This window comes from Pyxicephalus adspersus, chromosome Z (genome assembly GCF_032062135.1).
Source record: "Pyxicephalus adspersus chromosome Z, UCB_Pads_2.0, whole genome shotgun sequence".
NCBI classification, from domain to species: Eukaryota; Metazoa; Chordata; class Amphibia; order Anura; family Pyxicephalidae; genus Pyxicephalus; species Pyxicephalus adspersus.
In genome coordinates, this window is record NC_092871.1 from 21,332,317 (window position 1) to 21,404,405 (window position 72,089).

Below are 72,089 nucleotides of genomic sequence, written 5' to 3' on the forward strand. Positions count from 1 at the left end.
TTCTGTTTCTATTGCAGCAAATTTTACACTAGTCAGGAATACGGTCACTTGGGTCTAGAGAAGAGACAAGTGCCAATTGCACAATCAGGAATTCCTTACCAATATGGTCATTGGTTGCTTTGATCCTTAATGAACTGCACAGACCATGAAGTTTATGGAAGCACAAATGCAAAAATAAATAAAAGGTTACTGCTGGCCAGGTGAAGCAGGTAAATATAAAGTCTTGAGGTGTTGATGGAAGTATTGTGTGTTTTTGTTACCTTACAGCCATTCGAGATTACTACAGTGTATTAATGCCTTGAGTCATCACCCTGATCCCTTAGTCTACATAAATATAGATGGTCTATGGTTGCCAATATATTCACAATATAGCTCAGAAGCATTGTGTATGCATAGGACTGTTGTATGTGGCCATAAGCATGAAAGTGTGTGTATGCGCGCGCTCTACCGTCCCACTTTTATGTATCTATAGTGCTCTTAGGCATTGTTCTCTCTCCCTCTTCTACATCTCCTCTGTCTTTTAATAATTACATCTATTGTGGATGGACAATGTAAACTGAAATCAAGAAGAAAACCTTGGCTTATAAATAAGCATTGTGCAACTAAAACTTGCCAAGGCATTCTTTCTGGATATCTGCATTGTGCTTGCAATTTACGCACCTATAGTTTAGCAGAGAGCGGTGTGCAACCAATTTTTAGAATGTAAGATTGGTTTCCTTGCAGCAGCAGGGATTTTTTGGTATGTACATGCTAAACATATTGGGCCTGATTTATTGAAGCTCTCCAAAGCTGGAGAGGATACACTTTCATCTGTAAAGCTGGGTGATCCAGCAAACCTGTAATAGATCTGGTCCAGGATTCAAAACATTTGCTAGCAAATGACTTTGAAGCAATCACCCAGCTTCACTTATGAAAGGGTGTCTTCCCCAATCTTGGAAAGCTTTAATAAATCAGGCCCATTAATAAATCAGGCCCATTGCAATAATATACGTCAACAATACCAGGTACTGTTTGAAAGAACAAGTAAACTTGTGACTGTATGTTTTACCTTGCCTACAGGGTGCATCTAACTGCTCCAGGTTTCCCAACAAACCTATTAAACTAGCCAGTGACTGGCAAAGATAAAGGCTTGACTACTAAAATTGTGTTTTTAAATTGTGTTTAATAAACTACAGCAGGTAAGATTCAACTGACCCAATCCTGTTCAACTTGACTTCCCTCCCCTTAGTTGTTGGATCTATTTTATTTACTTCCTTTCATGTATTTACTTCCTTTACTAGTTTGGCCTGCCTTCTCCAGTCCACTTCACGCATTAAAAAATTATGATTTTTGCCTAAGTCCACCAAGAGCCAGCCCAGGGCTGGGGCACCTTGTTGGCACCTTCCACCAGCAATTAACTGCCTGCATTGTCTGGGTAAACATAAAGACCCAAAAACTGGTTTATTTGTGGCTCACAAAGATTACACTTGCTTCAGTTCTATTTTTTTTTTTTCTTTTTTTTTTTTGAGACCCTTCTGTGAGAAATGTGTGGGCTGTCATTTCTAGGATCTCCCTCTGTTATTTCCCTTGACTTTGTGGTTTAGGTGCAGGACAAACAGATTCACTTTAATCTAGACTTCTATAGGTGCATTCTTAAATGAAATCATAGCTTACACAGGTCTATGGACACCTCTTTGAAAGTGCTGACTGAGGCAGTGGTGTCACATATCTGAAAGCACTGAGAATTTCCAAGCAATGGATCAGTAGAAGTGCAAAGGTAAGTGATAGCTGAGAAAGGGTTTTTAGCTAACCTGTTACTTTGTTCTGATTGGGCAAAGCATAGGTTTGTTTTAAGACCCCTAACAGACATTTGATCAACATTGATTTTGCTGCTAAAGGCCCATACCTCTGGGGAATTGCTTGGAATTCAATCTGTACGATGCTAGCCATAAATTATTGCAAACAGTTTGTGTTACCTTTTATTGGCTGGAATATAGAGTCAAAAGGTCCTGCAAGTTTATATCTCTAATAAGTAAAATATATCTATACCTAAAAAAGTACTATTGCAATATGTACATATCGGTAATATGTTGCAGCTGACTGATCCTTGATTGTAGTGGCTTCATTAGTTTCTTCAGGCAAATAATATTTTTAGCAAGTACATAAAAATATTTGTTGATCTTGCCAGAAATGCAGCATACTTGTCACTTGAAAAAAATGCCATCACTAAATCAAAAAAATTATAATGCAGATAACAAAGGCAGCAACTCTTTATTGCAAAAAGGGTAAGGCAGTGTCTTTTCTGCAATCAGAATTCATTGCTTCCTCCTACTATCAAAATCCTTGAGCTGTGCACAGGTTCGTAGCCTAGTTGGATTCTTGCACTGTTGGGATGATGCTAAGGTCTGCTCACAAACATTAAGAAAATGGTAAATTTTATTGCTACATCAGCCTCTCCACATTAAATAACTATTGCACTGCAAGGGTACAAAATACTTTTGTCTGCAGTTAAAGCCAAATGTACAAAAAAAACCCACAGCAATTAAAGACTATGTAAAAAGAATATTATGATGTACAGGTATGTCTTAATTTTAAGCAAAACTTAAAATTTTAACCAACTTCTTTGTCTATGGCAATGTCTTGGAAGTGGATTGCGTTCACAATCTGGGCTACATCCTATTTTCCAGATGTTGCAGAAAAGTTGTCCGCCTGGAGGGGTAGGATAAAGGTTCACTTAGGAAATCGGCCACTGGGGTAGGATATGTGGGATTTAACCAGCTCAGTCACATGCCTGTCATACAGGTACATCCTTTAACAAGATCAAACAGATATTGTGCATACCATATGCTACTCAGCAAATGAGCTTGTAATCTGTTGGACAGTGGCCAGGATGACAGGGGGCCATGGTGGTGTCCCTTACCTGTTGTATTGAACAGTATAGTTAGGATTTCTTTATAAAAACCTAAATTAAAATGATGGGCATAAATCTGAGTATTGTAAATTACAACTCTGCAGGATTTTTCATATGAGGAATAAGAAATCTGGAACCAGAGATTTCTCATCCTGTCCTCATTTACAACATCAGAAAGTAAAGGAAAATCTCCCCACTTCTCTATTTGACAGATCGTAAAACACAAAGTGAGTGAAATCTCATAATGAATCGATAAATGTGTCTGATTTGTTCCATAAGGTTGATGTGATTTCATCATAATGCAACAAAAGTGGGCTTTCTGTGTGAAGTTGTGCTGATTACATATTTTCCTTCTGACTCTGCAGGGGGGGGGGGCGCACCGGCAAGAGCTGCAGACCACCGGTTGGCACCCTCTGCTTTAATGAATAAACCGTGTGGGTCAGGAAGTGATTTCAGTAAACAACAACCAGGAAGCAGCTTGTATCCGTATATTTCTTAAAATGATGGCAACGTGATTTTGGGAATATGTAGAGTTAAGAAAGTTGCAACTTTCATAAATTTTCTAGTAAAAGTTTATAATAACATCCATACATAAAGCCAACTACTGGACCTTCTGTCTCCAACATTTTAGATTTGAACTGCAAAGACTCCTTGTAGTCTCACCAGCAAATACAGAGCTGCCTCTCTCCTATCTAAAAATATCTGGGATCCATCTTCACAACTTTTTGTTATCTGTTTTATCTTTTTGACTATTTGAGTACAAACATAAAACAATGTAAATTTAAAATGTACGCATAGCAAACATAATGGAGAATGTATCAAAAGCCATAAACTTTATACTTGGGGTGTTATTTTTCTTAAACTTTTATCCTGGAAATCAAACGGGAAATAAGTTGAAAAATTTTTATGTTTTTTTTCTGTTTTTGCTTTAAAGAAATTCTCAGAGGTTTGCTGTTTGTGAAGAAGTTCAAAAATTTTTTATGGCACTCCCAAACTTCCTTGGGAATGCTATAAACCTCTCCGGATGGCATCTTTGTACGGTCCTCCTCTTTCCCCCCACACTAAGCCAGAATAGACCCTTTGCATAATGAATCTGTGGGTTTGAGATGAATTAGGGCAGAATGGGGTTCTAGGAAATGTAGGAGTGTCTTTTGAAGTGACAGGATAGTACACGGCTCTCAACATTTGTTTTAGATTTAATGTAGTAGTGTAGGGGGTTGTAGGTGGCCTCTGTGGGCATGCCCTAGGACCCTGTCTTTGTTTGTCTTGGACAATATGGCAGCAGACACAGCCTCAGACACCAGGGTTCTCCTGTATACATGTAGTTGCAGCACACAAAATATATACCTTTGCAGCTAATAATAATAGCTGTTCATGACTTGTTAGGGTTTCCCTATAAATAGTCTAGAAAAGCACAGCTTTTTTTTTTTTGTCTTTTGATGTGTAGGGCACATAGAAGTTGACCCGTGCCTATTTAGATATTCATGACATGCTTAGTTCAAATTGCCTGGGTTTGTGACCAGTTCACTTTAACCAGGAATAATTTATCGTTTCATCATTCGTTAGGTGTTATGTTTATGCAGGATGTTAGAGATTCTCTCCAGGTGGGGGCTGAGTGGCTGGCTCAGCATAAACCTCCATCAGCCCCCATCTCCCAGAGGTATTTATAATCTCCCAGATTATCCCTTACTGAATTAACATCTCATCCCACTGACCTGATCAAAAATAGAAGCTTGCCAACTTTCACTCACATACCTACTGGGTAAAGATATGTCTTCACCACACATGAACACATGTAACGCAGACTCTCAGCCATTAATGATGGACCCTGCTTGGAGATCTGCTCAGGTCTGCTGCTCCAACTTGGTAGCTTCATTTTCTTTATGGTTTGGCTGGCCTTTTACTCAGTTAACCAACAGGATGGCACCAATTTCAGATCTGTTCATTGATCTGTGATGGACATAAAAATTGTGGACTGACTGGGATCTCACAATTTGGCCTCTTTCAGGAAGCATAACATACCAGCTTTACCTCCATTCCTACTGCAACTGCAATCATTGGATCTGCACACTACCAGATTCCAACGTTATCCAGCAGAATCCAGACTGAACATGTAAGTCCACAATATTGTAAGCAATTTGTTAATTTCTGATCTCTGACACAAACTTGACTACATATAAACCCACCTCTTTAAACTTTATCCATCATGCTCTTCTTTTTTTTTTTTTTTTTTTTACAAATTTGCTTTACCGTCCATTCCCCTACCTATTGTATGCTATCCACCACCGCCTTTAAACTTTAATTTCCATTGGATAGGATCTTCTCCTGGTCATTGTTTGTACTTGTTATGTATGCAGGTTTACGTATTACGATTTACCTTTCATTTCTTTTTCATTTAAGGTGTATAGGAGAGGTTTAGAATAATGACACTACTGAGTTTAACAAGTTATTTCTTTTATTCTAAGGTTGTTTAATATTTAGAGTTTTGTAAAGTTGTGGCAAATGGGGGGTCCCATGCCTAAATGTTTCTCGCTAAAAGATGTCCCAATATAAATCTCAGAAACATATATCAAATAACTCCATTGTTATCCAATGTCTATGGACAAACTAATCCACTGTTGGACATTGAACATTATGGCAAATTACATAGTAGGTCAGGTTGACAAAAGACATAGGTCCATCAAGTTCAACCACTAGGTTGACTTGTCTGTTTATAATATTAATATTCTTATTTTAATATTAATATTCTCTAAATAGAACCTGATGATGTGATATCATGCAATCCATTCACGTACACTATTCAATCTGCTTTTTGATACACATATAACATTCATTTTTTGAGATTTTATACACATTACAACTTATGACATTTCTGTAGGTTTGAAACCTGTCTTTGTTTAAAAATTTAAAGCCACAATTTCTGTTTAAGTAACTTTTTAAAATGGAACAGATCTTTCCTTGCTCTTCGAGTCAAGTTGAAGTTATGTTCCTATATTTATTACCTTACCTGTGTGTGTGTGTGTGTGTGTGTATGTATATATATATATATATATATATATATATATAATCAGTGTTAGAATTCCAGTTACATTCAAGCTATCCTTTACCAAAATCCACATTCTTTACCTGTAATAACAGCCTTTAGCCACCAGATGGAACCATTGGGTTGCATGTAGCAATAGCTATATAGTATATATATATATATATATATATATATATATATATATATATATATATATATATATATATATATATATATATATATATATAGTATGCTTTCTTTTTGAGATTTTCCACAGATTTACATGAACAGTTAAATGTATAGTTTCGAATTTACAAATTACTTTTTGCATGTGGTATGCTGTGTCACATTATGACATGATTTTTATTTCCCTGTAGAACCTTGTTAAACCAAGGGCTAGATCTTCATTTTTGGATTTTACTACTGCCTAAAAATTCATTTATAGATTCGCTTTTACTATCTGTAGTGCTTTTCAATCAGGTCTGAAGATCACAAAGTAAAAGCAAGATCCAGGACACAATGTTCTTTGGGGAATCTTTTATAGTAAAGGGACACCAAACCATAACATATCACTTTTTCAGGGTGATAGATGGGGCTATTTCTTCAGCTTTCCTCCATGAGCTTCTATTACATGCCCTCTTGTTATGGTACCAATACTCAGTACAATACAAATTGTCACAATCTTTTATGTCAAGTCAGAAGCAGTAAAGAAAGTACATCTACTATGTTAAAAAAAGGTGATTGTAGCAAACAAGTGTTGGTCTTATAATAATATTTTTGTGACCATAGGCTCCAATGGTGTAAAAAAGATTTCCTATGTATATTGGTTTCTAATCAATTGTACCTAAAAAAGATACTTCTGAAGGATGCAGAGGTTACATGAGCTTCCTATAGTAATTGACAACAGTTTAGACAGAGAGAGCAAATGGGTAACCAAAATGAGATAAAAAGATCAAACAATTGGAATGCTAGCTGCAAAAAAATTCCCATGGTATTGTGCATGTTAAATGGTTATTTTGTAATACTCAATATTGAAAATTTACTCACAGGAGAAGACCAAACAATTGGCAGCCACAGGCAGGGATACAAATACTATATAACCAAATTTTTAATTTAAAAGCTTAAAGTACACCTTCCTTCCTCCACCCTTATAAATAAATGGATACCCAGGTAAGCAAGTTCTGTAAGTGCCCTGGCTAAAATATACTCGGATCTTATAGGTGGGTCAGGAGGTAAATATTTATATCATAATCAGCATAGCATAACTAGAATCATAATGTTCTGATAGGATGAGTAAACCAACATCTGAGCATAATTATATCTCTATGTGAAATATAATAGGCAACTGGGAACAAGGCCACAATGAATCAATAGTAGGCAGCATAGGAAGTCAGTCAGCTGAACTCCATTACAAGGTGGAAGTGTCAACCATGTGAAGGTAGAGAGGTGCTATGAAAAACTATATAAATAAAAAAAAAAAAAAGGAAAAAAGTTTCATTTGAATTTCGGCAAAAAAAACTCATTTTGCCCATTTAACTGATTTAAACTTCAAACAATCTGATTCAAGTAATTTATTTAACCAATAGTGTTAAAACTTTACTGTCTCAGCCTTTGTTTTACATGGGGGAACCCTTGAAATAACTTTCAGGTCTTTGGGAACCCTTCCTATGATTTTTAAAACCACAGCTCACAGTACATGTAGTATGAAGTATGTAACTTATCAATTAAACTGACCTGGGAGGTCCAAATTGCTCATTGCTCGAGCAACCCCCAGCAACCTCTGGAGGAACCCTAGTTGGGAAACACTGCTCTGTATCATCCATGGTCCTGAGGTCCTTACACAATTATTTATTTTTATTATGAGAGTAGATTACTTATCATTTGCAGTCCAAATAAATTACAGGGAGATATTCATTAAATGGTATGTAAATTAGATTACACAGGGTCAAACAGTAGTGATTGTTTTTTTCTTTTTGTTTTATACAGTTGTCTAAAGGAGATTAGATGTTTTGGGCAATTTTATTTTTATTTCTTTAAAAAATATATTTATATTTTGTTTTTGGATAATCATTTTTTATGATCCTAACTTCCTAATTCAAAAGAAACTATTCTACTGATTGTGCAAAGCAGTAGCTTTTTTTCCCCCATTCGGGCTATGTCTATGGACTCTATTTATAAACTATTCACTTTTCAATTTGCTTACAAAATTAATTTCTTTCCTATTGTGTTCGCTTTTGACGATTGGTCACTAGGAGGCAGAACAAGTCATTGTTTTATTAGGGGACCTGTAGAAAGATATGACCATCCAATTCACCACCAGTGAATTTCAGAGGAATTGACTGAGGAATAATTTATAAGCAGAGCCCTTTATATTTAATAATATGGTTCTATACAGAGGAGAAATAATGTCAGCTATCACTCGTTCAGCTGTGTGGAAAATCCTAACTTCAGTTACTGAGCTCTGTAATGAACATCTACTGACTGGTAAAAGTTAATAGCATATACCAGTGTTTCCCAACCTTTCTTAGTCGCGGCACATATTTTACAATTAGAAAAATCCCACGGAACACCACCAAAAAGTCAGACATGTAAATTAGCTACCTGCTGCCATCTAGTGGAAGAGTTTTTTTTGGTTCTGCCTATCACTATACATCGCTGGTATAGACCAGTGTTTCCCAACCTTTCCTAAATCGTGGCATATATTTTACATTAGAAAAATCGCACGGAACCACGGAACACCACTAAACAAAAATGTCACAGATTAATTAGCTACCTGCTGCCATCTAGTGGAAGAGTACTTCTTTGTTCTGCCTATCACTATACATTGCTGGTATAGCCAAATGAGACAAATTATTTGCAGTAAATAAATAATTTTCACACCAATTAACCAACATTGGATAATTTCTTACGGTACACCTGAAGATCGCTCATGGCGATCTTCATGGAGTCTGCTTATAGTTGTGGTGCCGTTTTTCTTCAAAAGAACCTTGTTACTTTCTGGATTGTGCTGTAAGCTGCTGCAGCCCTATGACGCTGTATGCACAAAATGCTTCCCATATTCTTGTATTCTCTTGAATGGGGGTGGTTGTGACTGTGGTTGAACCTGCAGCAGAATGCTGTGGACAACCACAAGTCTGAAATAGACTTCTTGCCTAGTTTCAAATGTTTCTTTTCAACTCTGTTTTGTTTTTCATAGTAAAGTCAGCACATTGCACACATAGAAGAACGATGGTAGAAAAAGAATAAGCGATCTCACGTCTTTTATATTTCTTTTTTTGGGGTTTTCCATCGCCTTGTTTATAGAGTATATACAATTTTTTAACGTATCTGTGAAATTCATTTCATTTTTCCATCCTGACAGTCACCTGGAGAGAAAAGCCGATCATTTGTCACTGACCCTAATCTAACAGATTAAACTATCTGTGGACTGATAAATCCCCAGAGGTCAGGTGTGGGTGAAATAGACCCCAATCCCTCCACTAGTTATTAATCTCACGAATAGGGGGCCAGGTATATGGCATGATGGAGTCACTTTCCCCAAAATAGACACCTCTACATATAGGTGATAATTATTATTATTAGTACGTATTAAACAGGATTTAAATAGCCCCAAAAATATTTTGCAGTGCTGTACATTAAATAGGGTTGCAAATGACAGACCGATACAGACAGTGACACAGGAGGAGGAGAGGACTATGCCCCGAAGTGCTTACAATCTAATCATTTGATGCCCCAACCTGTCCAGGCACATTTATGCCATTGCTGGAATTCTTATGAAAATGCTAGTTACCTGGCTGTCTAAAGTTTATACCAATACATTGATAACTCAGAAAAAGCAGACAACAAATGAAAATCAAGGAATAAAACTTCAGCTATAAACTGGTACTAAGTCAGTAATAATCCAAATGATAGTCAAATATCAATGATCATGATGATTTTCCCAAAGCTGAACTCCAGGCACAGGATTATGTATGTGGTTTGGTGTTCATTACTACATCACTATAAAAATTTAAATGCCGTATTAATAAATTAATTCAGTGATATTTCACTTTATCAGTATCTGAATATGACTTGGCAGGTTGGAGGCAACCTGGGTTCAGGGATTTATTTATTAATTGATTATTATTAGTATGATGCTGGCAATGGACGGCTCTGATAAGTATCTGAAAGTGAGTATTGTAAGTATAGTATGAGCAAAAAGCTGTTTTTTTTTTTTTTTTGGTAATTTTAAAGGACTAATTATTTTAAATGTAAATGGAATTTCCCGAACCTTTTGTATATGAGGTTTCCTAGATTTTACCTCCATGTAAGCCATTACAGTCTCCATGCATGCACCACCCATAGTATATAACAGCAAGGAAAGGGTGATCCCCTTATAATAGTTGCAGCATCAAGGTGAAAAATCTGAGACAAGAAGTTTGTGTGTAAGCCATTCTGTTTTTTCCATCATGGAATAGATTTAACACTTTAGGCCTGTCTTCTGAAAGCTCTCCAAGACAAGAGAAGATAGACTATCATGGGATAACCTGAGTGATCCAGCAAATCTCGAATACATTTCTGTAAATCCTTTGCTATTATTAAGCTAATGATTTCAATTCTGGACCCGATCCATTTCAGGTTTGTTGGATCACCCAGGTTTTGCCATGATAATCTATTTTCTCCAGTCTTGGAGAGTTTTTATAATATAGGCCTTTGTGTTACCAAAATGCAGCAAATGGCTCTTATTGCAGTACAGGCTCTTGCATGGTCTGGTCCTCTCTAAAGCTGCGGATAATGGTGTTGCACTGCAAATTCCATATAATGCTTACAATTTCTTAAAGTGGTATTTTATGAAGCAAATGATGAGGCCAAAGGAAAAAGCTGGCAGTCTTAGGAATCCATTCTCTTTTCTTCATAGATAAGGTAACAAACATGCTGCATCATGTATTTGCCCATTATAGTGCAACTTTTTCAGCACGACTGGGCATTACTTACGCCATTCATCCTTATCTGTGCAAACTGTATCTGTGACAACCAAATATTAAGAAGCGGTTTCGGATCAGTTGCTATAGGTTATGACACTTCTCCAATAACTGTCTGCCGTATTCAATTAGAACCATAGTAAATTGAAAATAAATCTGCTGGAGACTTTCCATGTGTTTTTCTGACTAAGTGCCTTTAAATTATGTAATAAACAATCCATCACAGAGCCCACACATGGGGGATGGATCCGACCTGTTAATTTGCACACTATAATTATGATTACTGTTAAACTGCCTAATATTTCCCTACAGACCAATGTGTGTGCATCTCCAATTATGTGTCCAGTCTCCCCCTTACAGCTGACTCTATGCAAATCCCTGGAAGGAGGGAGGGGGTGAGAGTGGTCCAGCTCTCATCTCACTGTGCAGGAGACTCATCACTGCTTGGGGTCTTGTCTGCCCAGGAAGGATTCCGCATCTCCCCTCCACATGGATTACTTAGAATTAGCTTGGCTCGACATGCCAGTCGCCCAGACAGAGAAGCACCCATCTCCTTCGTAAGTATCTGGGCCCATTGCTATGTCACCTCCTCCACTGGGAGGCTATGCTGGGGATTCACAACTCCTTTTCTCTGTGCAGTTTGATTTTTTGATAATGATGCTTCAAGTTACCTCATCTGAAATAGTTTATTTCTTTGTAATAATTCCTGATTTATAAGACTTTACAGATGGCCAAAAAAAGTGATTAGCAGTTAGATAAAGTGTTTTCCTTTCTCGGCTTTCTGCAAATGAGTTTGACAGAGAAAGTTGGATTCTGGCTGGTTGTTGCACTTTTTACCTTGCTCTTTACTATCGCCAATTCTTGGCACTTGGAATGGGTGACATTTCTGGGGCCAAGAGTCTATTACTGGTGTCTGGATATTACTTAAAGGTATTGCTGTTTTAGGCATGCAGGTCGTCACTTAATGCTTTTTTTGAGTTAGGGGCATTGCTTAATCTTTGGGGCTGGGGACAGGACATTTTTGGGGCTAAAAATCTATTACTGGTGTCTGGATATCGGTTCAAAGCATTGCCGAAATCAGGAATGCATGGCATTGCGGACTGCCTTTCTGTAGACAGGAATGCAGGACATCACTTTGCATTTTCGTGGAGTTAGGAATGCAGGGCATCGCTTAATTTTTGGGGCTGGGGGCATTTTTGTGGCTAAGAGTCTATTACTTATGTCCGGATATCACTATAAGGCATTGCTGAAATCAGGAATGCATGGCATTGTGGACTTTCTGGGGACAGGAACGCAGGACATCGCTCGGTGTATTGCTGGAGTCAGGAATGCAGGCCATCTCATTACATACTCAAATGCAGGGCATCACTCTGTGCATTACTAAAGTTAGGAAATATAAATATGACAAAAATCCATTATAAATATGAGGATTGCTCTGTACATTCATGTAAAATATATCATATTACTTGCAATTATATTTTATAAAAATATATATTCTGATAAAACACATTTAAAACTGGTGCATCAGTAACAAAACATTTACCTAACATTATGCTGCAAGTTGCTGTGACAAATGTATTTCCACGTTCGCTGTACAAGTACAGAAGAGAAATGGCTCTATGTAAATATTAAAAATATTACAAAATCCATACAATAAAAACAAGAGGGGGGTCCTGATTTAGATATTTTGGTATGTAAAGAAGTATAAACATTAAGTTATTTCAAAGCAAATTTGTTAACCTTAATGAAAGCAAAAATGAAAAAGAACAAGTATTTTATTCAAACCTGTTTCTTCCTATGTTGTTTAAAATTCTGACCAGCCAGGAAAATGAAAATTATATGCAGTTACTATTGGTTACATTTGATGACACTACTAGTGACACCATCTGATACAAGGACAAGGTAACAATTGTTAGGATACTAGAAGCCTAGTCTTTAATTTGTATAGAAAAGCAAATAACATCTCTAATGTTCTTCATGTGGTAATTGGCATCTGAATCTGCTTTCAGTACTGTTCTCTGTGTATGGAATTTCTGAGTTTAGTTAACAAATACATAGATATATACTGAGAATATGTGAAGAAGGACTATTTTCTAAATACTCTCCACACAAGGTATGAAGCAGCCAACTTCAGAGTGTAATCCACTCACAAAATTTTGCAAAATAAACTCTAAGCGTTCTAATTGGCTTGATGGTTTTCTGGATTTATGTGACATAGAGATCTTACATACCTATCCTTATATGAGGCCTCATTTATCATTTATTGCAAGGGTAGTGTTCTTCGCAACTGCTGATCTTCTCCGGTGTACTTGAATTTACACTGAATTGTAAATTCCTTTGTATATTTAGTATATGAATCATGACACCTAGTATGCAGTAATGTCATCTCATTTGGTGACTGTTATCACCAAAGTGAATTAAATTCCTGGAAAATAGTTCCAAATACTTTTAAATTTTCATTCTTTTGATTCTATGGGGCTTCTTTTTTATTCTCACATTTGGTCTCTGAATGGTTGTATAAACACAGCACCAGTGGTGGTACATCTGGGGCAAAGACAGCAATAATAAGCCGGCAGGGTTTCTAGCCTTTCCCTTATTGTAGTAGAAAAAAATATATATTTTTTTCATAATTTTAAATTTATCTACTGTCACAGGACAAGAAGTGAGGGGAAATCTTAACGGATCCTTGGATAGCACTAAAAGACGGACACTTAATCCAAAACTAAAATAAAATTTGTAGTTAGACATTAAATGTCAGTGAATTTAAACACCTATATGTAAAAACCACCATACTGAAAACATTGTGTTTTTTTAATGAATGGTTTTTGGAGAAAAAATTCGCCTGAAACAAACTTTCGATTGTTGGCTATGATTTGCCGGTCTACAATTTCTAATAGACCCATTCACAATGTCACCTCGGCATCTCCTTCTGTAACACCATAAAAGATATATAACTGAAGTCATAAGCCTAAATTTTATGATATATAGAATATCGTAAATAAAATATACCAAATATAGGAAAATGATTAACTAATAAAAATTAACAGCACAAAACCTAAAATGACAAAGAGCAGTGGCCCATATATACCAAATTCAGATTACTGAAGCAAGATCTATGAAAGAACAATTCTGGTTGGTGGTTTTGTTTTACTTTGTCTGCCTTGGTCAAATATTTATCTAAAGACTTCATAGTCTACGTATTTGATCAGGTTATTTCTGTGAAATGGTGCATAAGAGTCTAATTTGGGTTATATGACCAAATGTCGATCATCAGTTATATCAGCATATAAATAATCATAAGAGTTCTATCTCCAGAAATGATAGTTTAGCCCTTATCTCACCCTTTTTATTTATCCATCCGAGTATGACTGGTAACCTGTAAGTAGAGGTCTTCTCAGGGTAAAGTGACTGTGACTCTTTAGGAATACCTTGTTCTTTAAACATAGGACTTGGCATTCATATTTGCAGAACACTGCTGTGTACATACAGTATTATCATTATCACAGTCTGTTTTAGAAACTCAGGAACCTTTTTAACAGTTTTGATGTTTATATTTCCATTCTATAAAATATTTTCATAGTCAACTGGTAAAAGTCACCAAAATTATATTAGATTTTGTTTGATAATCAAGAAAAATGTTATCGTATTGCTTGCGTTCCCCTTTTTTCTCCAAGCTTTAGTAAAGATGATAGTTAGAGTCCAAAGAGCTGACAAAGACAACATAAACATCAAATAAACATTCAGTCTATTTGAAGGTGGAATCCGGTAGTTATCAGCTACTACAGTGTGCATCACTTTAATAAATTGACCCATAGGTGTTGGTTGGCACCTAAGAGGTAGATGGAGCAGTTGTAATTAGGATGGGAATAAATAGCATTGAGCTGATGGAAAGTCCCCTCAGATTTCAGTTTTTGGTCTCTAATGGCAAGATTGAGGAGCTGGCTGTTTAGATAAACAAAATGGGGTCTGTGATGTTCTGAGAGATGAGGAGGTTCCTGTCCCTACCTCCCCGATTCTCTAGAGGGTGTCATACAAATGGACAGAATCCATGTTAAGCATCTCTTTCAAAGGCCATCGAGCGGTATTGATCAGGATGTCAAGTAAAGAAGGCAAGAGACAGGTTCTCCTTTCATGTCAGTTCTTATAATAGGCTCTGACTCTTCTGTCCCTCCTATCAGTGTCATCTCTCCCTCCCTTGCCATGCAATGGCTCATCAGGGTGGGCCTGCTAGTCACAAACAATCAGGAGGTGCTGTGAGGTCCCAGGTATTCTTTTTTAGGTTAATTGTATCTTCCTATGGCAGTGTAAAGAGCAGTGGTGATGTATTTTGTGTGTGTTTTATATATTAAATATATATATTATATACACATACATACACACACACTCAGGGCCAGCCTAAAGCATAATAATAAATGTAAAAGATCTCTCATTGGTTAATTTAGAAGAATGTTTCCTCATAAACAATTGGGTCTACTTAAAAAGCAGTGAATCTGACATTCACTTCTCTCTCTGGTGGAGAATCAGTTACTGCCATTAAAACACATGGACCTGCAAGATTCTCCACCAGAGAATGTTTCAGTGAATGCCAGATTTGCTGCTTTTTATAGACTCGCATTGTGTGGCTATACCACTGACAGACTGGGATATTACTAGGTCATTATGACATTGCAGTATATGGTGGGGTTGCATTAAAACAGCCACTCATAAAGTAATATGATTTGGATATGCATTGTAAAAAAATGTTTACTCTGGATGAAATCTTGCCAGTGATGTTTTAAAGAACATAAAGAGTTTATTTTTATGTTTCCTGCTCCCTGTTCTACATTGCTATACGAAAAATATTTTACTTTCCCATGCTTTAGCTATTGGTCCCTGAGCCTACTAAGACTCTGAAAGCAAGAATTGGGCTGAGTGAGAAATAAAGTGAGAGTCCATTCTCTATGGAGCCCCAAATCACACTTATTTGGAACAGACAATATTATGATCCCATTGAAAGTTCTAACCCTTCAAAGTTCAGCATGCTATGACTCCAAAAGTTGCTTGCTTGCCAAATTTTATGTGTATGATTAGATCCCTCATAGTCACTGCAAACTTCATGGTCTGAGCAAAAAGTAGAACCAACCAAATTCAATATTATTGAGTAGTAGAGAAACTGTTTTTTAAATTTTAGACAGGGATTTCTGCATCTCAAACTACATAACTTGGTGGTATAGATCTTTTCTGATAATTTTATTTCATTGTAGTTGTCTTGTTAAAGGGCAATGTGTGACATGTTGGTTTGTGATGGTGTTTCATGACACTCTTCTTCTTTGTTGTCTTCCAGGTTTCTTTGTGGGATATCACACAATCTGAACCTTCAAGTCAAAGCTGAGCCATCCAGCCCAACCCTACAGATGGACACTGGCGGGTACTTTAGCCCGAGTGGAATGTCAGACACCAGCAGCAGCTATGGGCTCTCTGTAGGTGGACAATCTCAGGGTTTGGACTCTCCGACTGCACTGCTTGGATTCCCAGATACCAATGAAAAGCTGTTTGCAGACAGTCCGCCCTCCATTGGGGAGGACTCGGGCATGCAGTGTGTCCTAAGGTCTGTCCCCAAACGACTGTGTTTGGTGTGTGGAGACACAGCATCCGGATATCATTATGGAGTGGCTTCCTGTGAGGCCTGCAAAGCATTCTTCAAACGCACAATACAAGGTAGGAATGCTTGTGCACCTTGCATTTCTGTGATATAACTTTTAAAGGGATTCCTGGCTACATTCATTTTTTTTTTTAATACAGGATTTAGCAACTTTTGTGAAATGGCCATGCTCTGGTGTTCCCTGCACCTTTCTCCTCTGATGTTCCCTTACAAAGAATGGCTGTTGAGTTTACATGAATGTGGTACAACATTAAAGGTAGCAAGAGGGGTTTGGGGTTATTGATGCTTCAACAAGGAGAGGTAGACCTCATAGCAAGGAAGTTTGGGTCAGTAGGTGGGAGGGTGGCAATGATGATAATTTTCCAGCCAGGTCATATGGCCTTATTTCCCAAAGCAATGAGATGCAGATGGTTGGTTTCCTGCCTCGGCATTTATACATTCTGGATATGTTAATAACCTCCATACTCCTGTAATTGAAAGCCTAACTGAATTCCAAATGCATCAAACTATAGGTATACAAAGTCTTACAGCTTGTCTTCCTAAAAATTCAGCCACAGCCACAGTATCCTACCAGCATACAACCGAATGACCCCCTAAGAAAAAGAGACCCGCAGATGTCTAACATACCTCCTGTTGAGTCAGAACCAAAGCTCTACAATCAATGGGAACCATAACCTTGATAAGGTTAAATATGAACAATAGGTCTGACTCATGGTGCCAGATTTATTAAAGCTCTCCAAGGCTGGAGTAGATACTTTCATCAGTGAACCCGGGTGATCCAGAAAACCTGGAATGTATTTGTTAGCATATGTTTTCAATCCTGGACCAGATCCATTCTACGTTTGCTAGATCAACCAGGTTCACTGATGAAAGTGTAAATTCTCCAGCCTTGGAGAGCCTCCCCAACAACAGCAAAGGACAGGCTTTTCTGCTCTGGCTCTGGCTGTTTTAGAAAAAAACAATTGTAAAAGCACCTCTTGTTTTTATGTGCTAGGAATATATTAAACTGTTTTAAGCACGAGGATTATTAGGCCATTTATACCAGGATGTCTTTTTATTTTCTGGGTTAAAAAATAGAAGTTCTTCCCCAAAGTTCAAACCACTATTATTTTGTTATCCCTGACTGTTTTTATCAGCCAAAATAATAATATTAAATTTATTAGGCCCCTTTAAAAGTTGATGCTGCATGATCCTACACTGGGTTACTCAGATGTACCCATTTATATCCAGAGTGTAACAAACATTAAAATTTTTACTGTGTTGTCCTGGATAGGGGGTTGACCAGTTAAACAGAACCTCTTCCTCCATTGCTATGGCTCCCTATGGGGGACAGTCTCAGATTTGAGCTTTCAGAGATTTGTCATGAATATTAATGGTGTATTGAGTAACATGGCAGCCTGTCTATAGCTGTAATTCTAAGTTGATCAGACTGCCATTTTGCCCTCCCTAGGTCCCAAACAGACACAATAATATTTGACAGCTCCCTGATGGACGAGGCCAGAGGTTATAACAACATAATTAAATCTTTATTGATTCATCTTCATAACTAAACAGGTGAAGAGAAATTACCTAATCACAGCAGTCCAAAAATTAACCCTCTGAAGATGTGAATACTTGAGCTATAATATGGGAGATGATTTGGCTATGTGGTTCAGGTATAGATTCCTTGTAGTGACAAATCACAGCATACAATTCAAGCTACCTATAGACCATTGCCAACATGTACATAGAGAGGGCTCAGAATAGAAGTTCCTGGTATAAGTGAATAGTAAGCGTCTTTGAAAATGCAATATCCCACTCTGAGCAATAAACTTTTACAGAAATATCTCCATACTTAAGAGTGTTGTTCCAGCAAGGTAAGATCAGTTCTCATATTCAAAGGAAATTATCCAAAGTGACCAATCAGATTCTAAATGATTGTAGTCTGATGATCTGATCAGGGGAATTCTCATTGATTTATATAGCTTACTACACTTTACCGCTGTTCATTGTTGGCTAGAAAGATTCAAGTGAAGTTGCCTCCTGTGGGTGGCACATACTGGTGGAATTACCTCTTAATTATATGTTCTTCCTGGACAGTGATACTTTCCCACTTTCCTACTTTCTCACTTTTTTTTCCACTCTCAGAAGGTTATGGATCTTTACATTGTGAGTGAGCCGAGGACTTAAATTGGTTGAATAATCTCATTGATCTGCGTGTGAAGGCTCAATATGGCCAGTGAAAGGGAAAAGGCAATAGTGTGTTTCCTGTTGCATCCTGTCCATTAGCCATTAACCCCTTAAATATTGTCTTCTGTTGTTGGTAATGGAATCCTGCTAATAGAGTGGTGATCAAACATTTCACATGAGAGTGATCTTGGGAGCTCAGTCATTCCTAAGGGGACTACAGACAGGATAATTAACCCAAAGACTGCAATCAAATGTGGACCATTTATGGCGTGTCATTTTATGTTGGTTATATATGGAATAAATGTTCTCTTCTTTCTAGGAACAAGATCCTGGGTGCACAGATCTTGTGCAAAACATGTTGCTGGTTTCACTTTTCTGAGCTTAAGACAAATACTAAAGAGCATGTAGCAACCAATCTGATCAATGTTCTAGTGATCTGATCCCAGTAAAGAGATCTGATTGGTCACTATTGGCTCTGTACTTGAGTCTGAGTATTTGCCAGCAGATCATGGGACTTTTGTAAATTCTATGGGAGTCTGAGTCTGTGACCAAAGGAAGCAGCAGCAAGCCTGCTGCTAGCATAATCCCCCGTAGCGGTTTTAGAAGGATGAACTTAATTATAATATACTGTCACTGCATAGCATAGTTTAATATTGGAATACTAGAGCCAAACATATATCCTATTGCAGACACCATACTGAATGATGAAAAGATAATGTGCACTGTCAGGCAACTAACTATATATATTAAAAGATCAGTAATACTAAAACTTATATTTCAGTAATTATGGTCTTTGTAAATATATAATTTCATTCTGGTGCTGATCTCAATGCTTTTTAAGCTGAATCTGCTTGCTATCAGTACAGTTTCCTGGTGCAGAATGCAGAATAAGTTTGTTAGATGTAGGGTTTAGTTTTGGAATTAGGTTATGTTAGTCTGGAGGGGTTAGGTAATTTAGTGATTAAATGATGTGGGGGAGGTAATACTTAAAGCACACCTATCACCAAAATTTTTACATCATATAAAAGGGTGGTTAACCCTTTAAAAAAATGGAAAAAAATGTTTTCAAATTTAAAGGGAGGACCCTTTTTAAAGTGGAAGACACATCACCGGATCTTGCACCTACATGGTGTGGGATTGGGTGATGTCACCAGAAGATGATGGCAGCGCCCAATGTCACTCCGTGCTTAGCAGATTGAAAGCGTGGGACAAATTGGACTAGGATCACAGAGGGATCAACAGCTTTTTAAAGGATAAAGGTTTTAGAACCCTAAAGTAAAATGTTGCCTAATTAAATGACAAACAAATGTAATCTAACCCGTGAACTCTAAATATGAACTGCAAGGCCCAAATGGTGCTCATGATCTACAGGATGTATACTGATACAAAAATAAGTATCTGGCAGATGATTGAACCATTTGTTCTCCATCCAGAACTGTGGTGTTAGTTATGTCTGGTCCGTCCGTTTTTGTTCAAAAATGTAATATCAATGAATATAATAAACAAGAGTCTATATACAAGTCTTATTTGATGTTTTCACTATATATGCAGTGATAAGTCTTGGTCCTGTTCATTCATTCATAACAATTTGTGGGTAACCCCTTCCTGCCATGCTGCAAATGAGGCCACTACCTCTAATTGAAGTATTGATGGTAGGCTGTGCCAAGTTTCCACAGGGCTGGATTCTGTTCCATCCCCACACAGGGACCTGGGGAGGCATCCGTCAGGCAAAAGAGAGCAGTCAATATTCATTAGTGTGTGTGAGATTTGAGTGGCAGTGCGGCCCTTTACATGCTAACACGCAGCCCCCCCAGGGGACATACTGCCGTTATACACCAGGCTCTGCCTCTACTCCACTTTCTCTCTATGTTTATTCTCATTTGTAATTAAATAAGCTGCAAATACCCCAAAGGTATGGGGGGAAGGTCTGAGAGGAAGGAGATGAACCAGAATATCAGGCTTACATCTGCCTGTCACCATTCAAGAGTATACTGAATGGACACATAAGATTTCATATGTATGTGTCAGTGCATAAGCAGACCAAACGCATTGGATGGCAGTTGTATGCATGTGCATTATTCAACTGCCATCAGGATTTTGTCCATTTACATGCATTGTTGGATTGCAATGTCTATAAGACTATTTGGTTATTTTTTTCACATAGGAAAAGTCTTGTACCTAATAATCCATACAAACACTTTAACTTTATTTTAAACCAGTCATTAAAATTTATTTTGATCTCAATTTCAAAAGTAACTTTAAATAAATGTCCTTGTTCACGGACATCTGTTTTTTTGTTGTTGCCGCTGTGTCACATACCCTTGCGAGATTGGAGGCGGACATACTTCTGCCATTTTCATCCTTAGGAAGCTCTCCCCAAGCAATGACATGCAGCAGGTACCACAGTTATGGATGGAGGACCGCTGGTTCAATTATCTGCCAGATAGGACATGACAAGAGGCTGCAGTACTAAGAAGTGACAAAGAAAAAAAAAGTGCAAGCAGTTTGCAAACTTCCCTCTCCTTTTTCTTGCATCTTATTATTTTCTCCTACAGATACCTTTTCAAATTTAGGTTCCATGCACACCTTCCCATCTTTTTGTGTTATATATGTGTTAATGTATACGCCAGTGGTGCCCAACAGGTGGACTGCGATCTACCGGTAGATTGCAAAAGCAACACGAGTAGATCACGGAGCCCTGCCTTTCAAAAGAAACTGTACCGCACAGCAGTTAAGTCCAAGTATTTATTGTTGGTAGATCATTTTTACTTCATTTTAAAAGTAGCTTGCAAGCCAAAAAAGTGTGGGCACCCCAGGTATAGGCCAATAATGCTACAGAACTAACAATAAGATATCAGAAATGCTATTTTTTTCAGAAACGGTGCACCACACCGCACTGTGGGGTGTTATGTTCTGTGCTGTACAGCAATGCACTTGGGGTGTTTAATATGTTGGATGATATTGACAGTAAATGGTACTGCATTGCACTACTGCACTTAAAGTGTGGCAATAAACTGTATAAACTTTGTATATTGAGTTTGATTGGATGCCTCCAAAGTCCTGAAAATATCTGCAGTTTGTATCTACTATATTCAATGTGTGGCAATAAAACATTCATTTTAATGGGTAGGTTCTCACAATGCACAATGTGTTAATGGGCCCCACAGGCTTTCAGATTGCATATGTTGTTTGTGCATATGAAGGTCTTACTTTGAGAACTTAGTACTGTCATGGCTACTGGGTGCTGTGGCATTCCTTATATAAATAATCCAGGAGATTTCAGCCACATTGGGTAAAAGTAATCATGCGTGTGGTCAACAGTAGGACAATATTGAGCTAAAAAAAAAAAATCAGCCAGGCTAATTTTTTACATGCTAACTGGAGTAAAAAGGGGGGAATTTAGAAGTTTATCTCAATAAAGTATTTAAAAAAACATTTTATGTATGTTTCTGCAATACATTTTTAAAAAAGCTGCAAGCATAAAAAATACCAGAAATCTGTTGAACCCCTATCTTCCTCCAATGGTGCCTGTTCTGCACTGAAATCCCAAAAAGTGTTGTCCCAGTCCTGGCTGAGTTTTCTTCTGCCAGACTGCAAAATACCTTACCCTTATGGTAGGGAGATGGGGAAACAAAGAGGTAGTCAAGAAAATTGGACAAGTATGTGAACACTTACAATGGGGACATGGAGATTAGTAAAACCAAACCGAGGTTCTGACTAATTCTCACTCTGTTAAATACTATATAAATCTTTGACTGTACAGGTAGGCCTTGGGTTACATATGGGATAGGGACTGTAGGTTTGTTCTTAAGTTGAATTTGTATGTAAGTCGGAACAGGTACATTATTTAAATAAATGTAATCAGGACAGATGTTTTTATTAACATATTATTAGGTAGCATGGTGTCAGTTACTGTATAAAGTCCTCACTGTAAGCTAATCACAAAGCAAAAAAAAAACTTTAAATATGGAGCCTAGACATTTATTAACTTCTGGAGCAAGCTGTGCTTTGATATGCAAAAAGAAACAACTGCATAGTTTCTCTTAGTCATTAAAGAGTTACAAAATGTTACAGATCATATCAGCTCAGCTCTTAAGATCACCCACAACCTCAGCTGTGTTTAGCAAAAGATTTCTTCTGCAAGTCATGCAAACCGCCCCCTTTAAGCCTCTGTCCTGCACACTAGCAAGCGGAGAATCCCCCGTTCGTATCTAGGAGTCTTCTGTCGGATGTTGGATATCCTTAACTCTGTTAAGACTTCCTGTAGTTCAAATTTAAAAACCTGACAATGGTCCTATTATTTAAAATTTCAATCATAGGCTTGTTGTGGTCACACAAGGCCTCCAGTTCCCTGTAGTATTCTCACAAGATCTACTTAGTATGAACTGGAAGTGATAATTTGGCAGTAATGTACTAAACACTTTCTCATTATAAATGTCCAATATTTCCAGGTTATCATATCATAGTGGATATGACCTTCAGTAATATTAATTTCCTTACTCATGTGATTAAAAAAAAAAACAAAATCTGCACCTTTTTCTTCTTCAGGTAACATAGAATACAGTTGTCCTGTGGTCAATGACTGCGAAATCACCAAGCGGCGGAGGAAGTCTTGTCAAGCCTGTCGCTTCCGCAAGTGCCTGAAAGTTGGGATGATGAAAGAAGGTAAGTGCAATAAAAGCCTTTGGTTCTCCATAAATAACAGATCTCACTTCATTATATATTCAGGCTTGAATTACAAAAATGGTGGCATCTCATTGGTTACTGCTGACAAACACCATTAGGCCCTTTAAATTTGATGCTAGTAACAAAGAATGCGGAAAAGCTTGTTCCTCTTCTCTGAAGGTCTCTAGAGTATTACCTTTGATCAAACACTTTAGAGCTGTATTGACTCTATCGATTACTGTAGTGGCAAAAGCTGATTTTGAGAAGTAGAAGGTTTATCAGTGAAAAGTGTTGGAACACCATTTGTGAAAAATTATACTTACTTTGCAGCCCCAGTGCAAAGATCCATATGCATTGAAGTCTTTCACATCTAATGACTTCAAATATGGAGCTGTACACTATAGAGAGCTATATTTGTATAAAGCTTACATATATATATGATAGTTAAAAATGTACTTAATTTACATAACTCATGGTAATGTCCTTCACAGTACAGGATACTGAACCGCAGGAGTATCCTACTAAGAACTCACAGGAAAAAAACGATTAAGAGCTGTTGGGCCTTCCCCCAACATCAACAATTCCTTATTATCTGAGGCTTGTCTACACTTAATCTACACAGCCTAAACTAGAAGATTACTTGGTTAGGTGTTCTTGTTGCATTTTTAGTTTGTTTTGGGGGAAAGTGCTGTAAGGTGGCAAAAAAACCCAAAAAACATGAAATTGATTTTGCTACAGAATTCATATTAGGAGCTGGTACCACCCATTAGCGTTTGACAAAAACTGAAATATCTGTTTAGAGGTGACCAAATACCATCATACACATAATAAACACCATGTTTATGGCACACTGGGTAAACCATACAACTGCAGATATGATAACCAGTGATAAAGGAATAGTTCAGTGTGGTAAGATCTATTTGAAATTAAAGATATAAAACTTTTGATCCTAGGGGTGAGGCTGGACCGGGTGCGTGGTGGAAGGCAGAAGTATAGACGCCCGGTGGAAGCTGAAGCTCCAGACCCCTGCAGCTTTCTCAACACCCATCATTCCCTATCCGGAAAGAAGAAAAGTAGGTATTAAGGAGCATTCAAGAGTAATAGAATATATGGGTCCATTCCTGGATAAGTGGGATGCTTCCATCTCAAGTGCTGTGGGCCTTTTATGAAGTGACGGGGAAATTGTTACACATTCACTTTCATACTGTTACATCTTTTGGAAAATACTGGGAGCTTTGGGGGTGCACAGTTTGCTTTTGCTCTAGGCCGGGGTCGGCAACCTGCGGCTCGCGAGCCACATGCGGCTCTTTGGATGTGAAGCAGCGGCTCTTTAGTTCAGTCCGTCGGAAGCTATTCTATCTCTCAGCCTGGCTTTTCACTGCACACCTCCCCCGTGACACGGGTCCTCACTGTCTTCAGTCCGTCGGAAGCTCTCGAGCGTCACGGGGGAGGGGTGCAGTGAAAAGCCAGGCTGAGAGATAGAATAGCTTCCGACCGACTGAACTAAAGAGCCGCTGCTTCACAAAAAGCCAGGCTGAGAGATAGATAGTGGCTGAGAGGTAGAATCGGTGCCTAAAGGTATCTATATTTCTGCAATAAGATACAAAAGTGGGCAGTTTAGCAACAATGCATGGAAAATCAAAATGTTTGTACCTGTTTCACCATTACAGAATTCTGAGGAAAATGAAATGTCATCTAATGTTATCCAAACTTTCTAAAACCATGCAAAGCCAACGCTCCCATTGAATTTGTTTGCTCAAATGTATGTTATTTTTTTTTTATTTTAAGTACAAGTTACACTGTTTAGTAAAGTTTAAATTTTCAACTTGAATAACCATGCAAAGCCATCGCTCCCATTGAATTTGTTTGCTCAATTGTTTGTTATTGAAGTACAAGTTAGTGTTGTAAGTAAATGTTTAATTGTTTTAATTTTTTACTTAATTAATAGGTAATTATCTAATAATGCCATATATATTTTCTAATTTGTTGTGAAAAACACTACTTATATATGAATAAATAGATATTTTTTCTTATGAATAAATAGATTAGTTTTTTTTATCAAAAAACTTTATTTATGCGAGTACTACCAGTATTTATTGTTGGCAAGAAAAAATTTTGTGGCTCTTTAAAAACTTTGAAATTTTGTAAATTGTAATTTTTGACTCTTCCGACTCAAAAGGTTGCAGACCCCTGCTCTAGGCTATGTTTTGCAAGTAGACTTATTGAGTATGGAGATTCAGCTCATTCAGAAACAGACTAGCTTTTACCCAGCTTTTACCCATTGGTCTTATCAAGAAGGGGGCTTCTTACATCCTTTTCTGGGAGCCCTCTCTATTTTGACTCCTCACTTTGATAGTCATTCTGTTCTTTCCGTGCAGACAGCTTTGTATTCCTGCTGCACACCTAGCTTGTGGGCCACCTCCTGCCCCTGAATCAGCATTCACTTTACTTTCCACTAACAGCACCATTGGTTATAGGAGACATACACTTTACTCTATGATGACAAACATTTACCAAAACTTTCTCTATGCAGAATACAACTGCAATCCAAAGCTTTGGCAAAAGATCTGTGGATTCCATCACCTTTTTTTTAATTAACAGTCCTTCTCTCTGACCTACAGCAAATAAAGTGGTGTCACATTTGGTTCTGGTTGAACCTGGAGAGATATTTGCCAGCCCTGACCTCAACCTTCCAGGCAGCGACCTGCGTACACTAACCACATTGTGTGAGCTAATCAATCGCGAGCTTCTCATAACCATTGGCTGGGCCAAGCATGTTCCAGGTAAGAGGCTCTAATGACATGGAAGCTTTATAGAATTATTAAATATTAATTCTTTGAATAATATCTTAGAGATGAAATGGAACCTATATTGTTTCTGTTTTTTTATTATTGCAATCAGTTAAATAAAGCAATGTAATCAATGTATAATAATTCATACTTTAATACCTACAGTGTGTAATATATATGTCTAAGCACATGAGAAATTTGATTACAAAAGTCAAATTCTAAATTTTGTATATCAGTCAAACCATTGTCTGATATGGTAAGGACAAGCAAAGGAAAGTATCACAATGACCACTTTATAAATAGATTCTGAAGTTCATTTTATTTCTTTGTTTAAAATTACAATTTAAAAATGTCCAGAGCTTTGTAAAACCTTAAAGGCTGGCTGCTTTGTGTCTTTAGGGTAAATTGAGTTTTGCTCCACTTTACCTTTCCCACATATGTTGGGTTAACAAGACATATTGTGGCGAATGATGGTTTCCCTCTAGGTCGGGTTCTGTGCTATCATCCTGCAGAATCTATTGAGTGCTTCAGAAAAGGACACAGATTATCATCTCCCAGTTAATAGTATTCAGGGTCTCTTCAGCATGTGTGACATGGCAGAGCCCTTTCCTGTGATAGCAATCTCCAATATTTCCCAATTAAACTCAGCACTTGGTTTATAAAGAAACAATTGTATGGCGATGGTTTGAATGAGGCAAGTAATAGAGGTTGACACTACAAAGAGCAATTAATTGAAAAGCAGGGAAGAGTGTGACAGGCCAAGGGAGGTTCAGGCCGATATTCCCAGAACAACCCAACCTCATTGCATTAGAAGTTATTGGGGGAGATGGAATGTGATGCAGAACCCAGATTTCTGCCTTGTTAGGTAATAGGTATATCAAGGGCAGGCCTTTGTAAGCCTGGGTTTAAGGTTAGGGACACTAGTGGTGGCACAACAAACTATTCTTTATATACTGCTGGCTTTTTGCAACTGAACAAAACCTCACATGGTCTTTATCCACTAAACTGTCTATCATTGAGTTCAGTCTCGTGACAAGAATTGTACTCAGTAGTTTCATATCTATGAAGAGAAATCAAACTTAATCTGGATCAGAGAGGGGTGTTGTTATTGGGTTTGGGTATAAGGCAAATCAAAGCCAACAAGAATTTCTGACAAAGTTTTCCACATTAAATTAATAATTAGGTTTCATTCCACTTTAATGTATTTTCCTCTAATTTTCTTTTTTTTTAGGTTTCTCGATCCTTTCCTTGGTGGATCAAATGGCTCTTCTGCAGAGTGCTTGGATGGAAGTCCTGGTCCTGGGCATCGTCTATCGCTCTCTACGGATGGATGATGAGCTGGCAGTTGCAGATAACTTCTTGTTGAGTAGGGAAGAGTGCCGGAGCTCTGGTCTCTTGAACCTCCATTCTGTGCTTCTCCAACTGGTCAGGAAATATCGGAAGACAAAGTTAGACAAAGAAGAATTTGTCACACTGAAAGCCATGGCTCTTGCCAATTCAGGTATTGTAAATTGTTATGTTCTGTGCACTTTTTTTTGCATACTGTCCATCATTGTATAATGAAACTGTGTAAGAAACCCATCTTTTATGGAAATTTGGAGTAGAGATGCTCATTGCAAACCATAACACGCATACATGAGCACATTGTAAAGGTATAATTAATAAAAAAAAATCCCTTTTCTATTTAAAAATGGAAAGATCCCTTCATTCTGAAGTCTAAAAAATGATGGTTTAACCCTCACCTGTTAATGAAAAATCTACTTGTGATCAGTCTTAAGCAATCACAAGTTAACCTTTCACATTCCCTATTTAGGGCAAAATATTAGGTTACCCTGTTACCCACCTGCTCTGTTATATTTGCCATTTCCATGCTCTTCTGCACCCTTTTTGCAAGCCAGAACAGTATTTTCAGAGGTATAGGGTAGCACATCACCTTCTCTTTTTTTCTTCACTCATCATTACGTCAATAGGCCAAAATACTGTGTAATGTACTCCACCATTCCATATCCCCCTAGAATTGTGTGATACCTCCCCCACCTCCTAGATTGTAAGCTCCTTGAGGCAGGGTTCTCTTCTTATATTTCACTGTCTGTATCTTTCTGTCATTTGAAACTCCTATTTAATGTACAGCGTGGCGTTATGTGTTGGCGCTATATAAATCCTGTTTAATATTATTATTAATAATAATAGTAATGTACTCCCCAACGCAGACCAACTTCTAGCTTGCATCAGGCATTCTTCTGGCTGATGGAAAGGTTGGTTGGAAAGTGATGGAAAGATAAATTTCCGTAGCAGATTTAGGTTATCTAACAGAACCATCTACTTTTCCCAGAATAGGCAAAGGAACAGGTTCACTTCAAATTGGAAAAAGACAAAAGCTTTAGATGCACATATGGGATCTGACCACTCACCAATGTATTCTAGTTTTTACCTAGGCATTCATGACTTTGCACTGTACAGATAACCACAGAAGCTCTTATCTTGGTGGAACAATTGTAATCCAACTCATTCTTTCCAAAATCTTTCTATGGACGTCAGTCATTAGGACAGGACTGATCATTGATCATCTGATGGCTAATTATAGCCATCGGTATCACTCTTGACTTTATCTACCACTCTGGTCCTTTCTATATAGTCCTGATCTTGATATAAGATTTCAGCAACAGAATGATTTCACTGACAGCTGTCACTGGCTCCAACAAATAGACAGTTCTGCGTTATTGATGGCTGCCTCTTGGTGTCTGGTATGACCAATCAATAATGTCCTGAGGTGTTGTGTGTGTGTGTGTGTGGGATGGTTTGGAACAAAAGAAGGCGTTGATGGAGGAGTTATTTCCTCACCGAGAAAGCAATGGCTTTGAAGCCTCAAGCAATCCATGAACCAAATGGGTTTTTCTTAATTTAGATATGTGTCAACGCTTTATTTGGCTACCCCTACATTGCAGGGAACCTATTTCTTGTCCATTGACTTACAGAACAAATGTGATATCATGATCTAAAAATGATGGTATCTTTTATGGGAATTTTAAGAAACTACTACATGGCCCTGCTTATTCAGTAAAGATAGGCATGTCTATTTTTTTCCCTTCCCTCATGGCTGGGCTTTGATGGTACATATGACCTCGCACAGCAATCTGTATCATCATGTCACTGGGGCATTGAGAATAATTCATTTGGATGCTGGAGGACCATGGACCTCACACTTATAACACGCCCTTGAAAACTTTTGTCAGCATGTTAATTGCTAGATGCAGAAATGAGAGACGCTTCCCAACTTCAATGATGATGTGCTTTGCATGGCCAGTTTTCCTTAATTAATAAGACATAATTGATGAAATACCCTATACAGCTTGTCTAAATGCAAGATTGGTGGGGTAAAATGGGAAAATCTGGGAGAGATTTGTGGTTATGTTACAATAGACATCTGTGTTTGTCTTCCTGTAGAAGTGATTACGGCTTGTACAGCCACAAGACTGATCATCTCATTATTAAATAATCCATCACTTATATTGATCAGGGAATTTCTAATGGCTTACTCATTAAAGGCACACTCCAATCAAAACTGAAAATGGAAAAAAACAATGCTACACTTCAGACAAACAGCTTAATATATACAGGAGACCTGTTTTAGCTGACAATGGATTTGTATTTTCGGCCATCCAGCTCTGTTCTGTCTGTCATGGCAAGAAACCCTTATTTTTCATTGTTCAGAGCGCATTGGAACCATCAGGAAACTAGAATCGTTAGAAGATGATTTGTAGTGGCAGCCTCCTTACTTTTCAGTGCAGATTTCCCTTACAAAATTATTAGCGTTTCGCTGGGGAATTTGAAATGGAAGCCAGGGTTTTTTTTTTTATCAACCAGTATTTTAAAAATTAATTTATGACCCTTGCACCACCTCTTGTCTGTGAACAAAAAGTAATTTACTATAAATTTCCTATGAAAATAATTTTTATAAAAAAAGCTTTGTTTCGGTCTAAATCATTCTCTTTTTTCCAGAAGCCTTATATTGATTTTGCTTTTGTTGCACAGATTCCAGCAGCATAGAGAATGTGGAGGCTGTTCTGAACCTACAAGATCGTCTTCATGAGGCCCTTCAGGACTACGAAAGGGAGCACCATGCTGAGGACCCACACCGGTCTGGTAAACTTCTTATGACCTTGCCGCTGCTCCGCCAGACGGCAAACGAAGCTGTACGCACCTTCTGCCAGATAAGACTGGAGGGGAGAATTCCAATGCACAAACTTTTCCTGGAAATGTTGGAGGCCAAGATGTGACTCATGGAGTTTTAACTTCCATACAGGAACCACAAACCATAAATATCTGGGTTCTGTATGCACCAAGAATAAAAATGACCAGATGTCTCTCGGCATTCCCTAACTCTAAATAGACTTTCATGGCCACTGTGACTTTGTCTGAAGATGAACATTCAGCCATTGGTCTGAAGCTATCTGTTGGGCTGGTGCTAGAGCTGTGATCAACCATTTTGTATATGTTATGCTGTATGGACAACATAGTATACATACAAAGAAGCACACTGTAGATAAATATTTACTTCCAGGAAGTGAGAAGACTACATGCTCATCCCCCTGTATCCAAATGTAGATTAGTTTACAGATCTTAGTGTTGTGAGTCTTTGTTGAGAGGAAGCTAACCCATTAGGAATGGATTTCAGCTGCTGCCATAAACATGTAATGAAAGTTGTAAAAATGTGTATTGTATTGTGCGATCTCCATTGTGTAAGCAGACAATATTATTGTTTATAATATATATAAATATATAAATAATATATCCCTTGAAAAAAAAAAGCATAATCTCATTGTCACACAAAGACATACAACTCTTTAGGGCAATGCACAAGGCAACTAAAACTGTGGTTATATATAATCTCAGTCCCAGGGCACTGAAGTTTAACCCATCCTGCTTTACTCAAACCAAGATCACTGTTCCTGACTATGCAGCGCAATCTAACTACTATAATATTAGTAGATGGCTGCTTTCATTAAAGATTTCTAATTGGTATTTTGCTTTCTTTCAAATTCTTTTTAAACCTGTAGCCAGACCAGAAACATTCAGGTATTTCCTTCCTCTTAAATAGTAAGTTACCTTTACAGCACTTACCTCAAAAGACCTGGGCACTGTGGAACAACTACTCCTCAAATCTCATAGCAGAGTCACAAAGATCAAGCTTTAACACGATCCTACCCACCACCTGAAACTCCCTAATGGTCATTTAATCTGATGGGCATCCTTAGGGGACAAGAGATGAGGGACTATTGGGAATTTCATTTTAAAGGGGAATGGTACTTAATACCTATTGTACCTTTTTATAGATTTCCCTTTATACTTAACTAAGATCAAACAGCCACCTCCACTGGCTGTGGCCTTACAAAACTGGTGCAAAGAGCATTAATGAGTGGTTTCTCTAATGGGCATTATATATACCCACCAGGGGCGGACAGGTGCAAAGTGCGCTCTAGGGTCCGCCTCAGCCAACAGGGCCCCTGCTAACAGCCCCGTTACTGACATAGGGAGGGGAGTCAGTTCTGCACAAGGGCCCACTGTTGGCTATGTCCACCACTAATAACCATCATATGAAAAACACATATTTACATGCAAATTATAAATACACAACAAATAAATACAATAATAAAATCAATCTACAATCAAGAAAACACCCAAACTCTACATTCTAAATATGAATGAAAATGAGCCAGTTACTCCAAGAGTGGTGTAACAAGTCACTTGGTGTTCTGTGCTACAGGTTACCTAAATCTGAAACATTAAAGGTAAACAGGCTCTTTATTACATCATTTCTGTTTGAAGACAGTTATTTTACCTGTAGGTGTACTTACTTTGTTCATTTTAATAATTTTATCTAGTTAAGCATCTTGATAATTGGTAATGTGAATGCAATAAGGCATAATGGTGATACAGTGACCCATAATCATATACCAGCACAATGTAACAATGGGAGTGGGGGAAAGCAAAGTGTTAAGAATCAGAGTGAAAACTGATAGAAAATCGAAGGCCCCAAATTAAGATGATGTGTTTGTTAATTAGCAGGGATCGTTAGGCTGGGTGCAAATCATTACCAGAGCTGGCAAGCATTGGATACAGTGGTGTGAGTGGATGGGAATATTAACATGACGTTTCCCATTCCTGAGCAGCATGGGGGCCACCTGTTAATGAATAAATCTAAATGCTGATTAGAGGCAGAAGACCCTCAATCTATAAAGAGCTTAAAATTTACATGACTTCACACAATATACCCCTGGAGGACAAGGGACACGACACTGTTCACAGTACACATTTGCATGGTTTCATTCTGTCATAATGAGTAAAAAAAGAAAAAAAAACCCTAGGGGTACAATAAGACTATGGCTGCACTTGGGCTTTTTAAAAATGTATGGATGTTGCTTTTCTTTGATTTTGCAGCCCATTTGTTTGAATGTGCTAGATGGTACATAAATGTAATGCATGCTGCATTCTGAAAAACCGCAATGCACACCAACTCATGGAAGTGCATTGAGCTGCGGTGAACTGGTAGGGTGGGTTTGGGGTGCCATTATAGCAGAACTAAAATTAAAAAATAAAATTAGGTAGGTTCTTTATTGAAGAAGGTACAGGCTTTACACAATTATATAAAAATTGTCTGTTTGCACAGATTAAATTAAACTCACCTTTCCTTGCTTCCGTGCAGACATCTTCACCCCATACTCCTTCAGGATTTTCAAGCACCAGGATAAAATGACAAATTCTGTACATTGCATTCATTCCTGGCAGCCAGATATGCCAGGATTGTACACTCGGCCCTCTTCATACTGTTGCATTGTAACACAAATTGAAATATACATTCACATTACAGTACTGAAACATTGGGGCATTTGCAGTGCCATTCATTGTAAATTGCACCCAATAGGTGTCGTAGCTGGTAGGAAGTAAACTAAAAATACTTTAGTGACAGCTTTAAATCCACTGGGCCAATCTACTACGCTCCATTCAAGATGGCTGCACCAAGCAGAAGTCTCGGAGCCTTTGGATGGCTGCACAAATTGAGGCTGTATATAACAAGCCACAAAAACATAAGGCGTATACATATTGTCGTGGAAAATTGAATTGAATTTGGCGATCGGGTCTCTTGTCTATTTATTATTCACAAGGATACTAGAAAAGGACACCAATATTAAAATGTTTTACAATACATTAAGTCCTCATAACTCCACATAAAATAATATGTAGAATCAATATGTATAAAAGCCCAGAAGTCCCATAAAATCAACTGCTATGAATTTAGTTTTGGGATTTGTTTTCACATTCCAGTTTTGTGTTACATAATATTTATAAAGAGACTATTACCTTCTTGATGTATAATGCCAGATTTATGTATATCATGATTCTATTCCATTTAGTGCAAGGCTTTTTTTTTTTACTTAAAGGTTCCAGACTGCCACCTTGCGTGCCATAGCATAGCCAAACTTAAGTCACGTAATAAATCATTGAGGAGAACTGCTGGTTGGATGAAATACTTCCTTCATATTCACTTCCACTGCTAACTCCTGGATTACACTCCAAACTCTGTATATCCTCCATGTCGGATACAGTAATATAAGGGAGTGTACTGAACACTGGTATAGGAACATCAGCACCATGCGGCACAGGTCGTCTTGCTGATTGCAAATCATTGTACTCCCACTTGTTTTTCTTGTAACGATTGAAACCTTTTACATTCACAGCACAAAAGTAACAATCATTAAGATGATTTTTGGGTTCTTGCCATACCATAGGCACACCAAATTTCAAGTTTTCCATTTTTCCACTGATGTAGACACTACACAAGTTTTGCATACCATATGGGGAGCCCAATACTTATCTTGGTCCCCTAGTTTAATACCAAAATATGCAAGATATGCTTGTTTCGCAAATTCTGTAATGTTTCTTCTCTGTTTTTGCTGGGAATATTCACCACAAATGTAGCAAAATACATTAGGGTCATTTAAATAACTTCTTCTTGAAGAACTCATATTTCTGTAAAAAAGAAAATGTATGAATAAAAAGAAGGTTTGCAATCCCTATTTAATGTACAGCGCTGCGTAATATGTTGGCGCTATATAAATCCTGTTTAATAATAATAATAATAATAATGTGCTGTAGCTGCAGCCTGGCATAGCTGGAGAGAGAAGGAAGCTGTGTATCTGCACACATTTTTACAGACCAGGCATAAACCTAACATGGAATAGTATAGATATTATTGGAGTTTCCAGCAGTTGTTGCATTTTGTGTTGCATTGCATAAACAGAAAAGGGTTTCCAATGCCCGGGCCATTACTATGCATTGGCGGCCCACTAATAATGAATGGGCTGCTTTAACATGTAGCATAACACACTGCAGTAAGAAATATGAAAATGCCTTAAAATAGGCTTTATTGTTATAAATAATTTTTATGGTGATGAAAGAATGAAAAGCAACCTAATCATTCCCTACACCGGTCATATAGTAAGCACTGCCATCATGTGGGTATAATCCTAATTACAAATAGGCAAATGATGCTTCACTAAAGAGAGTGCAAAACATGGAGGGGATGTATACCTAGGCTATAGGGCATTAGTCCATAATGTGAGTCATGATTCTTCTATAGATAGGAGGCAAAAAAATCACTTGCTTCACCCTGTTTATTATTAATAAAAATAAGGGGTAGCATCAGTAGACACAAATGCTTTCTTGTCTCATTGACAATGCAACTAGTATTTGAGTTTATTATTCAGGTTTTGATCTGCACCATCTGTTGTGCTTTTTGTTTCTTTTCATACTTTTGTCATTCATAATTTCATAAATTCTTTTTATAATTTTTGTATCCCCCTTGGAATTGTTCCAAGGTCAGCAAAGATTGGTATTTGCAACAATTGTGGGCCCTCCTTACCCCTGTCCAGTGCATATAGACATATAGTGTTTACTAAAGAAGAAGTAAATAAGATAAAACTGCATTCATTCTAAATGCTAAATCTTGTGCAAGGAAAATTTTAAAAAATCAAAAGAGTAATTTTGCAACAAATGGATCCTGCTAATATCAAATGTTAGATATGTAATTTTAAAAGGGGGCTGCAGGGAGTACAAATGTGAAGGCTATGATTGTAAAAGGGGCTATAATCTCTAGGCGTCTCCTGTAATTTCCCCAAGTCTCTCCATCACCTGTTGCATTTTTTAGCCTTTGGGAGATTTTTGGAGCATTACATTTACTTAATATTGTATGTGGCCCTTCGGTGATGTCAGGGTCACACCTGAGGCTCATTCTATCAAGAAAGTCGATCGATGCTCATTATTTACTCTCCTCAGATTATTTGTAATGAAAACTGGAACAGTTATAATGGGTAGATCATCATTGCTCCTAACCACTCATCTGCAATCTAGTTCTCATAGAAAGTATTGATGCCAGAGACAGCTAAGCAACTGCAATCTCAATGTGCCAAATTCCTGGCATGCATGATACCCCACAGCTATGTCATGAGACAGCCCTGAGCATTCTGTATGTGCAAACTGCACCCGGTCCCTGTGATAGGAGGTCCGTGTGTCCCCCAGGTTGTGCCCTTTCTGCTCTGGACTCCATGCCAAAGCCAGAAATATTCTTTCTAATCCTATTGACAAACCAAATGCAATCAGCTCCTGAACATCTGGAGAGATTTAACAAATTAAAGAGCCTCTTGCTCCCTGCTCATAGAGACAAGATTACATTGCAGCAGGCAGATTCCCTCCAAGTGAGAGCGATATAATGGACACAAATTCACTGACCGTAGATTGGTAAAGTCCTCCATCGCCTGTGCCTGTGATCCCAAGCAGCGGACGCTACAATGGACTTCTCTCTGGTGGATGAGCAGGTACATGGTCACAAAAAATGCAATTTAGTCATATTGTTGTGGGGCTCATTTCAAAAGGCAAAGAGAAATGATACGCCAAGCAAACATTTATAGCAAATTTTCTTATTATAGGAACTTTGAGACAATCCGGCTTTTTGCTTTACCTTTCTTTCCTGGTTTACGCTTCCTTCCATTGTGAACATTATATATATATTTTTTTTAACTGTTCTTACTGTTCTTATAAAATACCTTATATTAGTTCTAGCAATATCATTATTGGGCCCCTATGCTTCAGTATATAATGCAGCCGATTATGGTTTATTGGAAGGGCTGGCTGGGAGCTAAATAGATTTCTGAAATATCACAGCACCCTGCCTTAGTGTTCCTCCCAGGAGTCCTACACCTGACTACAAGCAATAAGTTATGCAAAAACCAAAAGGCTTTAATCAGAGTCAGTCTGAGGAGTATTTCTAGGTAGTCTGTATTTGCATGCAAGCCCAACTCGTGATACTTAGCCTCACTTATAATGCATACAGGAAGAAACTCACAATGTTAGTTTGGGGAAGGAAAGGGAGATGTATGAACCATAAATTGTGTTTCTTCCTCCTCAATGGAGAAAACTTGACTCAAATCTACAGAATGATTGTAGGGTAGATATTCACCATAATTTAAATGTGATTTAATTGGGGCTCCCTTGTGCACTTCTTCTTTTGTGTCCAGCAGTTATCGGCTATGAGTGGGATTTTTTTGTATGCCTCATACAATGAAGACCTGTCTTTCCAAACATCATTATCCACTCTGAGCACTGGACCGGGACAGAGGGCAGACCAGTCGGACAGGGGGCATCTGACCAGCGATACGGTCTGGTTGTGGATTGCTATTTTGGCCACAGTGGGAAACATCATGGTTTTGGGGGTTGTGTGTGCATGCACCTTCTGAAGTAGAGGGCAGCACCCTGGGTGTCAAACCGGATTCACAAATAGTTACCTCTAGATGTTGCTGTTCCCTTTCCACTTGTATGTATGGCATTTTGCGGTGTCTTCACCATCCAAAACTTAATACAAAAGTTGCCTGCAATCAAGAGTTTTCATAAATGATTATTTTATTGGTAATGACATACAAAAAAAGACAGGTTACAGATAATATTATACACACATTACAATTTCTTAATGCACTGTGCTGTTTCACCAGAATAGCAAAAAAAAAAGAAAAAATAAAGCTCTTTTGACTTTCATCAAAAGGACATCACAATAGATTACCTTTTTACTGATATATTGCTTTGAAGAGAATCAGTAGTCTGTTAAACTCCCCTTTTCTTAGCTGTTGTAGTAATACTTGAGTACATATTATACCAGGTAATGTTTTCTCTTGCAGTTTCAGTTTAGTGATTCCCTATAAAGTACACCTACACTAGTTCTATGCGTTTTGTGAACGGTTTTTACATAGTATTTTAGAATGTTTAGAGTTTTTTAAGCAACATTTGATCCTGGTCACTTGTAATTTATATTTGCTGTGTCCAGATCCCTGTGCCTAGGAGGCAAATGTCACATGAATGGTCATTATAATGAGTGCCCGAGCTCAGCTCTATCGATGTATACTCACTACTCTTGTTATTGCAGAACTCCATCAATAATGAAATATTCAACTGAAGGATAATATAATTCTCTACATTACACTTTTCTGTCACTAAATGTCTGATGACCTGCATCATTCACCCTCCTTCTGAGCCCAGCTATACAATAGTACAGAGAGAGGGATGATAATTATATAATACCCATAATCATTTAATCATGGCTAAAGCCAGAGCAGATTGGCAGCTAAACACACATCAGAATGATAAATAGGCAGCAGCAAGGCAGAATCAACTGAGCTTAGATAACAAACATAAATGTACTATGAATAATGTCAAGGTTTGGCCAACATAAAACAGTGATAACATATATAGATATAAGGAAGCATGCTAAAATAGTAAAGACACATTAATAAAAAAGGCATTGATAAAAAGTTATGATCCTACTGAATAGGGTGAAGTTTTTTAAAGACTTCACTCCAGAAAGTCCAAGTATAAAAATGTGTAACAATTTGTAGTTAAGTAAAAAGCATTAGAGAAGACGCTAAGGTAAGCCTGTGTTCCTGTACAGTGTCAAAAAAAATAGGGCTACTGGAACATAGAACATGTCAGAGTGTACATTTACAGTTAGCCTATTCAGAGTTTTACCACAAGCATATACATTGGTTTTCCCCCCATCCTCCCTATTTGTTAAAGCTTTAGCTTGGGGACAAGGTAGCTGGGGGCAAGTACAGCAGCACACTAAGGGCCTCATTTATTAAAGCTCCCCAAGACTAGAGAAAATAGACTATCATGGGAGAATTTATGTGATCCAACAAACCTAGAATAGATCTGGTCCAGGATTTAAAGCGTTTGCTAATATATTAAAAAGTAAGTAATAAATATATAGTAAACTACTTAGGAAATCCTTTTGCAGGTTTGCTCCAGGTCTTTGAGATAAATCAGGCCCTAAGTGTAAGGCTATGTACACAAGTAAAACTTTTGTCATTAGAAAGGATCCTTCACTGTCCTTTCCAATGACAAAAGACTGAAAGATGCATGAACGAGCACTGTATGTACAATGGTGAGAACGAGGGAGCGGCGCCCTGCTGCGCTCTCCCCCCTTCACTTCCAATGCAGTCATTCCTTGCTTGTCATTTATGGATCTGTCAGGACGGATCCATGAACGACATCAGACAGCCGCTGTACACACACATCTGATTCTCGTATGATACTAGCCCTTGAGCGATAATTGGACAAGAAACATTGGACGTACATGTAGCCTTATGGTACATACACAGTTTTACTATTGTTGCGTTAAAACTTCTCTTTAAAAACTCTTAAACTTTTAAAAAAATCTCTTTAAAAAAAAAAAAAAAGTTTGCCGCATCTCTGGCTTTTTGAGCAAGCACTTATTTTATAGGAACAAATGGTATGATATAGAAAATGCATTCAAGGTGCAATCTATTTATAATACATGCTATCCTCCAGCAGACTTACCTTACAGGGCTTTCTATAGCACATGTGCAGGCTTTTAAAGGTTTTTATGCACCATTATCATTTTTTAACTGAACCCTGTTACACGGGACAATTACATGTGCTATTATTGCGAATCACATATAAATATACAAATTGTCTGACTGACATGTTGATCCTTAAGCTACGTACACACATCCAATGGTTTCCACCTGATAATCGGCTCAGGGACGATATCGGACAAGAATCTGGTGTGTGTACAGCGCCCATCAGATCCACGGACGATGAACGATCCTAATGCAAGAAAAGAGGGAGAGCGCGCAGCAGGGTGCCGCTCTGTCGTTCTTCCCCCCCCCCCCTCTCCATAGAGCAGAATGATGCTGTATGTACAGCACTTGTTCATGCATCGTGCAGTGCTTAATCGTTGGAAAAGATCGTGAAAGAGCCTTTCCAACGACTATAAAATTGCACATGTGTACGCAGCTTAAGTCACAACTTTGTGAGTCATTAAGCTACAAAAAAAACATATAGCCGATTACATCACAACTTCCAACTTGCACAAAGCTAAAGGATTGGCATCACAACCAGAAGATTGGCATTTTTAGAGGTTTGTAATGGTAAAAAAAACACTATATTTGCAGAAGATTGTGGAAACCTGACTAACACAACTGACCACTTTTCCAGTTAAGAGTTACAGCATACAAAAACATGTTTGTATGCTACCGATAGATTGGGGGGGCAATTTTTTTTATTCCAGCTCTGTACACCAAGCCAGCTCCATTAACAAAAGTTTGGTGTGGAGGAATGCAAGTGGCCAGTGCAGAGCTTTGACCGCTACCCTTTTGGGCTTCTTTAAGTTGATTTTGAAGGCCAGTTAAAAAAAGGGTAAAAAAAATTAAATAAAAAAAAACACATGAAACCTTTAAAATCTTGTGGATTCCCTGTTAACTTATTATGTTATATTTTTAAAAATTATCTCCTAGACTGTAAGCTCTTCAGGGCACGGTCCTCTCCTCCTCCTGTGTCACTGTCTGTATCTGTCTCCTATTTGCAACCCCTATTTAATCTACAACGCTGTTGGTGCTATATAAATTCTGTTTAATAATAATTCCTCGGTTTTGTGTCAACTTCCATTTATGTTATTTGTAATAATATTTTATCCTCAAAAAATTAAAAAAATAAAATCTTGTGGAAGGCCACGTTGTTGCTAAAAATAAGGAGGAGAACGTCATATTTTGGATTGGGATGTTCATAAGCTAGTGTGATTGTCAGATGTCCAAAAACATTTACTATACAGTGCATTCTTATCATAGGTTCATTTAATACCCATCACATACCAACTCTGCTTCATATATTGTGTAATTCACATTTAGAAAGCCTTATAAGAGTGAACTACAGATAACAAGTAAAAAAAAAAGTTCCATACACCATGTGATGGTATATGGAACAGAATCTACACATCAGCAATAGAAAAGAAATGGTTTCTAATGGATATTCTTCAAAATTTCTCACTGAGTTCTCACTGACAACACTGATACAGTTTGTGCTTTTAGGTATATGTGCTATTCTTCTAACACAGGTTTTGGAAAACAGTGCAGGATTTCAACTGGTACTATATAGAACTTTAGGGTAATCTATAGATAAAATTAATAAAAAAGGTAAAAAGTTTTGAGGTGAAAAAGATTTGGATCCAGGAGTCATTAGAGCAATGATCGATGACAACAAACTAATTTCCATGCAAAAAACTCCACATACCACTGGATATTTTGGATCTAGCCAGTAAAAAAAATATTAATACCCACCTATTATAGTCAATAAGTAAAAATCTGATATATTAAGACACTTGACAGTCTATTTTTAAATATTCCATCAAGTAATAGGAGTTTTAAGATAGTAAGAACTACCAATGGATCATGTTTGGGATCCGGATCCATGTGCCAAGACCATCCAACTCAGATTCAATAAAATTGATTAGCTGGATGCACTTCCCAATAATTAATCCCTCACATCTCCATTAAAAGCCGAGTGGGGGTTTTATCTAAAGAGTTAATCCACTTAACATAACAAACAATGTTTTTAATAGATGCTGAATCGTTGGATGTGGCATGAAAAAGTTAAAAAATGAGATATGTCCTAATCAAGTGAATTACATGGATGGGTCTAACAGAGTAGATGAGATTCTGCACTCATAATTCTGAATACAACATGCACCTGACAACTATTTGTTTTTCTGCCACAGGCTTTTTCAAAGGGGATTTGATTGGAAGGTGATATTCCAAAAGTGGACAATCCCTTTAACACCTGATTAAGTCAACACATGACAAAAGGTAAAATATAAAGTTGGTCACACAAATGAACTTTAAACAACACTTTTAGTCACTCATTTAAATCAGTTATGTGCAAAAAAATAGCTATTGTAAATTCGCCTTTCTGGTGGTCACTCAACATTTGCCCTGCCGCCTCTGACAGGCACATCAGCATTCAACAGTTCAGAAAATGTCAGGTGCCTTTGTTCCTTGCTATATATTTTGGTTCCATCCTCTGAACCCTATCTCACTACAAGTACAGCAGCAAGGCGACATGAGCATCTAAGACCCCTTAAAGGTGTCAAATCCTCATTAGTTTTACAAGGGCCCCAACTTTTGAATTAAATAAAAATAGAGCACACACCTGAAGAGTTAAGAACAATACTTCTGCTGCAGAGAACAGCTTTAAAAATTTGTTTGCTAAAGGAGAGTTTCACTTTAAATGGATCAACAGATTTTTTGGAAGGTTGCTTAACTCACAAAAGGTGCAAAGTAAGGCTTTTGTTATGGAACGCAAGAGAGAAGAAAACAATGTTCATATCCAATTATACCAAGACTAATACACAATGCAACAGTAATAAACATGATGGCAGTCACATTGGCAAAATGCCCAGAACAAAGATGGCACTTGTAAAAGGCACTGTTGGGTATTCCTTTTCAGGTTCATTGCTGTAAAAAGGCACAATAAAACATGGTTTACTCCTGAATCAGTGCTGTAAGGCAAAACTGTCCCTTTTACATCCTATCTGTGAACTATTGAGGCAAAAGTAAATATTTGTTTCATAAAGAAATTAAAAATAAATAGAGGAATGGATAAATATGCAGTGACAACTTCCAACATGGACATGATTTGTTAAAGCCCAACTGCAGCCAAAACGCTTTAGGTTCTTTACAGAGCGGGGAAAGGTTATAATCTCCTTTGGATTTTTAATGTTGACTATGTCCTCAATGGAGAAAAATACCCCAACTTTCTGGCCCAAATTACTAAGGTCAGGAAATATCTTTCATGGCAACAGAGGCAGCAATAACAGCACATTAATTTAGTGGAAAGGAGAGGATTTTAAATGGCTGTCAGGTTATACTGCTTGCAGCATCTTCCTGCCCTGGTAATATCCAGAACTTCTCAAACTTGACAGTAATTCTGACTCATAGCCTCCCTATTGGCAGTTTACAAAAAGAATGTTTAGCTGGAGTTTGGCTTTAACAATCATGCTACTCAGAAATTCTGGGTAGTAATACTATTTGGGCAGCATCTATGCTGACCTTTCTCAAGCCTATCAATCACAGTAATCTTCTACAATACAGTCACTGTCAAAAAGATGTCTCATTTAGCCTGGGCTTCTGTGGAATTTTAGGAGGAGTGGGTGAAGATGAGGAGACATCGGCTGCTGCCGAGGGTAAAGAAGGTGATGATGGTGCTACACAAAGAGCTGGGGGTGGAGGAGGGGCAGGCGAAACCGGTCTTCTAACTGGAGCAGAGGATCGAGGTGATTTCATCCTGGTGGCTGTTACTTCAATGCTGGAGCGCCGTGCATCTAACTGCTGCGATTCTGTATTACGTGCAAGCTCTTGGCAACGCTCCACAAAACTGCCACTGGTGCGGGGAGATGGTGGATCAGAAATTGCAGCAGATGCCTGGGACTCTGCCCTTTGTTGGTTGCTTTGTGTCTTACTGGATCTTGTGCTGGAACGAGGGAGGGAGTCGGATTTGTGCAGAGAACTGAAACTCCCAGATATGTGTGGCTGTAAGCTGCACATGGAGGCCCAACATTCTGTAGGGCGATTGGATGCAAACTGGGAGCGTTGAGAGGAGTTTAACATGTGCCTAGAAAATCGATCACGCATGTTGTCACTTAGCTGAGACTGCAAGCTGAAATACAAAAACAGAGTGGTTACTGCCTGCATTTCTACTTGAAATGGTGGCAAAAACAAGGCAAGTATCCACAGATGAGGTAAACGACATGATGCAATTTGTTTGAGCTAAAAATCAAGTACAGATTATGGAACAAGAACAAAAAATAAATTTGTCACAATTAAAAAAAGGGGAATCTCTGAAAGCCTTTTGCAAAATAAAGATCACTGCCAACTGGTATTCTACTTTCAGCACTCAACTGCTAAAGCAAAACTGTATTCTTTTCACAGTTTTAAAAGTAATGCAGTCATAATAAAGAAAAGGGACAGAATGTCAAAAAATACAGATACTAAAATGTGTGTGTACACACTTGCAGCAACCTTTACTGTTCTAAATAAGCTTATATACGGACTTAATATGAATGGGCAAAGCCTTGAGGTAGTGTCAGAGCTTGCTTGCTCTCTTCTAGGCCCAAAACACTCCTATTGGCTATTGATGTAGCCCAAATAACTACTGAGCTTGTGGGAATGTGTGGTGTGCAGGAGAAAATGGGAAAACTCTGATGTTACTTTAGAAATGTAGGAGATTTGCTTCAATATAATGATCCGACATTCAGCTATAGAGGGGTAATGAAAGTTTCTCTAAATGCATGTGCATGCAAATCTAGGATACTTTCAAGAATCTCTATTTTTGGGGCTATCAATTATAAGGGTTCAGATTATCAATGGGTTGCTCAAAATATCCTGTTTTCACATACATGTTGGCAGCTATCATTTTTAATGTAACCCTTTAACTGCGCTTTACTGATCCTCTTTATCAAATGCACATATATGGGTTAGGCCTCATCTCAACTTAAAACCTTTTTTTTTTGTTTTTTTTGTTTTTTAATAAAAGTAACCTAAGATTTATGCAAAAATGATGATGTCTTGTGGTATACAGCTGACAAATAGAGAAAATGTGGAATGGCAAAAAGGCTGACACTGACATGCCTTTACATTCCACGCCTATACTTCACAAGTAGAAAATGATCCTGTCCTTTGCAATTGGGACCTAAAGACAGGAGAAGGCTTTCTATAGTGCAACGGAGGCAGCTTTTTCTGTAAACTTTTCCCACTGGTAGTGAAAGTACCTGGCTATTGATGCACGAGGGTTGGCACTGTGGCTGAATGATGTTGCAGGGCTCATTTCAGGAGTACGGGTGAGAGCCAAGTCGCATTGCTCCAACTGTTCCAGCAGCTCTTCCTGGGTGAGACCCCCTAGTTCTACTATAAAGTAGATAAACACAGTGGAAAATTATAAATTAGTGGAGACTCCGATGTATTCAGGGGCAGATTAAAAATGTGTTTACACAGTTGAATGATGAATATCAATAAATGAAGCAATTTCTGTTAACACTTTAGATTGCACATAAAAGCACTTGATAGAGCTTCATCAAGGCAAAAAGGTCAAACACTCAAAAATCACTCAACACTTAAAACTCAACAATCATCTTTAGGTACCTACACAAATATAAGGGCAGATGAACCCAAGGAAACATGTTAAAAGTAAGGGAAACTTTTTAAATTTAAAGTAAGGAAAACAAAAGAAAAGGCTCATTTACCTCCTGTCTCCCCTTTGTTTGCTACCTCCATGGCAGTAGTTAGATCCCACATTTGAAGGCAGCCACTGGCATGACCAGTGAACAGATAGCGCCTTGGGCGGGAGCCTATACGGCTGGATCCCTCACACTCATGAACGGTGAAGGAGGTAATAGGTGTTCCGTCCACAGAGCGGACCTCACAGATCCTAAAATAAATACAAAAGGTAGCAGAATATTAAAGATTTTTTGTTAAATAACACTTTGTGTTCTTGGTAATAAAAAACATATCCGCTGGTACATAGAATCACAAAGTATCGCTATGACAAAACCTCTCACCTCTTCCCAGTGGAAGACAAGCGGACATAGACAATGTTAGAATCGGGAACAACTCTCTGAATGAAGACCTGCTGATCATCTCTTTCTCCAAATGGACCTGAAGAGAAAGCAAGGAAGATGAATGTAAGGGACACAAAAATAAAACTGCATGAAAATACACCTAACCTGGCAAAGCTGGGCCATTTAAAGGATCTCTTTATACACTTACCAATATCATTCCCAGCACTGCAGCCAGCATGTCCATCGATATCTTCTAGAGAAAGAATTTTAAAGGATGCTAGAGGAGTAGATCCAGGCTGGGTGGAGATCATACCACGGAAGCGAGTGACAGTCCAGGTGCGCACATGGTTGTTATCAGCACATACTAAATGACAAACAAAAGATAGAACTTAAAGCTGCAGATTTGCTGCTACAAAAGGTAGATGAAAGCAACATAATATCTGTTTAATAATTAAGAAATAATAGATAAGAAAGCCTTACAGGTTTAGGGGAGTAATGTTATTTGACATAATGTAAATGAGGCTTATCCTTATAGCACAGATACAACACAGTTTCCAATTCACAAAAAAAAAAAAAAAAAAAAAAAAAAAAAAACACAAGAAATTTTTTATTTTTAATCAAGGAGATTATAAATTAGTCATATTGCCTAAATAAAAGTTCTTATTCTTGTTAAGGATGTTTCTACTACAAAGCATTATCACTTTTCCAATAAAACCCAATGAGTGGAAACAGGAAAGGCAGTACCAAACTAAAACCCTAAAAATCACATTGCCCTAATGGCAGCCAATGAAGAGAAAAAAATGGCACTCATTACCTGAGATCAGGTGTCTTTCTGACAGCATTATTTTGGTCACAGGACTACGGTGAACAGTGAATGTCTGGAAAAGCTGAGGACCAGAGCCAACAGTCTCTGGGTGCTGAACAATAACTCTTACAATACCAGAACTTGTTCCGTAGGCAATCTCAATCCAGTTACCACTGTCACCTAAAAAAAAAAAAAAAATTAACAAATATGTGGTCTGTAACACACACACACACACACACACACACACACACACACACACACATTTATTTTAAATGTTCACATTTATTTCTTTGTTGATAAAGAGTATGTGTATGCACAGAAGAGACATGTCCCCTGTGCTCAGTAACTGTAAAGCAGAATAATTCCTACTTGTCTTGGGTGTGAGGTAAACACTAAGTGCAGTAATGGCATCTTCAGATGGATCACGGTAAAGCTCTGTAACAAGCAAGTCATTATCCTTCATACGTAGAGGAAATTTCTGAACATCTGACAACAAAATAGAAAAAAGTATTTTAGTAAGAAGAAATATCATACACAGAAATTAATATTAAAAAGAACTAAGCCTGACAAAAAAATATACTGGGCCCAAAGTGTTGTACAAGTTAGAAAATTCAAAGAATATGTTTGAGGGACAATGTGATATTATGAAACTTTATTTTCTGACCCTGCACATACTGTGCATGCAATCCTTCTAATGTTAGTAGTAAGTGCAATTATGTGAAGAGACTCAGCTGTCTGTTACACTTACCTACATAGTAGATGGATCCATTGTTACAACCTAGCAGCAAGAAGGAACCAGCTGTATCATAACTGTTGATTGGCACAACATCTTGGGTCTGTCAGAAGATAGAGTTTGGAGTATCATGGAAGGAAAAGGGTTACATTTTTACCTAGGTTTGAATGACAATGTGTTCAGAAACAAAAGGCCAGCAAAAAAACAAAACAAGCAAGAAAAAGACAAACAGAAAACAGACATCTACAGAAAAAGAAATCACTGACATCTTGTAGATTTAAAAAAATAATAAAATTCAAGTTAATTTTTTTAATGACAGATTTGACAAATATGTCCTCAAAACAGAGTCTACAACTATAAAAAGTATTGTCAAGCCTATGTTGCTTTTCAGGATTTCAGGTACATACACCAACAACCTTTGGAAATATAGCTATACCTAAGTTTTGCAAAACTCGTCACAGTACTTCTTTCCACCCCATTGGGGCTCTACTGTAGATCACCTTCATCCATAAAAAACTTAGAGAGACTTATTATGTAACCAGGACTTTGAAATATTAAAATAAAGAGACAAAACAGAAATAATAAATTAGTCTGTAATCTGCAAACATCTATGTTTATAAAGGAGTTTTTGCAGTGTACCAAACTACCCTGCTTCCTTAAAACCTTTGTCACTGCTGTTCTGAGAACGTTATTCTTTTCTCAGTTTGAAAATTTGGCACTGTGCTTCTCATCCTGCCAACATACTTCTTATCTTTAAGGTAAAGAAGTAACCTCCCTCCACGTACATGCAGGCCCTATTCAGTTCCTTCTGGTAAACCACTCCCTGGCATTAACCTAGCAACAACCCAAAATGGGATATACAAACATACAGATAAAAAGGGGTTATAGCACAAAGAATATTATATATCTTACCTGCCAGTGTTTAGTAACAGCATTCCATACACCAATTTTTCCAGTATGGCTTGTGGCTATTAACTGATTGCCCACAAAAAATAAAGCTTCTGCTGGCACTCCAAGGCTAAAGACCCCTGTAATACAACACAGATAACATGAACAGACAATCCTAAAAAAGTAGCCATTGCTTACTTCAGGCTCCCATTTACCACCTCCATATATTTGCATGCCTCTCCCAGCAACTTCTGTTTACATTTGTGTCCATGATGATCTCACCTATTTCACTTCCAGTTCCATCACCAGAGATGGCCCAAAGAATGATTTCACTGCAGGAAGACACGGCCAGCATCTTATCATGGTCACCCAGTGATCCTCCCACAGTCTTGGCATTAAGAGCCACCCGTTCAATCACCCAGTCAAGACAGGGGCTTGTAAAAATCAGTTGCCAACCGGAGGTCTCCTTCATTCTGTTAAAAAAAGGAAGTACATGATGAATAGGAAAGAACTGTGGGGGAAAAAAGCATGGGTGTTCAGTTACTAAAGTGCAAATCGATTTCAGTCAGCAGCTATGGCTACCATTTAGTTATACATCTGTCAGCATAATACAATCTAAAATATCTTTTGGTAGTATAAGCATTAAACTTTTTACATGAATATATTCCCAAGTCATAGAGGATAATCTACTTAAATAGACTTTTCTATACAAGTGATATACAGCTTAAAAAAAAAAACCTTTTAGGCAGTAGAAACTTGTACACCTGTTGTACTTGCAAGCATTTGCAAAGCTGTAAGTATCATTTTCTACAGTTTGTGTTTAGATGTGTAACTTACAGAGTATAAAATTTATAAATATTGAAGTACTAGTAGCCCACAGATTTACAGTACACAAATGTAACATATTCTAATAGTCTACACATTCTGGAAGGGAATTTGCAACAAAAATTCAAATGTACCATTTATTACAGAAGTTTTTTGTATAACAAGTCAAACCAGACAGAGACCTTCAACGAAATTTCATAGATACCTGTAACAGACTATGAATTGAGCAAAAGCCACTGCAATCCAGTTATGATGCCCGCAAATGATCCTCACCATCCCAGAGTCGCCAGGTGTTCCTAAGAAGAAAGTAGGTAAAAATCATATCTATTTGTAGTAATCTCACATGCCAACATATCAGCACTACAGACTGCTGTCCTACTGTGTGTGTATAATATCAACTCTTGAACCGACAAATGCATATGATGTCACTTTATTCTGCAATACTTTTTTAACTAATGTCATCTCTGACCTTGCTGAGAACAGAGCAGAGCAGAAAAGTATACACCCAGTCTACAAATGGTTTTATGCTACAAAAGTTTTTCAGATCCCTTTACGATACAAGATACATATAGTTTAGATATTTTCAGTGTCCTCCAATAAAGAAAAGGAAAGAATAGCAGCCTAATTTATTTAATGAATATAATCCAAATTGTTACCGCATGAATACTTGCTAGAAGATTGTAAGATTTTTTAGACTAAAATGTTTTTTTTCCCCAAAGCAGAACAAAAGAGAATCCTCCCATTTAGGTGTATTGATACTTTATACTGAAGAATGTAACTGATACAGACCTCCTAAGTTTCCATAACTTCTCTCTTCTAACAAGCGTCCCAGGATACCAGCACCTCCCAAGTTGGGGGGCATTGTGTTACTCCTTCGCACAGGAGCCCGCTCATTTCCTCCACCTCGAGAGCTAACCTGCAGCCCTGAAACACTGTGACGGTTTCTTCTCTTAGCTGGGAACACTAAAAATAAAAAAATACATATTTATATAGTTTGACATTGAAAAATGATCTTTTACATATCCACATCATTTCTGATAAATAGAAAGAATACTTATAATGTACAAAGACAACTGAAAGTTATTGAAATTGATATGATGAGTTGATCACCTGCTTATTTCAATATTTTAATATTTGCCTGCCATATCACCACAGTATTGTAGCAATTCAAAATATGCAGAAAAAAAGGGGACTTAATTGGCACATATAAAAAATCAAATGTATATAGGGCCTCTTGGTTTGCTTTGAGGCCCTGTATACATCTGAATGAAGATGACAAGATACTGTATAAATAAGTATAAGTATATAGTATAAATAATGTATAATATATACTATAAGTAATTGTAAGTATGCTTGTTACTGATTATAAAAACAATACATGCTGTTTTGAAGAACTATAGTTATTGCATATTATATTGTATTTATTCAAGTCTAGACCTCTCAACGTTATTATCCTGATGAAGCGGCATTGACCGTGAGACGTGTTGAGACATCCTCTAATGTTGTGAGATGCTACACTGTTAGCTGTTAAATTATTTGATATACTATGGTCCAATCTATGAGCAATATTGATGTTCAGATAATGCCGTCTTCCATGTTAACACATATGGCATATCCTATTTAATGTACAGCGCTGTGTAATATGTTGGCGCTATATAAATCCTGTTTATTAATAATAATAATAATAATACTAATATTTTCTAAATAAAAAGTTTTTGTTATTTGATTTTATATATGTACCAATTAAGTTGGAACTTTTTTCCTGGATATTTTGAGTTGTTATAATGCAAAAAGACACTTTGTGCCTCCACCACTAACAGGTATACAAAATTGTATAATGATTGGGAAACTTGTCAGGTACCAGCAAACTTTTATAGCAGCAGCTATAAATGGTATTAGGTGTACCATCAGTACAATTAACACATCCTGCAGCTGAAGCAATGTTTTCATCCCTCAGGATAATTTACCTGGGGGTGGGAGGTATCCATTAAACAGCACACTTCCACATGAAGAGCGTTCCAAGTCTTCACATAGCTGTAAGCGTCTCACTGAAAAAAAGGGGTTCACACAGTTAGTTACCAAGTTATGGAACATGAAACAAAACAGAAAGAAGAGTAAAGTTACCTAGTGGAGTAATGCCATAAAACTCAGCCTCATGTAACAGAAGTGAGCTGTTCACACCTCTACAAGACAGTAAAAAACAAACAGGCTGTAGGTAAATGAAAGAATAAAAACAAGTTTATTTGAAAATACAGAACAAAGTGTGCAAAGCGCACACTGGAATATGCATTATTCTGCCCACTCTAGGCTTTGGAATGGCAACACCTTTTCGGCAGCACCTAATTGAATAAAAGCACCCCACTGTATTCAGTAAGGTGCCGCCAGTAGATAACTGTAGTTTTGAACACAGAGCACTATTTGTTCCTGCCCCATCTCTGAAAATTAGTAAATTAAAGGTCAGAATCAGATACAATGTTCTCAGCTGACTGATGCCAGACTTTGTAGCACTTCCCTATCCCAAGACTTGGCATCTCTGCTATACTGTGCTGGGTGTTTTTATAATAATTGGTCTCTCTCCTTTATGATATGACCTAGGCACTTTACACTAGAGCCAGAAATCAGCTTCCTGAACGGTGAATAATAAATCTATGGTTTGAAGTATAGATAATTTTACATTGTGTACAGATGTCAGGAGACATATGGAGCTTTAATCTCAGTAAATAAAATTATTATTTAAAAGTGATTAGAAGTACTACACTGATGACACAAATACATTTGCCACTAGAGGCAAACACACTCACCTTGTATCAAGCTCCTTTGTGCGAAGAAAGTTCAATATTGGAGCAAATACTGTAGGGTCTCTATCAATGAATATCTAAAATAAGAAAAGCAAGGAAAGCGTTCATAGAGAGGACTATAGCGCTGCTGATGAAAGAAGCAAAAAAGAAATCTATTTGCAGGTTTCTATTCATGTATGTTTTTTTTTTTAAACGTAGGAGAGTTCATTCACATATCTCACACATACATCCTAAAATACGTTTTACAAATATATAACAATTTAGTTTTCTAAACTACAACCAAAATAATATTATTAGTAAGGCTAACTTTTTTCCAGTCTGAAAGCACCATTTCTTTGAATCACTGGGCCTTAAGAAAAGTCTGTCTGCCCAACAGTGCCCTTTCCAGCAAAATTAAAGTAATTAGTACCAAGGAAGACTGAGGGACTATTCAAACATTTCCCACAGGAAACACTGAACTCCTCTGAAGACCTTCTTCTTCAAATGGTAGTGGTCTGACAAATACACTAACCCAATGGCTTTAATACTCTCCGTTTAAAGACAAGTATAGAGGTAAGGAAAGTCAAAGTCAAGTCAGAAGTCTTAGAAATTTAATACATGAAAAAGATTTAGGGTAGGTTCAAACCTGCTTCGGAACCGAGTTATCCCATGTGGCTCCCAGTGGTTGGCACCTTGCAGATCAGTCATTCGCATGTCAGTGCTGGTTCCTAAAGAACCAGAGTCTGCACATTTGAAAGCATTACTTTACCAGTCACTGCCACCTGTTAATTCTCTATGGAGCTGATGCTAGAAGAGCTGCATGTAACGTCTTGACAAAGCCATTGGTTCACTGGCATAAGGAGGCGATAAGCGTACTACAACCCCTTGGCCAGTGTGAACATAGCCATAGCCATGAGAGACTCTGCATGATAGCAAGGCAACTGGAATAAGAAGTAGCAACAATTGCCTCTATGTATCCTCTAGGTTTTCTTCAAATCTTGAAATCTGCCAATACTAACACTGTATGTACAGTATGTAGTATAATAATGTACACTACAGTATAAAGTATATTTAAAAGTTTGGAAACTATTATCAATTGAAACACTGATTAGCTACAAACAGAGGTTTATCAGTATTTCTATCATTTAAAAAATAGTATTGGTGTTCTACCCAGCACCTTTTAACTGGACACACCACCTACCCTGCTGTTTTTGTGGTGTATACTGAAGAGTTGGATGACCACCCATCTAAAATTTCTTCCCTTTCAGCTTAAAAAAAATGTCTGACTATAATTGCAATATGCTAAATATTTGCATTTTTAAATTGTTTTGTAGATAGTTTGACCCAACATGAAGAAACTCACTGCTCCGGTTTCATCCTTTAGGGAAGAGATTCGGCCACTCAGCAAACTGAAAAAATATAAAATAAATAGTTCAGGTCTACCGTATATAAAGATTAGTTGATTAGTTTGGTAGAGTATATCCAAAACTAAAACATCCAGCAAGCTGAATCAACATCATCTTCATCGATCTTTAAAGGAACTTTGGAACTTTCTACACTTGAAACCCAAACTTGATCTAATTGCTGCAGACATTACGCTTTTTTTCTGTTTTTAGATTGTCAATTTATTTTACCAAGAATGCAGCAGGAGATAAAGGACTAACTAAGTGTGCAGTTCAGTTGAAGAAATCCTACCTTACCTATGGAACCCCTGAAAGATATAAGGAGCCACTGAATCACAGTACTATAAACCCCTGGCAACAAGACTTGTGTGTGGGTGCAACATGAAAATAAAACATATACATCTAAACATGACCTCAGTCAGTCCTACAAGTAAATAAAGAATACTGACCTGGAAAAGAATGTGTCAGAAGCCCAGGTAAGGGTTTGTCTTGAAGTGCTAAATCTGTGGACGAGTATTACAAGTTGTTAATGTTTATGTTATCAAATATATTCTCTGCATATATTTTAAACATCGAGTAGGTTATGAGATTATTCCTTACTGCCTCCTAATCCAGTCAGATCTATAATGACAGTCATCCTACACTACAACCTGTCATCTGTGCAATACAGGAGAATTGTCAATGATCAGAGCACACCTAGGCTTTCCAAAGCACACCCAGTACGTATTTCACGAAATGACAATGAATGGTCATTATCAGCCCCCACACATGAAAAGTAGACAAGAGCTGAAAGGAAAGCGCCTTCCATGCACATGAGGGCAAGATGGGAAATCTTACAGTCCATTGTGCTTGTTTGGTATGGAAAAAGATCTATCAGAGGACTTGAGAAACTTGGCTATGCATGTACATCTATTGTTCATCCGTCAATGTGTTGTCAGTGACAATCATTTGACAGCAGTTTGAGGCTTAAAGTGGAACTAAAATCCCACTTTGAAAAGGTGTTTATTGCAAAAAGGACAGGCAATGTCCCTTCTGCAAAAGCTTTTCTTACCTGTCTGATTGCCGCCCAGCCAGTAAATTACATGGAGTTGCTCATGTGCAGCTCAGTGTTTGTGGCCATGGATAATCCAATAATTCCAGCTTTCTTGTGCATGCTGGAAATAAATGAACTCCAGCGTGACTGGACATAAATGACATCACCCCGGCCCAGACAGTCAAGATAAGAGAAGAACAGGACACAGAAATAAAGAAGGGACAAGAAGGTGGTACCCATGATGAACAGACACAGGTGAGTATTGACTGGGTTTAGTTATGCTTTATGGAGAGCTTTCTCCTACTGACTCCCATCAAATCGGTTTTGCCCCCCCCCCCCAAGTACTGAGAATTATTTAAAGGATTCCTCAGGGGTAAAAAGGTTCAGAAAGGTAAATTTACAGTTTCTAATGACATGAAAGGTCCTAAGGACAGCCAGAAACACATGAAATTAAAAGAAAACACATCAAATATCATCATCAACAAATGTGTTGTAAAAAATTTAATTTAATTTTTAAATTTTTTTTCTTTTTTTTGAAGGGTAAACCCTTTCCTGTCTTTGGAAAACCCCGCAGCCTCCTGAGTTACATACTTCCCGGGAATGCGCAAGAGTGCATTTCCTCTACTGTAAAAAATTGTTGAACTCAGTTTTTTTTTTCTTTTAATATTTTAACCCAATCTCATGCTGCGAGATCAGGTGTAGAAAAAAGCTTTTCACCTAAAATGGTCAATTCCATATGTTTTCTACTTACTGCCACATCTTTAATTCAACCAAAGCAAAGGAAAACAAGACAAAAAATATTTTTTGTTTAAAATCAGTAAATCAATAAAAACAATAGTACAGGGTCATACAATTCATTCATTGTATGCCCCTGTACTATGGCTATATGTATGTATGTATGTATGTTTGTACATTCTAATTTTCTATTCTGGGCAATAATATTGTACAAATAAATGGGGATATTTGGAGGTTTGTTTTTCTTTGTTATTATTATGTGCTTTTAAAACAACACTGTTGTTTAAAATAAACTTGGTTTCAAAAAATATTTTTTTTTTGTTTTGCTGTCTTAAAAGTCCCAATGGGGTCTTGGTTTCTTTTGCTTTGGCTTTCCACCTGTAAAAAACATTTTGTTCCGTTTTAATCAAGGATTTGGGTGCACATATCAGGAGTCGTGACCATTTGTTTTAAAGTCATCCTAACACTGCATTGTGAACAAACGTGTGCGTTTATTTTATTTTCTTTTTTTTACATGGTAGGTTGGCAGCACACCCACTTGCTGCTTTATTACAATGCATTATTATTATTACACAGTATTTATATAGTGATGACATATTACACAGCGCTGTGCAAACCCCATAATCATGTCACCAGCTGTCCCTCAAAGGAGCTCACAATCTAAAGTCCCTTCCATAGTCATGTCATTAACACAATCTATGCTAAATTTTGGGGTGAAGCCAAATTACCCTAACTGCATGTTTTTGGAATGTGGGAGGAAACCAACACAAACACGGGGAGAACCTACAAACTCCATGCAGATAGTGCCCTTGCCAAGATACAAACCTGGGACCTAGCGCTACAAAGGGCAGAGTGCTAACCACTGAGCTGCCGTCCTGCCATCATTATATGAATAAGTAAATGGGACCTTTATACGTATAAGAGGGGACAGAAGAACCAGATTTTCTTTCATAATATTGAACTGTTTATTTTATTAGCAGACACATACAGTAAACCCACAACATTTTATTATTAATATTATTATAATAAACAGTAATTATATAGCACCAACATATTACGCAGTGCTGTACATTACATGGGGGTTGCAAATGACAGATGAATACAGTGATACAAGAGGAGGAGAGGACCCTGACCGGAAGATCTTACAATCTAGGAATAACATATTGGTAATTTAGCCATTTTTAAATGTTGTTTTAGAACAATGAATATAAAATTAAATATTAATATGTATCGATAAGTTATTACTAAGTTTCTGACATGCGCTCTATTGCTCCAATGGCTAATGTTGGTGACAGGTCCTCTTTACCCTCTCTGTGCTTCTTGTCTGGTTCTAGCACAGATCAGAACACGAGGAGGAGAAGCCAATAGCTTCCTATGTGTCCCAGATGTATGAAGTACCCCAAGCACCCATTGCAACCCCCAGCTTCACCCGACATAGGCTAAATTTGCCCCCCCCCAGACCCACAATGACCCCAATTTCACAAAAGCAAGCAAGAATTTCCGATCTAGGATGCCCCCTAACCCCCACTGTTTTAAAACCATTACACGTACCTCTTCCCCCCAACATTAAGGTGGATAACATCCCCGGTCCGGCCTGCAGACCCCGCCATGCCGCTGTCCCCCAGCTTCACACAGCCACCATACTTCCGGCAACACCGAACTACAAGACCTTCTCTCCCGCTGCTCTCATTGGCTGCAATGCCCGTCACTCAATAATTTACCCCGCCCATCCTATTCAGCAGAGGGCGGGCTGGGTCAGAGATCACGTGGCAGAGCCGCGCTAGTAATCCGCTGCTACGCCCTGAGGTAGTCATAGTGATGTGTCAGGGTCTCTGGTGTGAGGAACTGCACAGGATTCTGTCTGAGGCGGCATTCCTCCAGCTATGGGGAAGCCTTTCATTATTATATTCCCAGCGTACTGTATGTCAGTGGCAAGAATGTCACCCTTACAGATAGACAATACATTGGTATTCCTTAAACCAGTGGTCCACTGAAAAATGTGGACATTATTTGCAATTTTTATGTTTTATTAATAAACAAAAATATTATTCTAATCTTATATTCTGAATGGCAATTTTCCCCTTTATATTGCACTAAATTCATGAATTGTACTAGAACCGGAAAAACAAGGGAGGCGCAGCGTGACGTCAGTGTAAGTTGTATGAGGCAACCGCTGCCGAGCCGTACGCTTCAGTATTGTTTCCTCCATTACAACAGTCACCCCGCTTTAGGTAAGTATGACCTTATCTGTGTATTTCCTTTACCTGTTATATTTATTGGCATCAAATAGTTTATAACTATCATTTCTTGTTTGGTCTTAGATTGGAATGAAATAAACCCATAATGAGCGAGAAAAAGCAAACAAATATTTTACATTTCTTTAGTAATAACAAAGATAATACAACTAATGATAATAGTAACAATAGTAATACTTCACATAACCCTGAGCTGATCAATGAATAAGAGCCTGCACAGTCCTCACCATTAGGAAGATCATTATTTTACAAATGGATTGATCTTTCTAAAAAAAATTCATATTAATGGTCTGCGGGATTTAAAATGATGAATTTAGTGGTCAGTGAGGTCTGAAAGGTTGGCGACCGCTGACCTGAGAAGCCCAAATTTCTCATTGCTCCATGACAACCTCTGGAAGAATCCTGGTTGAGAAACAGTTATTATAATCATCTTAATTATTTTATATCAGCATAATTTTCACCTTTCATTTCACCGACATCCATTGGTTAGGTATGCAATCATTTCTTTACATGAAGTACACCTTTGGGCCCCATTCACACCGGTGTATTGAGTTAATATACACAAAACGTGCGTTCACACAGCGCACAAATGAATGGGCCGTGTATCATAATTTGGTAAAACACACCGCAGTGGGAACAAGCTCTTAGGGCTTATTTTCATTTGCAGAGATGCCTTAAAATACCCGGAATGTTGCATGAGGTAACCATAATCATTTCTGTGACCTAAAGCACACAAAATCAATGCAAATTGTCACAATGCATGATTGTATATTGTGTGGCTCTTCAGAATGAGTGTCACCACAGTGCAGCAACATGCATAACATACTACAGCAGTGTGAATGGCTCCTTTACTATTGCACGCCTTTATTTACCATGAAATTAAAGAATACCTGAACTCGAGATTTTTACTTTACATAGAAGGGTAGACAAAAGCCAACAGCATTTTATAGGACATTTGCTGTATAAGCAGCCTTCCATAAACTGCTATTACATATATGTTAGGAGTAAAAAGTGTATAATGCTTATTTTATTTTTTAAAACATTATTTCATGAAAGCAGTGTATACTGTATATGCTTGCATAGAAAACTACATTTCTAATATGTCCTATGTTGCATTGACGCTGTTTTTTTGGCTTGGACTTGACATGTCAAATATATATACATTTCTCATCTTCTGCCTTTCTGTGCAGTTCTCTTCACTGGCTTTGTTTCACATCAGAATCAGATTCTGCTTTGTCTTTAAATCCTTCCACAGTTTTTGTCCCTCTAACCTTTCCGACCTGATAGAAAAATACTCCCCCAGCCGATCTCTCCGCTCCTCCAATGACCTAATAATGACTTCCTCACTCATAACCTCATCACACGCACGGCTCCAAGACTTTTCTAGAGCTGTCCCAACTTACTGGAATGATTTTCTACGTCTGTTAGGTTTGCTTCTACTTTCCTGAGCCCTTAAAACTCATCTTTTCAAAAAATTGCCTACCCATCTTCTTCTGTCTCCTAAAGCCTTACTACTCACTCACCAATCCGTATCCCTCAAACTTTTGTATGCTGCTTCCCCACCTCTTACATAATAGGATTTTTTGGGCAGGGTTCCCGCCTCCTCCTGTGTCATTGTTTGTATCTGTTTGTCACTTGCAACCCCAATTTATTGTACAGCGCTGCGTAATATGTTGGTGCTATATAATTACAGTTGCTAATCATGTCCAAACACTAGTTACTAATCTAATAGATTTAATATAAACATCTAAAAATCTATAAACATCTGCAAATTGCACAATAGGTCAATGCCGATCCATTCTTGATATGTTGATTGAACCTTGTCTGGGAAGCTACATATGCACATCTGATTTTTGTTTCCAGAAACTTTAGAAGAAACAAAAGCTGCATACATCAGGTCGCCAACCGGTGGTCCACAGACAACTGGCGGTCCGCCAGAACATTTTGGTGGTCCACGGCTCTGGCCACTACACCCCCCAGCTGGGTCAGGAGAAGGACCCCACTGGGGGGCACATCTGTCAGAGCCCTGGACCATGTCCCCCTTACAAATCCCAGGCTCAGGGAAGTGGGCGAGTGTTGTCCCTGGACACAACACGCCCGCTCTCCTATCACAGGCTCAGATCTACGATGGGATAGTGGGCAGGGTTACAGGGGAGGTTTCTTCCCCTTTAATTGACACCCCACTTATGGCACATGCACGGTCAGGAGCCAGTAATTTTAGGGGTCCGCGGGGCTGAAAAGGTTGGCGACCGCTGCTTTACAGAGAGGAGGATGAGCGGGAGGCACCCTGCTAAATCTTCCCCCGTAGGAGATGACAGCATTTATCTATGCTTGGTTGTTTAGTGATGTACAATGACGGTTCTCTAAACGGCTTCTGGAGACCGCTGTACACACGCTAGATAGACACTATGGGCTCTATTTATAAAGCAGTGAATTTAACATTCCCTGGTGGGAATCAGTTAGTCCCATTGATTCTCATGAGAGAATGTCTGATTCCCTCGGCAAAGATTGTGTTAGGCTATGTACACACATCATTTGGCAAAAATCTAATGTGTACAGCGATTCCCCCAACATCGTTCATGGATATTTTCTGCATCTGTACAATGCATACAGTGTAAATTCAGGATATAGTTTAACAAAGCAACAGAAAGGCCTCTATTTATAAAACGGAATCTGACATTCATTTTGACATATGGATGTTTTTGAAGATAGTTTTTCCTTTATGGCATTCCTCTAACATCCCCACCCCACTGATGGACACAGCTAGTAGGCAAGTAGTGAAATTACAGCCTGAGCACATATAAGTGGCAGGTCTTTCCTTGCAGGGATATTTGTGCTCAGCTTTTATCATATCTGCTGTTTGTCACATGGACGCTGGATGAATCTTATGTACAGTGTATTCTATCAGGTTTGGGTGGGGTCAGCCGTTTGGGATTTCACTATTTTTTTCACTAAGTTTTCCAGATCCCACTTTTCACTAACAGGCCACATTTCACCCAATTGGGGACCTGAAACCTGCTGCAAATGCCGACAATGGTACTGAAATTGCAAAAGTTGTACATGGTTATTGTGGATTTGGACACTAGCGATAGCTAAGTTATCTGGAATCAGGTTCTCACACATTGATGGAAAAGTAAGAGTATGTACACACGTTAGATTTTTGACGTTGGAAAGAATCTTTCATGATCCTTTCCAACAACAAAACACTGAAAAAGAAGCATGAACGAGCGCTGGGGAGGGGGGAGAATGATGGAGCGGCACCCTGCTGCGCTCTCTCCCCTTCACTTGTTTTACCATTATTCATTGTTTCTGGATCTGCCAGGATGGATCCATGAACAATGTCAGACGAGCGATGTACACACATCAGATTCTCGTCCGATACTAGTCCTGGGGCTGTTATCGTACAAGATTGATCTGACGTGTATGAAGTCTAAGGGTCAATGCAGGGATCACACAGGGATCTGTGTTCATAAGAATTAATCTAGTTATACAAGGTAAACAACACACCTGGCCCTTAACGCACCACAATGTATACAACATGTGCAAAGTTCTATTACCTTAAGTTAAAAAGATTCAGGTACATTTACTTGGGGTCAAAATTTGTTTGTAACCTAGGCACATACTGTAGAATCTGTACTTGTGTAACCTCACTGAGGGTTTTGATGGGAGTAATTAAGATTGATGGGAGTATTCATAACTAAATATATATAAAAATATACTCTTTTGCAAAGAGTAGTAGAAGGTTAAAACTGCTGCCATTTTTTTGCCATCAATGTCTTGTTCTATGTCTTTTCCCCTTTATTTCCTACCCTGTATTCTCAACAGTAAGTAGATATCTTTGTGCCAACGAGGGAAGTCCACTCTGTCCACATTGAAAGTTTTCCCCTCAGTTCCTGTTCTGGTGGCAACTCAAAAGGGCTCTATTTATAAAACAGGGAATCAGACATTCCCTTGTGGGAATCTCCCAGGTCTATTTGTTTCAATGACAGTAACCACCAGGCAATGTTTGAGGAAATGTCAGATTACCCTAATTTTTGTTCCAGTGACAAGAGTGATTGGAACATTTAGAGAAAATTAATAATCTCTCCAGCTAGGACAAAGGCAACAATAAAAACTGAGCTCTAACCTCGTTCACCTATCCAAGACTTAAATAAAATGTCTATATTTTGTTTATGTTTTTTCATGCTTGCTGCAAAGGTAGCCACACAGTACACATCATCAGATTTTTTCTGCCAATAAAATTATTTAATCTGAGGTGAGTCTGAAGGGAATTGAACCACAAACTGATCCAAGAAGGGTAAACTTTGGGGGCAGATTGATGGTGGATAGATCAGACATATTGGTGAATATGGATCTAAAATACTCAAGCTGAATCAGGTGTATAAATGATCATGTAGATCCAATCAAATTTAGTTAATTTCCATCACACGTGTAGTATCTTGTGACTGCTGATCACAGATATAAATTCTAATCAGACTAGTCCAGGGGTGAGTAAACTTGTTGGCTCAGGGTCCACAATGAGGTTTAAAATTTGACAGATGGGCCAGGCCAGTTTTAGATGAATGGAGAGTGTTGGTATGAATTTATTTAAACTATGTGTAAAAGCTGTTAACTAAAAGTAAAAGAAAACATACATTCAAATTGCATTCCATTTCGGTGGGAACAATGTTGTTGGTCACCCTTTTTATCCAATGGACAATTTTGTACCAGTATTTGAAGGGCCGGATTAAAAAGCCCAGGGGGCTGTATTTGGCCAGCGGGCCGTAGTTTGCCCATGCCTGGACTAGTCAGTCAAAAGAAAAAATTGGCAGTGGCTCTGAAAATGTGTACTAACCCTGACATAACCATTTACATTTGGTCAGATCTGTTTTTAAGTACCATTTTCCAAGCTTTCTCTGTGGACTACAAAATACCCCCATGTTACTGCATTGGAAGGTCTTATGCAGTCCTATCATACTTCATCTCTTAGATCAGCCTTTCTTACCTTTTTACCATGGGGGGACTCCTGAAATAACTTTAAGGTCTTCAGGGAACCCCTACTTTTTTTTTACGTTTTTTAAAAGAAAACAACATGTTATGGCTATATCCAGAGCTCACAGTACATTATATAGTGGTCAATAGGTGGAATCCCTCTTACATTGCTGGCCAGTGGGAAGAATGTCACCTTTATAGATAGCCAAAATGATCATTGGTATCAGGAAAACTGACCTGAGGGGTACAGATTGCTCAACCTCTGGAGGAACCCTTGTTGAGAAACACTGACCTAGAGTGACATTGCTGTATCACCATAGATATATTTTCCTCTCTGATAACACTGAAAGCAGCTAAAGTTTGTAAAATTATTATTATTATAATTATTAATATTAATAAACAGGATTTATATAGCACCAATATATTAAGCAGCGCTGTACATTAAATAGGGGTTGCAAATGACAGACAGACAGTGACACAGGAGGAGAGGACCCTGCCCCAAAGAGCTTACATTCTAGGACACATCTTTTTTTTGTTCCTAAACAAACCTGTAGCATTGTGCTTGTGTATTGTTCCAACAAACAACCTTTCAGGTGCTGCAAAGGGTTACATTGCAAAAATTCTAAACATCACACAGAAAAAGGTGCCTGCAGCAACTGGGTGAGGGGAGGACCTGAACCATGAATGGGTTGGGGGATTGAAATAGAAGGGGAGGGGGACATGAATTTACAAGGTTTTCCTCCAATCTGTAACAGCTGGGTGTCTTGTTACTGCTTCCATGCTGAACATGAGTCCTGTGTGTATGTGCACAGCCTGAAGAATCAGGAGGAGCAAAATTGATAAATTCATTCACCTTTTACAGGTAAGTGTCTGCTTTTGTACTTGTATTATTACCATTGTAATATTTACTAAAGAAAGACAAGTGATGGCAAGGTTGTTGCTAGAAGCGTAACACTTCAAATTCCCATTTGTTGACATGGTATCTGACGTGTGTATTGGTCTGGTACATAGCACAGTATAGATGTCTGTTATGATGGTTTGGACATTGTCTTTGATCTATATTATTATTAGTGCAGAATAATGCCTTTGGTTTGTTTGGTCAGAGGAGTAAGAGCTGTGGTATGATGCCATTACTCAAAATTTGTTACTATAGACCAGTGTTCTTGACCTCTTTAACATGGGGAAACCTTGAAATAACTTTCAGGTGTTTGGAAACCCGTGCTATAATTACTATATCCACAGCTCACAGTACATTAGTGTGGTGGTCAGTGGGAAGAATGTCACCCGAATAGCCAAAAAAATCATTGATGTCCTAAAAGGTACAAATTGCTCAAGGCACTGCTAGAAACATCTAGAGGAACCCTAATTAAGAAACATTGTTCTAATATCTTGATATATCATGTAATTATTGCTCTTCTGTGCATTGCAGGAATGTAAAAGCTGATTTGGTAAAGCCTATTTTACTGCCATTTTTCAGTGGTTGTTATGTTTATGAGCTCTCCAGTAAAAATCAGTTTAAAATATTGAAATGTGACACCATTGTTTATTGATGTATAATTAAATATCAGATGTATGTAGATTTTATATGTATTAAAACAAAAAGTAACATGGAAGTGTTCTCAGAACAAAGCTGGATTCAGGGAGGGGAATCCCTCAGGTCATTATAACAATTAAGACTCCCTGTGTAATCAAACCTTGGCTTACTCTATAATCAACAATGCACAAACACTAAATGCAAAGGTGTGACATGGACAGCTATGGGGGGTGCACTGCAGTCTTGGGAAACAATAGTTTTTAGAATGGGGTACAGCTACATGTCATGTACAGACAGACAAATGCAAGCATTGTATGAAATTTAGTATTGCTTTTGATTGTTTTAGGTTCTGTCATAGGGACTGTGAGCATAGGGAATTTTGCAAAAAGGACAAGGACCACAGCTAAAAATGTTTTGCTTCCTCCTTGCAGCCCCCTTACTGTTGGCTTGCATTCTATAGAAAACTTCATAGCATTTCCCAGGATGGGTTTTCTAAAGGTGACACCAGTGAACCATGCCTGGGTAATGCAAATGACTTTTAAGAAAACATTCCAGGTTTGCTGGATCACCCAGCTTCACTGATGAAGGTGTATTCTCTCCAGTCTTTGAGAGCTTTATTAAATCAGATCCAACGTGTCTTCAAACTGACCATTGTGTCTCTGGGAAGCCTATGAGAACACAGAAACGCAATTTAGTGGATAGAGAAATGTTGCATCTTATAATAGGAAGTGCCTGAACAAGGACCTTCATGGCAGGATCTCTAAGTATTATTAATTGTAGCGATCTGGTATGTTGTCGGTAACCTTTAGAAGTATTATTTGTGCTCGAGTAATACTCTAAAAAATGCCTGGTTTGTCTTGGAATTACTTACTATTGCATATATCAAGTTAATAAATGTTGCTGTGTGTTGGTGTGCGTTTACCATGTCTTTGATGCGTTTTCAACAATTTCATTAGAAATGCATTTGGCAGAATGATTAATCCTGTTTGGAAACAGTTTTACCGGTTAAAATGCAGTTTTACATCTTAAAAAATCTTTGTTACCTTTTCCCAGGAATGAGTCTTTTAGGCTTAGTCTACACAGACGTTTTCCCAGCGTTTACCCTGAGGCTTTAAAAGCCCATGTTTGAAATTCCCATGCATTCCAATGGGCTAATATACACCAGGACGTTTCTTCAAGGCACGTTAATGAGCGTTATAGATAACACTCCTTGCAACGTTTTAAAAAAATTCAAACGCTGGGTAAACGCATCCATTGTTTTCAAACACAGCATAGACATTTTCCAGCGGTTTAAAGGCAGCTTTTTGTAACACTCCGTCTGTTCCTTCTGTGAAAATTCCATGATTTGTACATCATATCAAGTAGTCTGCATGAGTGATGAGTTGTCGTTGATTCACAAATTAGAAACAAATCTGATACTTTCTTTGAAACTTTCAATCCTATTCTTTCTTTCATTGGCTAATTTGCAGCTCCTATTGAATGTACAGCACTGCGTAATATGTTGGCGCTATATAACTCCTGTTTAATAATAATGACTAAAGACTGCAAGATGCATGATTGAGCGCTGTACATACAGTCCGTTCTGCTCTATGAAGAGGAGAGGGAGTAGAACGAGCGAGCGACACCCCGCCGCTGTGCGCTCTCCCCTTCACTTGTAGTTGTTCATCGTTCATTGATACGCCAAGATGGATTCAATAACGATATCGGACGAGCACTGTACACACGTCAGATTCTTGTTCGATACCAGCCCTAAAGCGATAATCAGACGAGAATCATCTGACGTGTGTACTTGGCCTTTGTGTATTTTCTTACTGTACCAATATTGTTCAATGCTACAAAAATAATATGCACATGATCATCCAATGTTCATTATGTATTTTCTTTGCAAAAAAAGGTAATGCTTATTAAAATGTCATTGAGGTCATGTGAGCTTTATTATCTTTGTTAGTGAAAGAATGTCATCGCCAAATGTCCTCATAACATCTCCTTGCAGTCAAAATAAGTTTGGTTGCTATGGGCAACATACCATTCTCCAAACTAATTTACAGTAAAGGTGCAGCAAATCTTAAGGGAAAGTTGCATTCAGTTTAAAAAAAAAAAAACAGCTCAAATGATTAGTTGATTTAGAAACACATGCATCTGGTGTTTATATACTAATCTTGCCTAACACTTTTCATATGTTATGCCCATCAGGTTTTCATAAGGGTTTATTAAAGTGGCCAGTGGGGCCTGTGTAACCTATTCAGGCGCTCAATTACTTTTTTTGTTGCTGAACTCTGATTGATATAAGCTAAAGCTTTCTCACATCATTCATGTTATATTATGATAATATAAAAAATAGGATGGGGGGGTATTTTATTCAACTGATGTTTGCTACTGATGTTTAATATACTCCAAACAAGCTTATGCACATTTTACCATTGCTGTTCAATTTGAAAAAAATTGCAGTGGTGTTACATTTTTATGGTAATTGTTCTACTACCACTAAAAAAAATATGTGAAAGAACAACTATGGTACTAAGATGGCTACACATATTTCTGGAAGAGAGAGAAGTAGCAGTAAAGTTGTGTGGGGGTTACAGCATGAGCCAAGCATCAGCCCTGAGACAAAATAATTGACTCGGGGCTGATATCGGATGAGAATCTTGCATGTGTACAGCCCTCGTCGTCCATTGTCCGAACAACCGTCCTGGTGGATCCATGGATGATGGATGACAAATGATCGTAATACAAGTGAAGGGGAGAGAACGCAACCGGGTGCAGCTCCTTCATTCTCTGCCCTCTCCATTCATGCATCGTGCAGTCGTTTGTTATTGAAGATTATTGCTCGTGTTTTACTTTTCTGGTGTCTGCAAATCCTTGAGATTTCTCACAACGCCTTATAAAGGAGACACGTGTAATACAATGGCAAATTTTACAAATAAGAGCAATTTAAAGAACTGTACACTACAGTTGCAGAATATGGCAAATAAATCCTAGTTGCTTCAGCTTCAATGCTGTCTGCACTACTGGTTAACAGTACATGCTTGTTGTAAATCAGTAAACTCAAATCTACATACTTTTTAATGACGCAGAACATACTGAAGTCACTTGATTAGCATTTCATCTAAGCAACTATCAAAGATTAGCAACTGCAGCCCATATCGTTTTCCTTCTATGTACTGAACCAAGAAACCGCTTTTGGCCTTTCTTGAAAACTTGCCAATACAGGCCGTGGCTTTTGTTATCCCACCTCTGATCTCATCTTAACTTTACTAGTAATATATTTTAATTCCAATGATTTTTACTTTACTGTTTCTGAAAATGTGCAATCCTAGCTCGACTTTTTGTCCAAGATGTTTAGAATAATAGTAAGAGTTGAGTGTTCTGTATATATTCTGGGGTATTTCCTCCTATAGTAATACAAATACTAGTAAACTCTATCACAATCCATCACGTCATCACGTTATAAATAATCTCAAGGTTAGCCTATAAAGATACATGGCTTATCAGGAATGTCATGTGCCTTCTAACCGTTTTTGCAAAAATGCTGATTCTCTGGTTTATTACTTTGTCACCAACAACAGATAAGTATTTAGCATGTAGAGTCAGAATATTTATTCTGCATATTTAATTGCAAATAAAGTAGACATCTAAACAATATACTAGTGAATCGGTATTTATGGCAGAAAGACTTTTTATGTCTCTTTTAAAACAATATTTCTTAGCCTACCTAATAACAATTTGGTAATAATTTTACCCTACATACAGGGAGCTCCGCTTACACATGCCAAGTAAGCAGTAGTGCAAAGTAATTCCCATGTGTATTGGAGTCACGTCACACAGGCCTTGCCAATGGAAAAGAGAGAAAACTTTGGACTTGAATGAAAGCACAGGAAGAAGGGTATGGAGAGGATGTGACTTGGAGGGAAGGAGCAGATTTTGCATTGCTGTAGGAGTACAGTTTGTGCCATAACGTGTAAAAAGGTTGTGCTTGCTTGCATTTTATTGCAACATCTCCTGGGGTCCCAAAATATTAAAGTCCCTTAAGATCAGTAACTTAAGAACTATTGAAACCAAAGGATCAGCAATATACCTAGGCATTAGGTATTTTTATTCTGCAACGGCTAACATATTTCTATCATGTCACATTTCCTTTATGCTGGAACTAAATTGCTTAAAGCTCATGTCCTCCACATGCCACAAAGTCAATCATTCCTAAGCTTAATCTAAATTTATGAAAGTGGAGTAAATTTTTTTTATACTATTCAGTGACATCACCACGATGGATCCTAAAGGGATGTTGTTGTGTTGTGTGTTTTTTTTTTTTTTTTTTTTTTTTTTTTTTTTTTATTAAACATTAATAATATCCTTTAGTTATGTTATTGGCGCTCTTTAACACTAACCTTCGACTTGGCAGAGTGTTCACGTGAAGTCTTTGAAAACTTAGAAAATGTTCCTAACTGAATTTTTGTTTTAAAGGTTTGTTGTTGTTAAGCACTTTAATGTGTTGATTTCATGGACAACATTTGTGGAGATCATTTATCCTATAACTGTTTTGTATATTTCCTGATTAAAAAAAAAAAGTCCACTGTTTCAGACAAATGATTTACCTAGGCCTTCTCTGCATACAAGCTGCTGGTTGAAAGCATGTAATATAATGTCTTTCATGATCTGTGTTTTTTAACAAGCACGTAATGCAAACAAGCCCTAGGTAAATCATCTGTCTGCATTGGTGGACTCTCATGTTTTACTCATCATCAGGAAATACACAAAGCACGCAGCTGTTATAGGTGACTGTTTTTCATAACTTTGTTTTTGAAGCCCTTTGTCCCCAGAACAAATGGAGCCCGATGGCTTCTTTACCTTCCTTTACTGATGCAAATAAACAAGTCCTAATTGCACTTAGTTGGGTGTGGATGACTCCTAAGGCTAGGTACACACGTGCAATAATTGTCGTTAGAAAACAAACGATTAATGACCATTTTTTTTGCTATGGCAACATTTCAACCATCAATTATTAAAATCTACAGTAATAAAATCTTTTACAGGTTCTAATTTTCCTTTACTGTAATGGAAAATATATATCTTTATTATTTCCTAGCATTGTTGGAAAATTACTCAACTACCTTAAGAAGCAAATTGTGATCACCGAGACATTGGATGATGGAAATCTCTGTAACAGTTCCATTGACAAAGTATAAACTGAACAGAGATCCTAATGCTATGTACACTGGATGATACAAGCCACAGGGCTCGTCTCAGACGAGAATCTGATGTGTACAGAGGACATCCGACGGCATTCATGGATCCGTCCTTGCAGCTCTATGAACGACAGAAGACGAAGGGAGAAGAGCACAGTAGGGTGCTGCTTGCTCGTTCTTCCCCCCCTCCCCTCTCCATAGAGTAGAACGGCATTGTGTGCATAGCGTTCATTCATTCATCTTTTAATCATTTGTTGTTGAAAACAATTGTGAAAGATCATTCCCAACACAAATAAATTGTGTGTGTATGCAGCATTTGGCTCTAGTAAAGTGAGACATTTTACTGTATCACACCAAAAATTTCTGATATTTAACCCACTTCACAGTACATGCCAGACATTACAGAAAAAAGTTTTTTTCAAAACTGTGGGCCTGTTAATTTTTTTTTTCCATATATTTTTTTTTTTACAACCAAATACAATGACATACAGATATGTTTTGTATTTAGTAAACGGAGTGTTCCTCTATATATTTTATCTTTACAGCCACATCCCCAGTTAAGTCATAGCAAAAATGTAAAAAATAAAAAAAAAATCAATTTTTGCTCTGTTTTGCATTTAACATATAGGGGCATGAAGGCTTTAGAGCTGAATTCCTTACAATACGTGCAAATTTCTGGAGAAAGCTGTGACTATTCTCCCAGTAATAGAATTGTGCAGGTCGCCACATGTTCCTTAGCGTCATTGCGGGAATATACTACATAATATCCTGGGTTAGGGAGGAAGTTGCAAAATATTTTGTTATTGTGATAAGGTTGGTATTTTATTAGACAGGCTTTTGATGTATTAGCTATGATGGTGTGTACAACAGTGTTCATGCAGGATATTATATCATGTGTATCACAAACCTGGGATATGGGTTTCAATTCAACCCGTATCACAGGTTTGTGTAGCCCAACATTCTGGACCTAGTCTGCATGCATACCAAAATTGATCAAACTTGCAATAATCATACCACTCAACCAGATTCCGACTCACAATTTGCCATTTTTGTATGACTTTTGCCATACACTTTTAATCCAGATCTGTACAATTTGGTCTTCACTGACAGATTTTTCCTTCCATGGGGGCAAAAACTGCCTGATCATTGCAATTGTTGCTCCAACGGGGAGCATCTGTTGTGATTTTTCTTTTCCATTTATGTGATGTGTATGGTTGATGGGAAAATGTTCCCATGTGACCGATTTAGAATAAATTCCTTAAGTTAGTCTATTCAGTGCAGGAATTTACAGAATTCCTAAAGTTTACAGGCTGTGAGCTGTATGTTTTCCCACAAAGCTTCTAACCCTGTAAAGGCTATTACATGCTGCGTAGAAACCCGTAAACGTACATAATTTTACAAAAATTAATTTATTGTGGCTTCTTTCCCTTATGGTAGCTAGAAAAAAAAGGATGTAGTTAACATGGTATGTAACAGAGTTTAGAGGGGGTATATTGTAAAGTGATTTTCCTCAGTCTCTGTGTCCCCTTTTTTTTGTAATGTGAGTGCTATCAATGTTTAATGTTTGTTTGTTTTTTTTAAATTATTGAAAATTTCTGTAAGAAAACCCATGATTTGATCTTAAGCCCCTAGATCTGTATGACAGGATGGTATTTGGGGGGAAAAGGGGTGTCTGTGGCCACCTGGGCTTACGGGAAATGATTAAATGATGCTGAGTGACAAATAGTTCAGAAGAAGGGCAGTTAGTTCACATAGTACAGTGCAGGTGAGGAGGTGAGTATTGCAGCAAAGAGCTGCTTTTGTTTTCTACTTCTTTAACATACTTACCGTAATCTGAACAAATATGTTGACTTTTGATCCGAGTATAAAGAAACCTTGCTGTTACATTTTTGCTTTGTCAGTATACCTGTGTACGTTTACATGCATTTCAGAAGTTAAAATATATAAATACGGTTCAACTTTTTTTTGGTAGGTCAATGAGTAACTTTCTGTTTTAGTGATTTATTAGTAAAGCTGCAAAATCTTATAAAATGTTCTTCTGGTCTCCAGATCCAGCCCAGGGTATACAGGATGTATAAATTGATGTAATCCTCTGCTTCTTGAGTAAATACATTTACATTATACATTTCTTTTGTTTACTTTAGCTCTGTGGTGGAATGCACCAATCTTTCCATGGAACAACTATATGTTAACAAAAATAGATGTAGAAACAAGTTTTAGGTGTTTGTATGAATTGCACTTTTGGAGGACAGTTGTGTTTATGCAGAATGAGAAAATGTATTAAATGCCCTAGCTTTCCATTTATGCTACCTCCCAATATAAATATTTAGGAGTATGGATTTAAAATATTATTATCCCAGGGCTTTGTTTAATTTTTTGTTACATTTAAAACAGGCGTGTGTTTTTTTTTTTTTTTCCTCTACCTGTTAATGTTTTTAATTTGTGCATTTTACGAAACCTTACGTTCGTGTACACTCTTCTGCTTGTTCTTTTTCCATTCATATTTAGTGTCAGCCTGCCTAAGTTTCCACTAGCTAAGGCTAGGTCTACACTTACATTTTTTAATACGCATGTAAACGTTCCTACTGTGTTTATATGTGTTTTTTCTTGCACTTTTATTAGCATTTTTACGCATTTACATTTCAAGTGCTTGTAAATGGTGGAAAAAGCCCCTTGAAATTAATGGAAGCATTTATCCTTGTTTTTGGGCGTTAACCCCACGTTTCAATTTGCAAGCAACGTTATAGATAACACTCATAAATGTGCTTCAGGGAAACGTCCTGGTGTAGATTAATTTATGGGAACTTCAAACGTGGGCTTTTAAAGCCTCAAGTTAAACGCTGAGGAAAACGTAAGTGTGGACTAAGCCTAAGGTAGATGAATAAAAAGGAACGAGTGACTTAGTCACCAAGCATTGTATAGGTTCATTCAGACTCCCAGTTGAGCCTTCAAGTAAAAGGTAAGAGGTTGGGAACCATTTTTTCATGCAGATTGCAATGTGGTTCCCAAAAGAGGGAAGTGGCTTTTGGCTACGCAAATATTCTTTGAAGATTTGCACCGTAGCCCTGTACAAATCAGGTTACCTGAGGTGCCGGTTTTCTGCTCCTGGGCGCACAGCAGCAGTTTGCTTTGTGTTTGGGAGCTCCCAGCCAGGCAGTTTCACACAGCAGGTGTGTAGAAGCCCTAGGGGTACTTAGAAGTAGCAGTCATTAGTCAGGTGGAACAATAGCTGCCCAGAAATGTTTACATTTATTATATACAGCACGTGTAAAAAAAAAAAAAAAAAATTTCTTACCAATCCATTTATGAGGGGGTGCTGAGAAGTTCCTGGCTTTGCCCAGAAAGAAGAGAGCCAGAGTTATGAAATAACACATTTATTCAACTTATTCCCCCTGAGACTGATGCTTTTTGTACAGCGTAGTTGCAGCTTTTCTAGGCCAATCAAATAAAAGTCCTTTGGTTGCAAACCAGCTCTCAGCAGCATCTTTGAAGTCAGAAATGTCCTCAAAATGTTTCCTCTTCAGATTGTGGAACCGATAATAGTCCGATTGGAATGGTGGAACAATTGGAAACCCAGAATGATCAATTTGGCAACCACAACATTGGACATGTGTGCAGGTGCATTGTCCTGCAAAAAGGATCCCTTTGGTCAACTTTCCCGGCATTTCGTCCTTATTGCCTCCTTCAGCTGGTCCAGGAGGTTAGCACAATACTATCCGGTGATACTAGAGCCCTGAGGTAGGTAGTCCACCAACAGAATACCGTCTTTGTCCCAGAAAACGGACGCCATGACTTTTTTGGCTAATTTCTGGGTTCGGAACTTCTTCGGCCACGGGGACCTGCTGTAGTGCCATTCCTTGA

At 37.9% G+C, this 72,089-nt stretch overlaps 2 protein-coding genes and 1 long non-coding RNA gene across 5 annotated transcripts; 2 read left to right on the forward strand and 1 right to left on the reverse strand.

The window, feature by feature from the left end:
* The first annotated feature begins 4,606 nt into the window (after positions 1 to 4,606).
* LOC140343203 (estrogen-related receptor gamma-like) lies at positions 4,607 to 30,951 on the forward strand. Of its 3 annotated transcripts, none has more exons than XM_072429763.1 (7): positions 4,607 to 5,019; positions 16,197 to 16,570; positions 23,232 to 23,348; positions 24,302 to 24,421; positions 25,970 to 26,131; positions 27,369 to 27,638; positions 30,170 to 30,951. In XM_072429763.1, the coding sequence occupies exons 2-7, from the start codon at positions 16,267 to 16,269 to the stop codon at positions 30,412 to 30,414; spliced, it is 1,218 nt and encodes a 405-aa protein (XP_072285864.1). In that variant the 5' UTR covers positions 4,607 to 5,019; positions 16,197 to 16,266; the 3' UTR covers positions 30,415 to 30,951. The 3 variants fall into 3 exon arrangements, with proteins under 3 accessions (XP_072285864.1, XP_072285863.1, XP_072285862.1); XM_072429762.1 differs by having other exon boundaries at positions 4,608 to 5,003; XM_072429761.1 differs by lacking the exon at positions 4,607 to 5,019 and adding an exon at positions 11,285 to 11,430.
* A 4,858-nt stretch (positions 30,952 to 35,809) lies between these two features.
* Positions 35,810 to 37,967, forward strand: LOC140343207 (uncharacterized). The gene is made up of 2 exons (XR_011923275.1): positions 35,810 to 36,009; positions 36,712 to 37,967. It is a non-coding gene; the product is annotated as an uncharacterized lncRNA (long non-coding RNA).
* SHKBP1 (SH3KBP1 binding protein 1) lies at positions 37,073 to 55,940 on the reverse strand. Its single transcript, XM_072429767.1, has 18 exons — positions 55,837 to 55,940; positions 52,967 to 53,020; positions 52,478 to 52,523; positions 51,139 to 51,212; positions 50,462 to 50,520; positions 50,305 to 50,385; positions 49,127 to 49,300; positions 48,543 to 48,633; positions 47,795 to 47,985; positions 47,537 to 47,652; positions 46,640 to 46,727; positions 46,261 to 46,377; positions 45,901 to 46,071; positions 45,295 to 45,450; positions 45,087 to 45,183; positions 44,772 to 44,956; positions 44,301 to 44,436; positions 37,073 to 43,189 (listed from the first exon to the last, which is right to left on the reverse strand). Exons 1-18 carry the CDS (start codon positions 55,893 to 55,895, stop codon positions 42,631 to 42,633), a joined length of 2,454 nt encoding a protein of 817 aa, XP_072285868.1. The 5' UTR covers positions 55,896 to 55,940; the 3' UTR covers positions 37,073 to 42,630.
* Positions 55,941 to 72,089: the final 16,149 nt, after the last annotated feature.

What these genes read in the sequence shown, in the direction of transcription:
- SHKBP1 (XM_072429767.1), bottom strand. Translation starts at nt 55,895, where the DNA reads ATGGCGGGGTCTGCAGGCCGGACCGGGGATGTTATCCACCTTAATGTT. An exon ending in TTATGGCATTACTCCACTAG is followed by an intron (nt 50,386 to 50,461) that starts GTAACTTTACTC and finishes CCTTTTTTTCAG; the next exon opens with TGAGACGCTTACAGCTATGT. An exon ending in CTGTTACTAAACACTGGCAG is followed by an intron (nt 46,728 to 47,536) that starts GTAAGATATATA and finishes ATCTTCTGACAG; the next exon opens with ACCCAAGATGTTGTGCCAAT.
- LOC140343203 (XM_072429761.1), top strand. Translation starts at nt 11,363, where the DNA reads ATGGATTACTTAGAATTAGCTTGGCTCGACATGCCAGTCGCCCAGACA. An exon ending in AGTTGGGATGATGAAAGAAG is followed by an intron (nt 23,349 to 24,301) that starts GTAAGTGCAATA and finishes TTTTGATCCTAG; the next exon opens with GGGTGAGGCTGGACCGGGTG. An exon ending in CCTATCCGGAAAGAAGAAAA is followed by an intron (nt 24,422 to 25,969) that starts GTAGGTATTAAG and finishes TCTGACCTACAG; the next exon opens with CAAATAAAGTGGTGTCACAT.